The sequence below is a fragment of the Diadema setosum genome, chromosome 18 (genome assembly GCF_964275005.1).
Source record: "Diadema setosum chromosome 18, eeDiaSeto1, whole genome shotgun sequence".
NCBI lineage: Eukaryota > Metazoa > Echinodermata > Echinoidea > Diadematoida > Diadematidae > Diadema > Diadema setosum.
In genome coordinates, this window is record NC_092702.1 from 32,606,296 (window position 1) to 32,678,384 (window position 72,089).

Consider the following 72,089-nt stretch of genomic DNA (forward strand, 5'->3'; position numbering starts at 1 on the left):
CTCAAAGTTTGTTAAAAACAGTGAAATCCATAATTACCCTACAAGACACAGTGGATCATATCCCTTTTCCCCCGTTCGCACAGTTTTAGCCCTTAAGACAATTACTTCGACCGGCCCTTCTTTCTGGGATGAGTTAGATTCTGTTCGGTTGCAATCAAGTTCTTTAAGTTTCTTTAAGCAAAATCTAAAAGCCAATTTTTTTAAATCCTTAGTTTAATTACTTGCCGTGATCATTTGATATATGTGTGCTTATTCGCAATGATGCCTCGCTCGGGTGACTACATTTGCTTGACCAATATTGCAACTTTATGTAGCATTGAAACCTTGAGTTTTATCATGAACATTACAAACTATTTTGTACATTCCGTAGATTTTATCATCATCTCGACATATTGAATTTCTTATATATTTAGTCATCTTTCGTAATTAGCATGTTGTACTAAACGCTAATATTATTACTTTGGAACCTACATTCTACAAGCATTGCTTTTTAGTAGGTTCCTCATATTACACGTCATTATATTATTATGTCCTTATACATTTGTGAAATTATGTCTAAAATTGACTCTTGTGTTAAACATGTTTTACTTCAAAATCAAATGGAATAAATGAAACCTGAATGTGAAATGTGGAATATGGAACATGAATAATAAAAATATATATATATATATATATATATATATTTGGCACGTTTCACTTTCGAAATCTTTTGTGTTTCCAAGGTGTATGTCTCGGCATACTCTGTTTATAAGGATTCTCTACTGCTCATCTGACATTTTCAAGGACAAAACATGAGAATTTGAAAGATATATCAACTTTAACAATTTTCAAGGAAGGAGTAGTGTACAGTCTACAAGAGGGGACAATTTATTTTAATGGCTTGAAACGTGAAGCATGAATGACAATGAATTTCGTCTGTTTGAAAGTGAAAAATCATTCCAGAGTTACATTTCACGGAAACTTTTGGGTGTATATTTTTTTTCTTCTCGATATGTGCAAGCATACAACTAGCGCGTCAAAATAACAAATGTAAATCATGTGTTGGATCAATACAAAGCTGCACATGAGTACAGATTCCTTTAAGGATACACCTCCTGTGTTAACGTAACAGATAACACGACGGCTAACAAAAGATTTCCTGACAAGGTGTTTCATCATCGAGAAGTGTTCCTGTTACATGTATTCCTCGGCGAACACGCTGCTTCGGAATGAACTAATGCTTAATACTAATTATTGGGTACATTTCATTTCCTTCAATTATGGTGCATCTATTTTCAGTCTTTTTGCGTTGATATAAAGCGCCTTGAGCATTTAATCAGAGTGGAGAATGGCACTTAAGAAATTGCATGTACGTATTATTATTATTATTATTTCCACGTCGTTTGCGAGTCTGCTTTGTGCCATACGTCTTCTGAATAAAACAGGTGTTGATGAGGACATTTTCGGCGTCTGTTAACCACTTTTGTTGGTTTGTTTGTTTGTTTTGTTTTGTTTTTTGCTATAAAAAAATGCCAATGGAGACAACGGTAGTCATGCTATGTGTGTTGTGTTTTCTGCGCTTGTGATAACAGCTAGCTTCTCCGAGATCTTTTTTTTTTAACCGTTAGACTTGTTAATCTCACTTTTCCTTATTGTATGGTTCTGTGTGTGTATGTGGGTGCTTGTTTGTTGTTCATTTCGTTTCATTTCATTTCATTAAATTTCATTATATTTCTCACAAAAGTATAGAGTACAATATAACATTTGCATATACCTAACAAAAAGTTAGGTATCATGTATCAGAGCCGAATATATACACAGAATTTACTGTAAAATAAATATATAACTATATATAACTACAACTATATAAATATATATATATATATATATATATATATATATATATATATATATATATATATATATATACATATATATATATATATATATATATATATATATTTAGGGATATATATGTTATATATCTATATATATATATATATATATAGATATATATATATATATATTAACAGAAAGCAAAAAGATATAAATGCCACTTCATTTTTTTTTCATGTATTATGGTCATCATCAAGAAGGGAAGATTTCAATATTATTTTCAATGATACTGCATTCATTACAGAGCCAAAAATGCTTCTGAAGTTCTAATCAAAATTATCACATATATTTTGATTATTTTCCTTGTTTTTCTCCATCTTCAATCTCAAATACCTCAAGCTGACAAAAATAGAAATAAAAAGACATCAGTCTTAAGTGGCCCCAGGCCAATGGGGCCACCGCAAATGTCGACTCTCTCTCTCTCTCTCTCTCAATATATATATATATATATATATATATATATATATATATATATATATATATATGTATGTATATATATATATATATATATATATATGTATATATATATATATATATATATATATATATATATATGTATATATACATATGTAAAATTATATATGTCTGTTCTTACAAAATTTAAAGTTTATCAAAAAAAAAAACTAACTTAATTGGAATTAGAAGAAGTGAAGATGTGAAAAATGTGAAAATCTGAAGAATATACATATCGAATTTTTTTGCATGACCTTTAATCTCCCTATTAGAATTGGATTATTGGTACAGTCACAAGTCTACAGATATTACACCCTCTGTATTCTACATTAGTTGTCTCGTTTGGCTGGATAATGGTATGGCACTAAAAAGATAATACTGTCAAATATCTTAAGGAGAATCAATATGTTTTGTATTTGTGTATAGATATGTATACGTATATTACATAATGTGTGTGTTTGTGTGTGTGTGTACGTGTTGCACTAACCAATGTGATGATGTAATCTAGTTTCCGTATGGATTGTGACAAATTTATTTTGTAAAAAAACATAAGAAAAAAAACTAGTTCATTTCTGCGTTCATTCTATGACTTGATTTTAACAACAATAATATGATGAGAAACAGAAGATAATTCGTGGGTGCTAAAAAAAAAGAAAAATAATAATGCGGTATTATTCGATACCAGTCTTTGTTTCATAAGACAACAATCTTACGATTTGAATTAATGCAGAAGCCGAGACTATCAAAAGCAAATTGTTTGAAGCGATAGTAGCTCCAAACTGTGTACGCGTGGGTGTGGTGGTTTCGGTCAATAAATCAATAATTAATGAAATATCAATAATTTGCCACTTTGTATAAATTCAAGGAAAATGCATATTATGTCAGTGCTGTGCGCAAAAAGCGTACCGGTGCAGCGGTGTGCACTGTGATCGGAATTTTAACTTTGCGGAATAATATATTGCTGTTGTTTTTAGGGGAAGGGGTTGCATGGTTTAAGAACAACATTTTTTTCATAAAAGTCAACTCTTCATAATATGCCTTTAACTATTATTGTTGGGAGAGATTACAAATCAGTCTCTTTAGGATTACTTCTGACAAATGTGTCGAAATAGTCTCAAAGAAGCTCAACACTCTCCTTCACTGAATCACTAAATCAAGCAGGAACACACATCATAATGTGGTATTATGTCGGCTTGTTTTCATCTTCGAGAATTCCTTCCGACAGCAGCGACGTAAGACGACTGCGTGGTGGCTATCGCTGGCGTATATCTCCCCGGTGATCTAGGGGCCGTCTGCTCTTATCGCCCGCCGAGATTACCATCGCTTATGGCCATCTCCGTCACGGCAGACTTGATAACAACAAACACAAACGGTCCGCTATGTCCGGTTTGCCTTTACCGTCAGCTCGTAAGAGGATACAGTGGATCGAAGAATATTTACTGCTTCAACGAATGTTGAAGAATGTTAATATGTGTTCACGGACTGCACGAAAATACGTGGACAAACAGGGGTGGGGCTATTATTATCCACTAACGCTCACCCTACGACAGAGAAAACGGAGAGGTATATCTGATCTGACAGGGACCATTTCGACATGGAAAACAGATACGATATTCATCCCAACAGCAAAGTGAAAATACTGGTAGGAAAAAACGTGACCGCCTGTGAGCATCTATTTCAACATCGTTGAAGAGACAAGCAACTTGTTTTTTTTTTTCTTGCACGCGCATGCGCTTTTGAGAGATTCAGTTATAGGGTTCTCGTGTGTATGGCAACGATCGCTGACAGCCACAAGAATATATCGCAAGAAGGATACGTTTGAAAGGGGACAAAGTCATTAATTTTTTGTCCCCTCTCGTTCAAACGGTATCACCACGAAGGTTGTATTAACAACCATGTTAATGGGGAGAATGGAAGATAACTAGCGGTGTAATAGGAAAACGGAGGAAGGGGCATCTGCTTGTGTAATTGAGTAAGGAGGTCATATTCATCACTCTCGTTTTTTTTTTTTCTTTCTATAAATACTTGAGATATTAGTTTCTACGAGGTGGAAGTTATGAGCTGGTCTTCAAGAATATCATATTTATTCTGTCGCAGATTCCTTTATTGCGTCATCAGAACCAGTATTCCCTAGCGCCACAGAGCTTACTGTATGCAGATCATCCCGAAGATATCGGGTAGCAGATGATCCATATCTTCTCATTTACATGTCTCGCTCTTTATTCCGACGTGGGAGTTGAAGGTTTTCATACTCCTGCGATCTCCCTCCATCTCTTTTTACTCTCTCCCTCCCTTTCTCTCTCTTTCATCTCTCACGTTATCTCTCTCTCCCCCCTCTCCGTCTCTTCCTCTCTCTCTCTCTCTCCTACCTCTCTCCTTCTACCTGTCTGTATCAGTTTGTTTGTCTTTTCTTTTTTTTTTTATAAAAGAGATAGAAAAACGTTACAATCACGTCAATATATTCGCACCGTGCCGTCAAGAGAACAATCTAATGAACACATTTTACCAATATTCCGTCGTGCAGTTTACATTGGCACCTACCGCTACTCTAATATCTGTATTTCTCTACGTGCGTGTGTGTGTGTAATCTTCAAGTCCTTGAAGGAGACTTTCGTTGTTGATTGGAAAACGTAACAAAGACTTTCAGCATTGATCATTTCGATTGTTTGAAGCCTTATACTCTTTACTTCTCCTTCTCACTTTTCTCCCTCAACCTCCTCTTTCTTCTCTTATCTTATTTTCTTCCTTTAAATTGCCATTTTTAATACAAAAGAACTGCAAATCATTCATTTAGTTCATGCCACACCATAATTATGATACAAATTTTGTTTCTGTTATTGATGTACACATTTATCTTCTTTCTTCAAATAGGATACAGTGTAATTGACGTTTTCTGTAATATTACTGAAAAGAAATTGGATTTATACGTGTGAAATTGTGTTGAAGAAAATAAAATCAAACAATCAAACAAACCTAATCAAGCATGGACAAATAGCAAAACGCAAACAAAAAATCTACAAGTATTATTACAATTTAATCCATCCGCATGTGCTGTTCTAAGGGCATGCTCACTGCGTGCTTTTAAGTGTTTGATAAGCGATATTACTGAAAAATTACAACTTCCAATTGCAATTTCCAGGATGACGGCAAAAAACAAACAAAAAAAATTTCACCTACGCTCCCATCAAACTAGAATGCGTGTTCCAGTTTTATGCATTGACCTATGAGGTTGCAGTGCGCCTTCTAATATCCAAATAATTATGCCCATTTATTCAATATCTGTTATATTGTGTCATGATGGATTTTTTTTTGTTTTGTTTTAGTCATTCTTTAAACTGGTTACTGAACAGTGATGAATATCAAAAGCAATGTGTCTCGGCTCCCTTGCATCATCAGCTTCTGATTCGTAAAAAAAAAAAGAACATTTATGACGAATGCATCATTCATTTACGCAATGTAAAGCTTTATATTCATATGCGGTTTGATTACAAAGGCTCATTTTTCACTTCCGCAATGCCATACTCACCTTTTTTCTTTTCTTTTTTTTTTTTTTGCTGGGTTCTATAATATTTCATAAAATTTGTAGATGAAAGGGTGCAGAGAGAAGGGAAAGAAACTTTTTTTTTTTTGTAACGGTAGAAAATAAAATGTAACGATAATGATAACTGAGCAGGGGCCATTCTGCATGCAACTCGTGACGGCCTCTTAGCGGAATACCACCGATGAACAAGCGGACTCACACCTACCCGTTTCGCCTTTCCACACTGATAGTTCCCCGCGGTGACGGTGTCTGCTCTACGGCATGAATAGATAATAAGACCTACCAGCGTGTCATTAATCATTGCGAGCGCCGCTTTGTCCAGTTTCAAAGGAAGGCGGGCGTACGTGAGACAGTGACTTGCCCTTCATTGTCCCGAGAAAAGAAGAAAAAATTAAGTGATCCTTAAACTTTGCAAGAAGATGACCTATTTCTCTGTTCCTACTGGTCATCTAGAAAATAATGATTATGTACTGCGAATGATGGTCTAAATGATGTGCTTGCGTCATCACCCTATTAAGTTGTGGTTCATTTGGAAGAATTTTGTGGAAGAGACCGAAGGGGCTCTTCTTTGGTAGTTTAACTTTTATCATAAGTATAAGTACCATAACAACTGAAATAACAACTCCTATGCAAAAGTATTCACAAATGTGATTGTCGATGCATCACAATAATACAATTTATCACATTTTTTTGTTTAAGTACTTTTGTTTGTTTTTATTTGTTTTTCTGTGTTCCATATTGAAGCAACTAATATTTGGAAGCAAGCAAAGACGGCTGTAAGACTCTCGAAGAACTACAGGCAATGAAGATAAACTGCCTCGACGAAGGCTCAATCACTGCAAACAGGGTCTCGAACCAGAGACTTTATGATGGGTATAGTCCGTATAGTCTTCCACTGAATCACAATAGATCCACATATTCTTGAATGACATAGCCTTAAAAGAAAACTGTACTGACATTTTCTAATTGTCTGATAATTCTAATCTACATTTTTTGATGCCTACAACTGGAAAGAGAGGATTCTAAAACCCAGAATAAACCTGTAATGATTTTTTGAAAAAAATGAAACGAGCAAGCCAAGGAACGATCCACACAATTTGGCATACGTCACAGGTGCCACCCTCCGACTTTAGCAAAACGAACTACACATGTCAATTTACTGATGAAATCTCACATGAAGTACTGCAAAAATTGTTATTTAATAGAAATTAATTGCAATATGGAGCTGAAATAAAAATGTTAAACAATATTAATTAATCTTTAAAAGGAATCTCTTCAAAAGCTTTTTATTTAGATAAAATTTGTGGGGAATATTCCAGATATGCAAAATGAAATTGGCATCATTGTCCGAACGTGCTACCCATAGAAAACTGTGTGTAAAAAAAAAAAAGTAACGTTGCACTAACTATACTATGCATTGATGATGAGCGATAATGGTTCGACAGTTCAAACTTATCTAACGAAGATGAGGACTGAGTGATAGTCAACGGCAATCACGGTTTACGCCTAGTTAGAAGAAAACGGGCACCCAGTACACATAGACTCCAGACTAGGACTAGGACTAGTGAGCAGTCAAGGACCGAGTAGATTCTAACGTTACGTGGCAGTTCAAGTCTTGATGAGTAGGCCCCTACACTCACTCGCCGCCCCGTCGACAGCTGTACGTGCACAGCGCTAATAGGCACAGCGTAAACGTTATAGTATACATACCCCTGCTGCCAGAACTTGAAGAAAGTCCAGACGAAAGTCCAGACTCCAAGGTCTAGCGTTGCCGTTAGATCTAGGCCCTTGTGCTGCAGGCCCTGTTGTTTCTGTGCTGAATTTTGCAGGTAAGGTATCTGCTTTATGGATTTTCAAAGTTTTTGTAGTTGAGATAAATCTCATGGTGGTCGTATTAACACCAAGGACTAGATCTAGATCTACTTTAGATTTAGTAGGACCCATACCTCGGAAGAGTGCCTGACCACGTAGTGCCGCCACTTCGCGATCCAAGTGCTGGTGTAGGTATAGTGCTAGCGTACTTCCATATCCATGTAGATATCTCCAGGGCTGCCAACATTGGAAACTAGTTGAGAGTGAGACTTCCATAGGCCAATGCTATAATTTAGGAGTCAAAATGAGTGAGATCAATAGAAATGCATGTAAATGAAATAAAGTTCTAGAGTGAGAAAGGACCAAAATGAGTGAGTCTCACTCTCAATGAGTGAGAGTTGGCAGCCCTGTATCTCAAAATTCATTTAACCAAATTGCACCAAAATCACAGGAAATACTCTATGACTCATGTCCACTTGCTCACGCTAATTGGAACCAAATCGCAAGTCGGGAAGCGTAAGTGAAGTTGTCGACTTTCCTGTCGTCGCTAAAAATAATCTGCTCTGTACGACTAAACAAGAGTGATCGCGGCATAGGCCCTACCTGCCTGCGCACGCACAGACTGAAGTTAGCCATGTAATATGATGATACAAATCTTTCAAGTAATCGGGAGCAAAAAATCAATTTATAAATTATTTGAGCTAAGTCGAATGAAAAATATAGTTCGTAAATCACACAAATCGCCAAAATCATGACATTTTTTAGTTTAGTTCCCGCGTAAATTCCCCGTTCGCAAAGTACCAGTCGGCTAACTTCAGTTCTAGATTGTGCATGTCGCGTTTACCATGATCTCTCGCGAAGAGTGAGTTTTTTTGAGTGACGACTTGAAAGTCGGCGTCGATATTGATACTTCTCGATTACCGATTTTGTTCAAATATAAGACAGTATTTTGAAATATGCTTAGAAGTATATCCTGTAATTTTGGTGCGATTTGGTTCGGCGAAATTTGAGACAGCTGCATGAATAGGACAGTACACAAGTGCCGCCTGCTAGCTAAATTGGGCCTAAGCGTCGTCTGCTACTCGGTACGATTTAACGCACGCGTATGCGAGAGCTTGTAATCAGTGATATAGTTGGCACCTGTGACGTCACGACATCCGGGCTCGTCAGCTCATTAGCATAATTCTCACCCAAAAAGTTCAATTTTTAACATGAAATTACCGGCTAAATCGTTATGAAATTTTGATTCTGTTTGCACCGCTGGGTCATTTAGAATTAAAAGAACAACATATAAAAAAAAAATAAAAAACCGGTACAATGCCCTTTTATAGAAGAACCTGTTTAACATAGAGCAAGAATGATATCTTGTTGTATGTCTTTTCAGTGACAAAATAGCAACAACAAATTTACAATCCGCGTTGTTATGCCACTCACTGCTACTTTCATTGATCATTTTCCATATACCCACGTCTGATGTAATCGATCTGCTTGAAGTGTTTTCTTTTCCACAAACGTGTAGATCTTAAGTGTTCTAATCTTGACGATGTTTGCTTGGTTTAATGCATACAAATATATAACTTGATTTTTCCTGGTAATCTGTTAGCCGCGTCATGTTAATTGATATCACATGGATATTACCCTTTGGAGTCTATTCAAGAAGACCATGCAAACAAAGGAGATGGAGTATTAAAAGGAAAAAAAATATATATAAGTAAGGAATCATTCACCGTAATTCTGGACAAAAATTGAAATTTGGTCGATTAATAGTACTTATCCCATCTGCTCTTTCCTGCCTTCCGCCATAGTCCCCACTTCAGCGGAGCGGCTTTGACGCTTAATTCATAAGTTTGACTCCTCGGGTGATATTAGTAAAGCAACGGCGAGAAGAGTGGTGTGCCTCGATCTCTCTATCGCTTCTTGGTAATACTTTAATAATCTGGAGAATCACATGACACAGGTGCAATTTCCTGTTCGGTGTTTGCGAGACACTCCTCCTTGTTTGTGTCTACACAAGCAAACGCACATTTTCTGTCTTTGTGGGAGCTAATATTGATTCATATTTTCCCAAAGAATAGTCTGTGATATATTTCTCTCTCTCTCTATCACTCCTGCTCTGCCTTTTTCCAGAAATCACTAACTCCTCCTTAACGCGTCGGCGGAAGCTCCATATACTATCGACTTAAAAGGAGCACAAAAGATTGACGGTTGATTTGTAGAATGAAAGATGAAATCTCTTCTCTATTTTGGTGTACATTTTCCTCATGAAGGAGATTTTGAGTAGTTGCTATAGACTTTGTTCAAAGTGCGTCATAAGTTGCGTACACATGGCAATACAAGTATATCAGATATTGGAAACAAAATAAGAAAACAGAGATTGCCGTATATTGTTTGTGTTTCTTTTTTATTGAAGCATTTTTATCAGAAATGAAGTGAATGAGTGAAAGGGGCGATGAAATTACACAAAGATATCACCGCTATACTTGCAATTGAAAAAGAAAAATAAAAAAAATCTGGAAATTGACCATTGAGATGTATTATACTCAGGTTCACGAAAATGTTTTATCCTTTACTGTATTCATATTAATCTAAATAAGTAAATGAATGAATAAAGAAATAATCGTATATAATGCATAATGCATTTACATAAATATGGGTGTGTGAATAGTTGTGTATATATGTGAAAGACAATAAACGCCACAGACAATTTCCGCTTGTGGTTTCTGTTGATAGCTTGCCAAATTTTTGTTCTTTTTCTGTGAGGGGGGGGGGGGGGTGTTTGATTTACGTCATGAATGCACAAACGCTGTTAATTGTGTCTTAGGTTAAAATAGGACGAAACTTCGTGTATAAAAATCAGAGATAGGGCCTATTTACGAGACCTTATCAGCTTAAACACCTTATCCACACACCCCGAAATCCACCTGTTCACACCTACACATGCTAACAACAAATCGTAATCAAACAGTATGCAGAGTATGGTAGCATCAATGCATCTTAAAGTATAACGGTATAGTAATGTAAATTGACAAGATGGGGTACTTTATTTCTGTTCTGTTCTTGTGTGTATGTGTGTGTGTGTGTTTGTGTGAGGTGTTTTTTTTTTTTTGCTATTATAGGTAAATTTGGTAGTTTTCAGTCTTATTGTCATAGGGAATGGATTGATTGATCGGATATTATCATTATTTTTAATGTTTATTTTCTATAATAAATTGTTTTCTGAAGAGCTAGCTGAGGTAATTAGCGTAGACGTTTGTAACTCATACTTTTTTAGATAATATATTAGTGCACTTCTTAAAATCTTATACCAGAGGGATTTAGAGTTACATCAAAGGTTTAATTCATGAACTTTCGACACTGCGTCATCAACCTTTAGAAGTTGATGTCAACTTCAACTGCAGGCTCATATTTTTTATGTTGTATTTTGTTTTGCTATGACAGTCAAACAGCAATGAAATGAAAATGAAGGCATTATTTTCTACTTCAAGTCCTCTATGGATTTCGTTCCCGAAATAACGTCAGTGGTTTGATGTTTAGTCGTCTTAAATGTCCTATCAAGCATACAAGCATGTACGAAAAAAAGAAGAAGATATAACTGAAAAAAAAAATAAACATAAGCCGAAGCACATCAAAGCGGAGTAAACACATACAAGTGCTCACTCAAACTTTCGCTTGCTTATAACAGCGATCGGATGCGTTAGTTATGACGACATTATTGTCAAGAATTGCGGGGTAACGTCACGCATCTTGCGCAACAGCGCCAGTCTCATCTCTCGTGCGCGTCACACACCTCAGTCTCTGATAAAAGCGAGTTCCCGCTTGTGTGTAGCTCTCATTTACCAACAAGTCGCCGTCACACTCAACTCACGCGCAGACGTACAATGAAGAACAGCATCAGTAGCCTAGTCTCCTTCTCAGCCGTCCTGGTGTTACTCGTAATCATCAGCGAATACGCGCCACGAACGAATGGCCAGGTCCACCACAGATTTAGCGGGTGGCGGCCCGGCGGAAAGCGATCCGACAGCAGCGACCTGAATCAGAACACGAGAACCATCGACAGACCGCCACAACCGTGCCAGTCAAATCAAGACCAAGACCTTGTAAGTTGGAGATGAAGATTGTTTTGTATTGAATTTGTGAAACATAATTTATTATTTCCGAAAGCTGTTATTTTCTTGTTCGCTTGCGTCGTTCCAATCGGAACAACATGAAACATAAGGAGTCATCTGCAATGTTCAGAAACTCCTTGTTTTGATTGACAACTATTCACGTAGATGATAATACGGTCTGTTTCTATCCCGCTTCGATCTAACTTTATACTTACGATGATCGATATTCATGTCTTTGAAGCTTGATTTACACATTGTTTTTTCATTTTAATCAGACGTGGACATGTTAAATTGTCAACAACTAGAAGTATACAAGTTTGTTCGGAGCGCAGATATCACAAGTCTTGTCACTAGCGTGAGATTGTTAGATTGTTAAAATGCGAATTTGCCGAAAAAAAAGCCCCTGTTTTCGTGGCAATAATGACAGATTATAGACGGTGACATCGCTATGCATCATGATGGATTCAGCTTGTCCGTTTCTTATATGAAATCAGAACACATCCAAAACAAAACAAAAAAATGCTAAAAGCCTTTAATGTCATCAACCTCCATTGCCAGCCTCGAAAATGCACCCCTACACTTCCAAATACCAGAGAGAAAAAACACCGAGTAAACAAACAAAAAACAAAAACAAATGTGAGTCAAATATTTGAAATGGCTCGTCAAAACATCGATTGTACACTATGTCTTTTAATCTTCTTTAGTGCTTATACTAATCCGAAAAAAGGATCTTTTCATCTGTGAATGGGGGGGTAAGCTTCATAAAATGAAATGAGAGAAATATTTCATCGTTGAATTGCCGGTGGTGTGTGCGTAGGATGTCTGGTTTCAAAAGCTCCTAGTATTTGTGAGGATATTGCAAATTCTTCAGTGCGTGCCGTTGCCATTTCAGTAAAATCATAAAGATGATGATGAATTCAACAAGAGACAGTGGCGGCGTGTCAATGGATTTGATTTAATTTCAAAGTCAGTTTTTTTTTTGCAGTAATAAGAAACTAGTTTTATCTGAATAAGGTAGCTTTGTAGAAGTGACTATGAAGTATAGATTGCTCTTTTTGTCCTTCGTTTCCTTCATTTTTTTTTTCTCAAAAAATAAATTTCGGCTCCTATTAGTTGACTTCATTGGCATGGTGTTGTGCAGACTTTTCAATTAGTGTACTACATTCGACCGCGTCAATGTCAAAGCAAATATTCTGTCAAACCAAATTATTAACAGCTTGACGAAAAAAAAAAGAAGAAAATCGCCAAAATGACCAACAACGATAAGATGGCCTCTGACGTTGGGCAATATTTGTTTTTCTTTTCATCTTTATCATTTTGGATACGTTATACAATTCTTAGTATATGCCTGACCATTCCATGAGCTCTGAAAGCACTTGTGAAGCCCTTGTCAGGAAAGCCTGAAAGAACCGCCGAACATTGTTTTCCTGATTTTGGTGGTGTAAGATTCCCCACATTACAAGATTCTTTCAGTGACATGAAAATTCTCACACTTTATTATTGCTTCGAGAAAATTGCTCTCAAGTTATATGCAAACAAGCCATGGGAGCACAATAATTCAGAAAACCATAAAAAAGGTACTTTTCTAAAAATCGATTTCTTTTTTTTGTTGGCAGTTTTACCAAACGTGAAAATGGCTTCTTTTTTGTTGGTAGTTTTACCAAACGTAATAGTTCGTATAGGAAAAATGTTAAAGTTTCTGTATTTGTACAAATATCAAATTCAATTGTTGTTTTCCAATTAGATTACCGATCTGCTGATTTCTTTTTATTATAATCATTATCATTAGGTCAACGTAGTGACTGGTCATACCGGAGTGTCATAGAGAAGTCATGCCACTGATACATGGCTGGCCCGCTGTGAGAAACTAATGATTTTATTAAATTTCGAGATGGCACGATGCGACACTTTACTCGACAGTTTGAATTAGACCTGTTATCTGTTGCCCGGAACAGTTTGCTGAGATGCTCATGTTTGACAGTTATCTTAGCACCAGGGTGTAGGTTGGACCACTGGCACGACAGTGTCAGTGGAAGTCGACGTCATATGCCATTTTTTTCAGATATCCTCTTTGTACTGTGGTAGAAGGTAGGAGGGATTTTCCTACTGGCTTGAATAGGTGTCTTCCGATAAGGGAGTCTATTCCTCCCTTCTCCGTCATCTTGGTGGGGGGGGGGGGGGGGTAAATTTGCCCCTCTCCTTCTTCACTCGCACCACTGTCACATCAATTCACACTCTCACTTTCATCTTGCGCTTTGGGCGTAGGATGTTTAATTCAATCAGCTACACGGTGAATCGAAGCTGCGTGTTTTGTTGCTTCTTTTTCTTTTTAGACACTGCCGTCGTTATAGAACTGGGGTAGGAGAGCAATAGCATTCATGAAAATTAGTCATTTCCGCTCGGAGAACATTGGGTATTTAATAAAGAGGTAAAGGTAGAGTACTGCTACCATCATCTCATTGCATCCGTGCACAAGGTTATCTACCGTTGCATACACAGAATAGCACCGCGGCGCCAAAAATTGCATTGTATTGTGACCGAAAATTATTTGGCTCTCTGCACTTATGTGAAGCATCCATTATTATTATTATCAGTATTTTGTGATGAAAGTCCTCAAACGCTTAACTTTTTGAATAACAAAAGTGAAACGGAGCAAATCAAAAATCGAATGACAAGTTCTAATGATGATTTATCAAAACTTAAACAAATACCAAAGACTTACCAGAAACGACTTTAAAGCACAAAAAAAAAAATGATAGAGTAGAGTTTAGCAGATTTTGAGAGGATGTGAATTCCAAGAAACGGAACGAAGGAAACATCGCATGACATTTTTAAGCAGTTCAATCGATGATTTCCAAAAACTCAAACAAATGTAAAAAAATTTACGAGGAACAACATTAAAGCAGAAAATGAAAGATTATGGCGTTTAGTAAGCTTTGAAAAGAAGTGAATTCCAAGAAACAAAACATTGTGAAACATGACTCCATCATGATAAAGGAATAATTATGTCTTGTACACACCATTTCCAACACTTCTTCATGTATATGTGGACATATTGAGATTAATATAGCGTGACCAGAATAAACACTGTAAGCTAAACACCTGTAGAACTCTCAATACTTTACACGTGCTACACACACCGGGTGTTTAGATGTTAAACAAAGTGTTTAGATTTTCAACACTGTGTTTAGTTCACAAACATGTCGCATGTCGCATTTTTTACAGTATAGTAACACTCTGCTCTTTTCTTCGTAAATGGAACCTGCAGTCATGACTACGATGCATAATATCCCCTCGTAATCCCTCTGCATGAAGAAATTAAGAGGAAGATAAAGAGAACTGTTTATATGTCAACGCGACTCGCAATTTAAATGGATGCGGTAGTATTTCTTGCGGGGAAAAAAAAAGGGACATCGTTGACACTGCCTTGCACAAGTGGCGTATTTCCCCAACCCTCGAGGCGTTGTGTCGTGTGTTCGTACCTAGACTATTCCTGTGCGCCTGAGTCGATTGCATTTCCGATGACAGAGCCAGGGTCCGCCGCCACAATCAGGTAAAACCCGGCTAACGCTTGGACGTTTTCCAAAGGATAACATTTGGAAATGGAGCTTTGGATCATGTATACGTGAATTTCACATGCTTACGTCTCTTTCATCCCTTCACTAGAAAAAGAATAATAAATAATAATAAATAATGTTTGTCATTTTGGCATTGCATCTTGTTGCATTTACATAAGACTGCATTTGTCGTTCAAATATCTGCGTTTTCTATCTAACAGTGGACATTAAGACCGAGTATGATGATAATTTATACTTCTCTTTATGTTTAGGCGAATCAAATGTGCAGCCAGTCCACAATGAATATTGACTTACTGCGATTGGACTATTTATGTAACTAACGACTTACGACTGTTTCATAGGCCATTTCTGTCTTTAAATCGTAACGCACCTGCCGCTCTGGTGAGAAGAACGAACAAATCACGTATAAGCCTCCATTACCTTTATGGAATAGCTAATTAGACGTATTTGGGATAACAAGCATCGGATTACGCGCTGGCAGTCGTAGCTGGAGATCCTACACGAATACATTTAACTTCTCTCCGTACCTGTTCAAGAATTTTCGATTTAGTCTAGATTTTACCGAAAGACATTCCGACAGCAAGCCATCTGAATAAAACAGGGGAATCGTGGTAAAATCCACCATATCAGTTAACAATTGAGATGCATCTTAAAGGCACTTAGGCATCAAACGAATTTTGGTTTGCTCGTTCGTTAGTTTGTTTATTTGTTTTTTCCTGAGGCGTTAGAGTGGGCAATGAAAGCGCCCGAGAAGAAGAAGAAATTAAACCAGGTAAAACAAACTAACAAGATCATGTTGGGTGACACGTTTTTCTCAAAGGCTTGCCCATGTTTTATTTTCCACGAATGCAAAGTTTAATTCATGTTTTATGCATGGCAGTTGCAAGATTCGAACACAATATCGGTTCGAAATTGCAGCAACAAGAATTCGTCACAAAATGAACGATTGTGAATGGCAGTTGGTCACGATAACACGATAAACTGACTAAACCGCATGTAGATGTTGAATAATGAATGAATGAAATGCAATACCATTGTAAATTTGCAGACCCACCGCGTAAGAGAAATAAACAGTCTCACACAACCTGCAAACACACACACACACACACACACACACACACACACACACACGCACGCACAAGTCGTCACAAAGATTGAGAAAATAACAAGAGGTGAGAAACAAACTATCATCACCTTGAAATTGGCAAGCACTGAAACAAAAGAACACAAGAAACAAAACCCCAGACACTGCCGTGATATAATCAGACAACTACTCAACGGATTCGTATGCAACAAGCGCTTACAACGTCCTGCCACTGAAGGCTCCTTTAACGTCGGGCATTAACCAAGATCTTTCACATCTAATGAGGACATTTAGGCGGGAATCTGGGCCAGTGGGAAGTGGCAAAGTGGTCATTTATGAGACTGACTTTGACAGATTTCTCCGAAGAGTAGGACGGGATTAAAGGGGTGATATAGTGTTGGTTGAGATGGGAATTCAGATTTTAACTTTTTTGCGAGATAATTAGAAACCACTTATATGAAAAATTAAAGAGCATAAGATTCTAAGAGCAATTCAGAGTTCATTTGATGAAAATTGGTTTTGAAATGGCTGAGATATCCAACAACAAAGAAAAAAAAATGTCCTAATAATAGGTTGGTCCAAACTTTTAATAGGGATCTCTTTGTTTCTGTATATCTCTGTCATTTCAAAACCGATTAATCAAATAAACTTTAAATTCCTCTTAGAATTATGTGCTCTTTAATATTTCATTTACGTGGCTTCTAATCAATTCGTAAAAGTTAAAATCTGAATCCCCATCTCAACTAACACTGTACCATTCCTTTAACGATATACAGCAGTTGACATTCAGAGCCTGGACATAATTCATCAAACTTGAAATATGAAGACAGTCATTTAGTTGGAAGATGGCATACTAATTGTCTTTCACACCCACCCTATACCAGACATAAATTATTCATGACGTTTGCCTTATTTTTTTTTTCACAATCAAAATTCTTGCCAATGTTCAAATCATGATTCAAAATATTCGGACCTAGTGCGGATTCTCCTCTAGGTGTACGGTTTCGAGCCAAAATTCATCTTCAGTGCCCCTTACTTGGTTGCAAAACAGGATAGGAAGGGGTCACCCGTCTCGGCTTGTCCCACTTGTTGTAATCGAGTCCTCTGCAAAGCTGCTCTGATTCCCTTTTGGCTTCATTTCCAGGGTCCAGCTGATAATAAATCCTTCGGGCGTATCTTTTAGCTAAACTGAAGCGAGGAGAAAGATTTAGCTACGACTTATATCGTTGTAGATGTTGTAGATGGTGAAGTGAACATGAATAGAATTAATTATCATTACTATAAATAATCATCAAGTAATCCTCGTTCTACCAGCACAGCTGTCGTAGGTATTACCATTAACATTATCTGGGTTTTAGGCATTGAAAACTGAAGCTATAAAAATGTTTGTTTTGCTTTATCTTGTTTGCTTTTTTTTAATACATAAGTTGAAAAGTAAAAACTTGAGTCATTTTCGTGAGACTCTATACAATACAGAAATGGATTCATTACCACAGTATAACTTGATGGGTTGCTCCATCGATTTTTGTTATATACCAAGTTATGTTTTCTTTGTTTAGGATTTTTTTAGAACAATTCATTACCTAAGAAAGATTCACTGCGTTGTCATGACATGCCACGCCGTGCTTTACCATGAATTGCAATCGTTTTTGTCAAATTCTTTTTTAAACATTTTTTCTTTGCATTGTACTTGTCATTTTACACGTGCAACTTGATGTGTTCCCCTTAAAAAATACAGCATGGTTTATCAAAAAAAAAAATTGAAAATAGATGAATTCAAATGAGAAATTTAAATGTAAGCAAATCGATTCATTATAAATAGATTCCTTAAACACTATTCATATCTAAAAGAAACTCATTAAACTTTTGTAAACATAACACTCACAGTAAAACTCGGGTTCGATTACTTAGACATGCCGCTTCATATCAATCACTATACGATGTATCCTCTATGACGTTATCTGGCAACGTTGTTCGCCTGTGACGCGAAACTGAGTGTAAAGAAAACTGAATGAAATATTTATAAATCTGTTTTGCTTAACATTGAGAAATTTCAAAGGCGGAAGCGCATTTGAGACATTGATATGAAAGATATCAGATATCATAAGACTCTTCCATGTGTCACAGTTACAACTTATTTTTTGTGTGTCTTGAGAAAGGAAGTAAAATTATCATTATTTTTTAAGGTCATTATCTTGAGAAGTAATTGTAAAAGTTGCATAATTCTTTCTAATTGATTTGTTTTTATGGCTCTATCATTATAATCAAAAGTTGTTCTGTTGACATCTTGTCTAAATGCCTGATAGTTTCACGGATGCACTGAAACACCAGCATTTGCAAAATACCAATATAATTTAGACGCTATCGCTAGAAATGTGCAGCGATGTTAATTATTCATCATAGCATCATTATTACATCATAAATAATAATGCCATTGATGAGTGCTGATCTACGATTAAAGGTTGTTATATCATCGTATCCGTCATCACAAAACGTTCTTGACCCTGCTACTCGGTTGAATTGTATTCAAGGAAGTAATTAAACCATCGGATCCATGTTATCCTTGATGCACGTGTAGACTAAATTTTAAGTCCGTTTTGCTGATGGCGCCGACGCGGCTCATCAAGTCTTGGTTTATCTCATATCAAACAACAACATCAACAGCACCAATCGGGAAGCGTCTCTTTATACCGTTCATTGCCAATGTTCACCGCCCTGTGTCTCTGGCGCACTCTCTTCTCGGAAAGTACCTCTCCTCCAATCTGCCGATTTATTTAACAACCTTGACTATACGCACTCGGGAAATAATGATACGGAAAACAAGTGACCAATATCCTGTCGTCATTTTTAAGAGCACCCTAAAAGTTTTGCCTCTGGATGGTGTACAGCTGACTTCCGCTTCTAAAGAAAAGAGATGGTGTTATTTATTGAACTCGAGCAGGTGGCTCCGTGCATGAATCATTCCTCAAAAGTCAAACGTGTATTTTGACAACGATTGACTGGTTTATCTTCTCTCTATCCAGAATCATCAGAATACGAGAAATGGTCTCTTAGCAACCCCAAATTATAGTTGATAACCTTAACCCACGTTTGACTTTGAGTGATTGACTCTGAATAGTGTCTGTAGAGATCAATGGACGAGGATATGATTACAAGACTTGCATCAAACTCAAAAGTGGAATTTGACTTCATACGAGCAACTTTGCTTGTGATTGCAATGCTGCACAGTATATCATTTTTGGAAAAAAAAAAAACGTATAGATCGCTAAAACGCTGACCACTGTTAAACTCGGTGACTTGAGAAAAAAAAAAGATTTGTAAGAGAGATTGATCATAACACTACTGATCCCCTTAACCCATGTTTTATATCGGACAGGCTATGCTTATACGGGATGATTATATAAATCCTCCCATATACGCCAACTCTAAACTTCAGATTCAAATTGAACATCAGCTTTTCTTTTCCGTTTTCGCATGAATTCCTTAAAAATGGGTTATTGTTATACGGAATAAAAAGCGTCAGAATGAGTCTCGCGGGACCTCTATCAACAAGCTATAAAAGATTACTATTGAAATAGAGAATGCACACGGGGGTGTTTGTAGATCATTAAGGACACTGAAACAGTACTTGGTATTAATATTTTCAATATATCCTTAATGCAAAATAAGATACAGCAGATGAATGTATGAACAAATGAATAACTGAACTACGAAATGTTTCTCACTTGAAAAGTACAAACATATCATTAGTTGTCTCTGTCCACTTCTGTATCATCACTCAAATCAAATAACTTTCACTTATATGACTTATGTAAATTTTGAAGATACGACGGTAGAGAATATGGCATAAGCACTGTTGTGCTTACTTCCAGGAATTCAAAACTTTACAATGCCAGAAAAGCACTGCTTGTAGATAAGGATATCTCGAAAATTACTGAAGAAAGCACAAAAGAAAGACAAGAAGAAAGAGGAGTAATTCTCGAATGTATATAGCTTGAAAGACAAAGACATGATGATCTGCAACAAAGACATGATGATCTGCATCAAAGATTTAGGACGCATTCAGGAAGAACACCGTTATGATCTTACTGCTCTTTGGGCAATCCAATGCCATTCAGCATGTTGTCTTTGCGAACATAAGATCACGTTTTCTTAAAAAAAAAAAAAAAAAGACATCGTAAACTCTCGATCCCCCGTTTTCGTAGTGACCATTACGCAAGTATGGTTCTGTTATGAGGCCTTTATTGAGGAATGAAGGTACAACCAAGCATTGGTTGGGTTTTTGTTTCATCTGCATATGATGAATTATGCCTTTAACTATATACTGTTGAAATAAATCGTTTAGCTAATAATCTACTACAATATTTTAGTTTTTTGGTCCAAAGTATAATTGATAGTGAGAGCATCACCTTAAAAAGTTGTAAATGTTAAATTGAATTTTGGACTTTTGTTTTCTTGCTTTATGTGTTTCTCTTTATTCGAACACAAGTAAACAGCTCAGCAAAATTCGAAATGTGTCTTTAATTGACTTCTGTAATTCCCATCACATCATAAAAAAAAAAAAATGACACACCAGGATCACCCGTCTCCCATAGTCATTTCAAGCTCTAATTCTTTTGGTGTAAATCGAGAACCGGATTCAGAACGGGGGCACCATAGTAGTATGGATAAGCCTCTAGATGAGGACAAAAGGGCACCTACTGTATATCTATGGGCTGTGGAGTGCGATTCCACACCATGCTCAAGTTTGATTTGATAATTAAAGTGAAGTAAAAATGAAACAAGAAAGTAATGGGATGTTGAAATTTAACAGCGACACAGCAAATTTCATCAGGAACAGCCTGTGGAAATTTATAGAAATAATCGTGTCGTTGCCTGCACGGACCTCCCATTACAATATTTATAATTTGAAAGTCTTCACTCAGGTTCCTCATTTGACATCATAATCTGAATTATGGAAATTCTGATAAGTATAGCACATCAGAACTGATCACCAGTCGGTCGTAAGTTGTTCGTAACTCTACGAACAACTTTATGAAACAGGGCCCAGTATTCTTTACATCAAATAATGTTTATTCTGTTGCAATAACCCAACATCGATGGTTTCAAGGGGAAACGATAGTACAGGGTGGTTATAAAATCATCGACTTCAAACATTATTGCAATGTTATATTTCATGCACATATATTGATTTAAATTGATGGCGTCATTACTTCATTTTATTTGATTCCGACAAACACTTTCGGCGAAAATAATAAGCAACTTTTAAATCATATATGTAAACCTTATTTCAAATCCGCTTTGGATAAAGCTTCCAACTGTCCAACACCACGTTCGTACGATTTGATGCTCATAGGTATTTTAGTCAGCTTTAAAGTGGAATGAGATAGATGCCTTGAATAGGAAGTCTTGAGTGTCTGCATAATGAAGACAATTGTCTTTTTTCTTGTAACGTCCCTCTTGACCGGGAAGTGAACATGTATACCCGGCACTGCTGGGGGTCATGGTAATGGCGGGAGCGTCTGGACAAGAGCAGTGCTAACACTGCTAGGTAAACATGACCGTATTATTATCATCATTATAATTTTAATACACATGTTGAGGTCTGGAGAATGTTTAGGCCCGCTGAAGGGATGTTCAGACTGGAAATCTGGATTCTGATGAGACATAACATGTGATCCGTTACAAAAATCTATACGCGAAAACTAAATGATAAAACTACTGTGTAACAAATTCGTCTTAATGGTTTTAAACTGACTTGTATGTTAACTTATCATGAACTGAAAGTTAATTTACTGAATGAACCTGAACACAATTTCCCTTTGTTTTTAAATAATGATAGCAACAAAGATGTAGACGAAAAGATTATTGCTTGCTGAAATATATTCAGTTATATTGTGAAATTAGGGAGGATGATAAATTTGATAGGTGATTTCTTAGGGACTGATTGTGTGTTTTTGTTTTGAATATGTGTGTAGATTCTTTCTTTTTTTTTATTCTACAGCTAGTGCCTTGAGATTGATTTCCCAGGTATCCAAAAAAAAAAAAAAAAAAGACAGCTTTTGGTTGAGTGAATGAAGTACCTCAAATATCTGATTTCTATTCCTGATTATTCAGGCTTTTGTATACCCTGCGTCTCTTTATTTCTGCATTTTCATGCAGTCTTGGCTAGCTGGTGTAGTAGAGCGACTTATCAGTATTCTGTATCGGAAAACAAAACTCTTAAGGGTTCTTGGAATTTGACCTATGGAGAGATGACTACCTTGTTCTTGCCCCGTGATGAGTAAGACGGCTCTATTTGGTCACTTACGTGTATCACTTTCCAATTGGATGGCGCAATTATGTGTTCACATCCATTCTACGATCGTGTTTCTGCAGTTGGTGGACAAATCTCTCTTTTTTGTCTGAAATGCTCACAAAAAAAAACCCCACACACTCACACACACACACACACATGTGGACTTAGCATAAATACATACGAACAGTTTAAAGGGATGGTACAGTATTGGTGGAGATGAGAATTGGGTTTTTAACTTTTTGCGAGATACCAAGAAAATACGTATGAAGTAGTACAGAGCGTACCATCTTCAGAGGAATTCAAAGTTTATTTGATGAAAATCGGGTTTGGAATGACTGAAACATCCAAAAACAAAGTAAAACAAAGCGATCATAATAAAGTGTGGGTCCCACACTTATTAGAATCGCTCTGTTTTGGATATGTCAGCCATTTCAAAACCAATTTTCATCAAATAAAAGTTGAATTCCTCATGGAATTACATGCTCTTTCATATTTCATAACAGGTTTCTCATTATCTTACCAAAAAATGTAGGTCTCAATTAAATTAGGTCTCAACCAAAATTATACGATCCCTTTAAGCAATCACAAATTCCAAACACTTTTGCGCACACAGTCAGACACGCACACACCCATGCACGCACGCTCGCACGCACAAACACACACACACACACACACATATATGCATGACTCTTAACATATCTTCCGATCAGCCGCAAATGAACTTCTCGGCGGGTAAATGGCTTAAAGCGACCTTGCCGTCCCGACCTCAAACCGTTTGAGAATTCAAATGCCGCAGCATTTTGAGGATGAGTTACCTCGCGAAATGAGAGCAAACCTGAGAGGGCAGAAAAAAATCGTCGCCTAAATAACTTTATTTACCCTATATCACGAAACCAAGTTGTTAGGACGGGGGCATGTTGAACCCTCACGTGATAAGGGGTGCACGGGGGAAACAAAGGCCTCGTTAACCTCGTCTTGGGCGCTATTTGCCCATTGGCGAGATTTATCAGGCTATGTACACCCAGAGAAGAGGGGCGAGGAGTTTGTTTTTCATAATGTTCGGAGTGGCACCAGTAACCATACATCGTGCAGGGAATGCGGGGAGCATTTCTGCGGCTGATTGGCATGCTGCTGCAACGAAACAATCCTGCTGGAAAGAACACAGTGTCCCATAGTGTGAAAAACACAGTGTGAACACAGTGTGAAAACATTGTGAACAAAGTGTGAAATCTCTTCTCACTGTTAAATTCGAGCATTTTTACAGTGTGAATATAACGTGAGTCACCAATTCACAGTGTGAAACAAAGCATTACTGTGTGAACACTGTGAAAACCACACCACGGTGTAAAATCATCTTCACATTGTTAAATTCGAGCGTTTTCACATAGTCGACTTTGTGAACACACTGTGAACACACTGAGAACACACTGTGGGACACTGCGTTCTTTCCAGCAGGAAAGACTCAACACAAACAAACACACATAATACAAATCTAATTTTCAATTAATCAGTTCTTTATGCTCAATTCTTTTCTATCTATTACCATTATCTTCTTTTTTAAAGTTTTTTTTTTTTTTTTTTTTCAAAATGGAAAGTCTGAAACTCAAGCACGAAATTATAAGGCAGGAATTTTGCTACGGGAGTTACTAACAAGATATTCTGATGAAAAAAAAGAAGAAAGAAGCTTAAGTATTACAAAAAAGAATGCATAGAATTTTAGTAATGATTGTCCTATATGCTAAATTTCTACTTTCGCGTATCTGCAGAAAAAAAGATCTTTCTATTAACTTTACTTATTGTTTGTCACATTGTTGCCAGTCGCAAAGCTTGTCATAAACATTTTGATCCCAAAAGAGTTCCAAAGATGTGTCCATCCTTAATATTGCGAGTTTCTGTCAGAGGGTTCTTAAATGGACTTCATTCTCTGTGCTTAAAAAAACGAAAAAGAAAAGTGTTAGCCTGTAGGTTTGCGTGTTTTTTTTTTTTCTAGATAGAGATCCTTGACATCTTTTCCACAAAAAGATACTAAACTTTGAAAAAAAAAGTTCCTGTTTGTTTTTTTTTTAATCAAGGAATCAGTCATTGTAAGCGTTTTAACCGCAGACGATCGCCTTTTTTTAAACAAATTTTCACGGTCTTGTTAAAGTAGGCGAGTAGATGTATATCGAGTGTTATTCTATCTCCCTTCCCTACATTTCCACACATTATCTTAATACACACATCTACATACACTCACACACAACGCAAGACAATGACCCACGCACATCGACGCGAATCATTCCATTACCAAACCCTTTTCTTCAAATTGGTGAGATAGAGTTTTAAATGATTTATCAGTAAAGCTACCAGTGGTGTTACATTTCACTCGTGTTTTGCTTTGGTCTTTTTTTTTTCTTGTGTTGCTATATTCTACTTCAACTTATTACTTCAGCAGCCTCGTACATGTTTCTGACTTGCGTGATATTACATTCTTTTCTTCTTCTTTTTTTTTTAATTCTATGATTCAATCTTCAACGGGTCACGTTGATTTTGAGTGCAGGTCAATACCCCTCCTCTGCTGTTTGGATTTTAAGGAGATGTAGTCGCCTTGCTAGGTTGTGTGATTTTTACAAGATTTTTGTGTGAATGAGCCTAGATTGACATTGATGCGCCTGTGAATGTTTGGATGTTAACACCCCAAAGGAGAATTATTGATACCATTGGGACGTTTTGAGGTGCACTGATGTTTTGAAGAGTTAGGCTAGTACCACCATTCTTCTCAGTTTTTATAAATCATCATTCATACCAACCATCGTGGCATATGAAATTCTTCAGGCAATGAGATTCTCGACATGTATGGCAAGAAGAAATAATGTGCAGAACTTTTTGTTCAGATGATGCAGCAGTTTGATCTTTGACTCAACTTTGTTCCTGTTTTGCCTGCTACAGACTAACTCAGTCTGTGAGTGGTGTTATGAGTTTGTGCCGAAAAAAAAAAAAAGGTGTTGATTTTACAATGACATTTGTTGTACGGTTGTTGGTGATGTCATGTGAACACAGATGAATGTACGTTTCTGCTAATCTAACAGCCAGGAAAGTAGGATCAACTTGTAAAATACCCCTAAGCTTCAATATGCAGCTGTTTAATCACAGACTCATAGCTTGAAAGGCGGGCGTAAAATTGAGCCTTGCCTCTAATTCAATGCGAATAATGTTCTGCTGATGATTTGCGTTCCTTGGCACACTGACATGTATGTATTTGGTAATGATCGTAGCGAAAGAGAGAGAAAAGAAAGATAGACGGGGTGGACTGAAATGAAAGTACAGTGCTGTTACATCACGAGAGAAGCCAGTCAAGCGAGAGTGAATAAGTTGAGGTACAGGGCGAAGAGGGTTGCAGGGCTTATGCTATGATGAATATTGATGGTTATATTTCTATCACTCGGTGAGATCGCTATCAGGACCTCCCCGCAGAATCTCCCGCGCGAATCTGTCCTCGATGCAGGTAGTGCTACCTCGAGCGTAGAAAAACACAGCACGCTTTTTAGGACCCAAAGTGGCGCCCGTTACGAAGCCAGATAAGGAGAATAGTGACAACAAGAGGTCCGCAAGATCAACGACAAAAAAAAAAAAAAAAAAAAAAAGCACTGACGTGCGACTACGGTAACAATCATTGCAACTTGGCAGCGCGCGTTGTGCAACCTTCTCGAAATCAGTTTCATCTCCAATCCTTTATACACAACATCCGCTTTGATTTTATTTTTTCTTGTATTAAAAGGGAGTGAAACCAATTGGAAGAACGCATCTGATTCTGTTTAACTGCACAATGACTACAAGATTAAACCTAGCAGACGAAAAAAAAAAACAGGCAAAAGTTTCTTGAACATTTGTAAAGATACTGCATACTGCAGTATCCAACGAAACGTACATTGTTGTTAAAGGGGAAGGTGACAGAAAACATTTACATTATGCGATTATAATCAGTTATTTTGACATCTTGTTTCAAACATTCCTTGCAACTGTCAGAATGACGTATTATGATACCCCTTGCAATAGCATTGATGAGCAAATTGAAAACAAAACCTTAAAAGTATTAGTGTGTTTATGGTTACGATTGTAATCAAAGCCTTGTCAGAATACCTTAAAAAGCTGGAAATCGTAACATTTGAAATCATAACGACGCAGTGAAGGTCACCATGGTCTATTAGCAATCTTCCCCCCCCCCCTTCCCTTCCGTCCTCTAGCTTTGTAGCATGCCGGGCATTATCAGCTTGGAATTCATACTAAGTCATTTTGCTGCCTTTATAAGTTGAAGGTCGGAGTTTTTAGGCAGCATCACATCAATTCGACCTCTCCGCTAGCCAACATCGGATGATTGTTATCCACCATAATTCTCCGTGACGTAAATAAAGAGCTTCCTGTGTATTATGTGTATTTTGTCAGCCCACATTCAATAAAACACCTCCCCCCCCCCAAAAAAAAAAAAAGATAAATAAAACAAAAACGTTTCTATGTCTCCTCAAAAATGTGTCTCCGCCACCTCCTCCGTTCATTTTTCAGACACTAGATACGTAACTTAAGCGATTTCCTAATGGTTCTCTCACCAATTTTGTGTTTTCACATTTCGATTGCCCTCAACACGAGGAGACACTCGAATGCCGAAAATATTTTACCGCTGGCTTGAACTTTTCATTTTAAAAACCGACTGTCATAACATCGCACAACCCATCTCCTCCCCCTCCTTTTCGCCTATTAAATCTGGTATGTTTCTTCCAATAACTTTTTCACTCACTGTTCTTTTGTTGTTGTTCTTTTCCTTATATCTTTTCTTCATGCAGGATCAAGTAGACTTTGATATTCTAGGAGACCTGAGAAGAGCAGCTGATCGAATGCGACTTTTGCATCTCTTCAACTTGTCAAAATCGCGGTTGAGTGTGAGCACCCATTTCGTGTCAAATTTCTATCGTCCCGTTTTCTTTACCGAAATCCTAGATACTGGGCTCGGTGCACGGAAGAAACCCTAAAATAACAGTTGATAAACAAACTTTTAAAAAAGATGATGATTATGTGTCAATAATCACTAAATACACTTCCCATCAATGAACATCGTCGTCAGCATAGCAAGCTTAGGTGTTCGTCTTTTGATTCTGATGTTGCGTGATGATTAGTATACTAGTAATGATGTTGGTGATGATAAGGCAGGAAGAAAAACTTAATTAGAAATGAAGATATTTATTTATTATTCTGTTTATATACACGGGAGTGATAATTCTGAATATCACTGATATACATCCTTTGAAATCATGGCAGAGTGATATATTATTTCAAAAATAAGTCATCTCTTAAATCGTCAAGCACTTGGGTCGAACTCTTTCCGAGTACAACTTCAACGAACATTGCTTTGATTCATTTCGCATGTTGCGTTGGTGACCTGATCAGCTGATTTAAGCAATCCTTACTGTTTGTTTTTGTGCATGTGGTTGTGATTTACAGAAAGGATCAACAGAAAACAACGCCGACGATCAAAGACCTACGTACGAGGACTACCTATCAGCGGGCTTATAGAACGCCGACCCCAACTTTTCTACATCTGGATGTCTCACATCTGAAGAAAAAAAAAAGTAGAAGAAAAAACGCAAGAATAAAACCCACAAATAATAGTTTTACTTTCATTTCTCTTTGTCAAGAAAATGACAGCGTTTAAAGTACTTTTGTTCAACTGAAAGAACCTTGATTCATTAGAGAATTAGACGAAGAAATCATTGTGATAGAATAAAGAACTGCATTAGGCAGTATTATGCTCAAAACGGAATAATCACTTTGACGTATAATTCTAAAAAAAGTTTGATAGAACGCCATGCCTCATTTTCAAATCCAACTTATCAATGAAACTAACTTTGCTCCTTGTGATCTACCTGGCCCTGTCAAATTATTTTCCTGTTGGTGGTAAGAACGGTTGAATCAGATGGCTGTTGGATGAACGAAGTTTTATGAACACATAATGAACGAAATAACATGATAATATAAGCGAAGTGGCACCAAAAGGCTTGCTTTACTTGTTCATTTTGTGTCATGATAATATCAGTCCATTAAATCAATTAATGAGTTGGGCTGTGTCATGTGCCAATGATATCATTATTCATAAGAAATTGATTTCGTCACTAAAACAACTACTGTTGTTTCCTTATAGTACATTTGAGAAGAGAAATAAATTGTTAACTACGCAACCCGGTTCTGACAATTCTTATCCCAATCGTGCTCCTTGTCTATGATTGCGCGTCCTAAGAGGCATTGTTCAATATAATCGATATAGGTGCACGGGCGCAAAATGGGCACATGATGTGAGAACACTTTGGTAATACAGGGGAAACATAAAGACGTAATGTGCTAAGCTCATTAATCAAATCATGCGACTTATCGCTCATGTAAACAATTCAGTTCTAAGAGTTTTTATTCCCATAAATCGATGCACCGTTTGTCGAGTATATAAAAAAATGACATACACAAATAAGAAGGGCCTTGAATTAAAAAAAAAAATAAAGTTTTCATCCATGTTCATGAGATTTTCGTTCATTGCAAAAGCCAGATAAACCTTTTCAACTTTCAGAGATTTTAACTGTGTGTTGGTATTTCTTTGTTGAGATCTGGATAATGGAATCGGCATTCCGAGACTTCGCTCTAAAATGAAGGCTCAGTCAAATAGGAGGTCCCTGATAAGAATTTCGATTTTTTTTTTCATTGTCATGTCCTCTTGTACAATCAAATTAAAATGTTGTTCAATGTTTGATATAAAAACTGTTCTCTTGACTAGCCGTGAAGTCTGATTTGCCGTCGGAGTAAACAAAAAAATACTCATAACAATAAGATAACGATTTATATGAATGTAAGCTTCTAAGCCACCATACCAAGTTGAGACAGGTATTTCTTGCACATCAGTATAGCTGTAGCACAACAATTTTGGGACGTTGTTCGAGTGCAAATTATCTTTGTTTATCGCAAAAGATTATGATATGTTCCTCAGTGTACTCTGTCTTGCCGCTTCAATAGGCTATCATGTACTTTATTCAATATATTGAGTTAGGGGTCAAGATCATATACGCTTGAATACAAGTGTACAAGAATTTTCGGGAGAATTACAAGAACTGGTTCACTCCATGATGCCAGGTTATCCCTAACCAATCTAAGAGAAGATATTAGCATATTACATCATTGCATTCAAGAGAGAGGGACAACAAACAGTGGTTTGGCTTCTGTGAGAACGTATGGAAAATTGCAATGTCTTTTTCACTTTTCCTTCATTTTTTTCTTTTTCTTCTTCTTGTATCTTTCCATACACAAAAACGTGAAATTAAGTCTGTGCTTTTGTGACCAGTAATGTTATATATTTTCTTGTATCGTTCTCTTACATACAGCACTTTTCAAATATGGAGGTGCACCTTCTTACATCTCTTATGTTCCTTCTTTAAAAAAGTCGTGAAGATTAAGACGCACAACATCTTTGAGAAAGTAGGTTGCCGATATATAATGTGAACGCTACAGCTACTCTCACAAAATAAAAAGGTTCAAAGTGAAAATTTCGTTAAGTTGTAAAGTCCTTGTTGGAAAGTGGTTACAGCAGTGATGCCCACGTTGTGAATGCTTATGTCATTTGAGTATGTAAAGGGACCCCAGGAGAGAGTTTAATCCTTGTGTTAAATTTAAATCGAAGCCGATCAATGAATTCATACTTCTACTTCTGTCAATTCCTTATGGGTTTGTTTGAAGACCATCTTCTTCTTCTTCTTCTTCTTCTTCTTCTTCTTCTTCTTCTTCTTCTCCCTCTTCTTTTTGGTTTAAACGTTTCGTTGAAGAGTGGATATGGCCATTTTCCAGCCGAATCGGTTCCAGTTCATGCTAACACTTGACATTTTGCCGCCCAAGTTTCCGGGGGGAATTCTGCAGATCTTCAGTAGGTTTGTGCCAAGAAGTTTAGCGACGGCATTGATATTCAATTTTTTCCCTCCCAATTCCCATTATAATCGTTACGGATGGCCGCACTTTCGAGGCAGGGCTAGGCATTTCACGCAGTTGGGACAACTTACTTGCCTGAATTATGCATCTTACATTGTTAATTCATACTCGATACGCATCAGTTCATTTGTCACTGGGGATTGAAATGTACTCTTCTTCTTCTTCTTTCCTCATTTCAGGCGGCAATCCTCGTAGATAATGAATTATTCTGAATCCTGTTCAGTTTGACATTGTCCCAAGTTCAATAATGGTTTTTTGAAGTTGAAATAAATTCATTGTCTAATGTAAATAAAGAAATCTATATCGATTTTCCCACCAATAGAGCGTCAATGTCGTTCAAAACATTGTGTCAAGCTACGTTTGTTATAATTATAGGAAACTGTTTCACCTAGAATATTGTTTTCTTTTTACTTTTATTTGAATTAAAACAAAAAACTTCTTTGAGTTACGTGTTACGATTATGCATGTCAGTTCAGTAAAGGTTTTGTTTCTAAGAAGCTATGGAATGGACAACATATATCGACTTTATTTGCATTTGAGAGTGACTGTTTTCAGTATCTTGGAGATTAGTGTATACATTAAAAAAAAAAAACACACACACACAGTAGACCTATACTATACTGCTGATGCTGACTTCGCTGTAGGCTTGTGAAACAGGTGTATTGGAAACCACCAGGACAACCACTATACAATCATGTCTGAACACGCTTCACAGCCATATCGGATTCCAGATAACTTCGATACCCATACACATAACATTATGCACACGCATTAAGACTACCCTCTTGTACCTGTTATTCACGTAACTGTAACGCTGTTACACATTATTCTCATTATCATTATTAGCCTATTCCTTCATCGCTGTTTTCATCAAATGCGGTATGACATTAATTGCTAAGTGACATCTTGTGTTTGCTCTGTCCATATTTATGTGAGTGTGTTCGGTTTTAGACTGCGTGTGTTTACCAACTGTTTACTGTTAGTATGTGCATGGACCTACTATAGGTCCATGGTATGTGTTTGCGTCTAGTCAGGGTGACTGAAGTGTTCGCTTATGCCATCATACGCTAGTGTATCATGTGCGTGTCTTCGCTATTTTTTTTTTTCTGGGGGGGGGGGGGTCATCTTAAATTTTGCAACTTATTCTACGTCGATCTGAGAATTCTTTGGTGAAAATAATCGTGTAAAGGACATTCGCTCTAATACCACTATGGGACTGACCTGATCAGTAACACGGTGATTTTTTTTTTTCACGTCATTCGGCGGGTGGGACCCGCATGTCCAGGGAATGTAATAACATAGGTTTTTCTCAAGTTTGAGACCTATTTTCTCATCGAAATGATAATAAGTATGTCAGATGTCGCCTTTCGGGCGGGGGAGGACTTTCGCAAATTCCGCTATAGGTCTTCCTTGAGTGGAGATTGACGGGAACTGGTCGTGATTATTTACAGATGTCACAGCCTCAATATTTTGCTTTCAAATTTCGACGCGATAAAGAGACACTTTGGAAACTAACAACATTAGTGTTAATGTAATTGAACATGTTTTCTTGAGAAAATGGTCCAAAAACGATCATCCAGTACATGTCTTGAATGTAGATGACAATGATTTTATTTTATTTTTTTGAAAGACGCATATATTTTTATATATTCCCAAGTTGATTTTTGTTGTGTAAGTCAAAACTTGCCATGCTGAAAGCGCTATAAAAGTGACAAGAACGGAACTTGGATATTTATGGAAAGTGGACATATATATATATATATATATATATATATATATATATATATATATATATATATATATATATATATATATGTATATATATATATATATATATATATTTGTCCACGTTCCATCCACTTTCCATAAATAGACTACAGAAACAGATGATATTTTTTACACGTAGTGCTGATCAATAGATGCTAAAAATGTCGATAGTTTGAGATTCATGAGAGTAATATCTGATGAGTGTTTATCCCAAGGCCCCCTTTCTTCTTCCTTCTGAATTAAGATCTTAAACAGTCTGCAAGAAAATTAGATCCAGTTAAAAGATAAACACATAGAATTAATGCACTTCACATTGTCTACACAGAGATTCGAATAAATCACAAACCATACCATACATACAGTACGTCTATGGGATTTCTTTTGTAAACACCAAAAGTGCATCCCTTATTTAATCAGAATGTTTGAGCTAATTATTTCTAGCAATGTTTACAACTTAATACACATGTCAGTGACATTTCAATCAATTCCATCATTAAAGCACAAACATGTTTTTGCACTTAATGGTGTCTTTAAATCATAAAGAATTCATTTCACGTATATCCACTCTCCGTTCCCTTTTCTCATCATACAGTCATAAACATGTGAACACACGCAAACATTCTTTTCCTTTCTTTCCCCCTTTACTTATCCCTTGTTAGATTTCATTCTATAGAATCTCTACATTCTTATGAAATACAAAAAAAAAAAACTCAACAAAAACTTGTAGGAGGTTTTACATCTAATTCCTTGCATGAAAATAAAGTGGAAGAGAAAGAATTAGGTGGCATGATTTCATGCTTCTATTATATATATATATATATATATATATATATATATATATATATATATATATATATATAACACTGGAGACAGCAAAAGAAAGTACCCACTTCTGTCAAAGGCTGCACACAAAAATTCACCACCTAGAAATAAACAATTTTTGTACACAGGTATGCTGCAATTTCCATTAGTAATCACATACCCAATAGCAAGTGATTATCTTTATTACAAAGAAAAAAAGATGACATGCACAGCATCTTGGTCACTGAATCAAAAGTCACACAATGTCACAGAATGAGCCTTAGAAGCCTTACAAGACGTGGCATAATTTACCCGATGGAAGCTTGCTTAGAGCAGAGTAAAGGAATGCCCAGTCTAAAGAGCTAACTGATTTTATTCTGAGAATTAGCATAATCAGGAAGGATAGCATCCCTAAATACAGAATACGCTCATTAACATCATTTTGACAAAACAGGTGTTCACTTTGACATATTGGTTGTTTAAAAATGTTATCCATTCAGTGGCCATTTTTGCATGGTGGAAGGTGCTGTTGTGTGGGACTTTTGATTCAATGACCAAGATGCTGTGCATGTCAAGTTCTTCTTTGTTATGAAGACATTCACTTGCTAATGTGCATGTGATAAGTAAGGGGCATTGTAGCACACCTGTGTAAAAAAAAAAAAAAAAAATGTACATTTATAGGGGGTGAATTTTTGTGTGCGGCCTTCGACAGAAGTGGGTATTTTCTTTTGCTGTCCAGTATATATATATATATATATATATATATATATATATATATATATATATATATATATATATATATTGACAGGAAACTCCAAACTCCAAACAACTAACCTAACGAAATGAAAACACCGAAAAGACCTTTTGGTGTTGACAGCTTTTTTTTTTCAGTCCCACTCTCTATACTCTATACTCTCTTTTTAGTAACTCCTTAGATAGCCTTCCGGGCAATATATCATTTGATACTACTCCCGTACAAGAAGTTTCTACTTTTAAATTTCTTGGTGTTTGCGTTGATAACAAGCTTTCATGGAGGAATCATATTGATAGCATATGTCAAATTATTTCACGAAACATTGGCGTAATGAACAGATTAAAATATTATCTTCCTTCATATGCATTATTAACTCTTTACTTTAGTTTGATATTACCTTATCTAAACCATGGGATTCTTGCTTGGGATAATACATATCAGATATTACTTGATAAACTTTTTTTATTGCAAAAGAAAGCGCTCAGAACTGTTTTTAACCTAAATACACGAGAACATACAGATCCTCTGTTTTTTGACCATAAAATACTAAAAGTAAAAGATTTGTATGTGTTTCAACTTGGCCAGTTCATGTTTAATTATAACAACAACTTTTTACCCAAAATATTTCACGACTCTTTTCATCGAAACAGTCATGTATATAATATCCTACGCGACGATCCGACGAATTCCATCTTCCATTAATGAGAACCGCACATGCCCAAAATACATTTCTGTATACCGGACCCAGACTTTGGAATAATCTAGAAAATAGCTTAAAAGATTCACCCTCATTCCTCACATTTAAATACAAATTCAGAAAACACTTATTATCTACTTATAATTCTAGATAATCTGAATTAATTGTTTTAATTTATGCTTGAGGTTTCACCTGTCCTGATGTCGCAGCACTTGGCGTGTTCTGTATGCAGACCTCTCTTCTCTCTTTTTTTCGTCTTTCCTCTTCCTTTCCTGTCTTTTGTTCCTCGTAGACTTGTATTGTCACCGTCTTCTCTCTTCTCGGTACTGTCTCGCGTCGTATATGTGTGTGGGTAACTGAATGTATGTACGAGTGTGTTGTCCTTCTCATATTTTCCCGGTACACCAGTTCAATGAACATCGTCTGGGCGTTAGCATTGATACTCTATTCTTATTTCCTATTATTGTCGAAGCCAGCGTATCTCAAAATAGCTATATTTTTACAAACGACTTAAGTAATCTACATTTAATTATCTAGCGATCCACGTCCTACAAGCTTAGCTTTTTAGTGGATCGCTATTTTCCAAAAAAAAAAAAAATTGAAGTTATTTTCTGAAAGCTCGCGAAGAATACATGTATACGCATCGTTCCTTCTGATTATTGTGCATATGTTGATGTATGTAATTTATTTCGTATATTACATGAACCTTTTGTAAAAGTTTAGACAATTTCATTTCATGATATGTATACTTTGTATTACGTTTTGATTTTCGTTGATTGGAAATAAACTATGATTGATTGATTGATTGATTGATTATACCAAAGTCGTAAACAAAAACAACGCGACCACATGAAACCAAAAAGAGTCATTGAGACTGGCCTCTCACATGCACCCCGCCCTCTAGTGTCACGAGTGGAACAATCCATGATGTCTTAACGGCGAACGCGGGGGCTGAGTTGTTCGTCACTTTTAGCCACATCAAACATCTCGTCAACGGGCACCTCAGACGGATCTGTAACAGGCAGTATTGATAATCCACAATGTTGTGAATAACGTTGATGCTGCTAAAGATGTCGGACCTTTTAATGAACACACCAGAAATAGAAATTTCTTTTCTATTTGAAAGTAAATTGCTGGAATCCTTCCGACGATTTTTTCCCTTTTGGAACCAGAAAAAAAAAAAAAAACAAACCCTGACATTAAAACCATCAAGAAGTGTTTGAAATAAATGAGGAAACTGCACAGGGTGTGTGTAAGACACGTAGACCGAGGTACAATATGAGCAAATTAGGTTGATTTAAACTGATTTCATATGATATCTGTATTCCTTTTTTCATGTATGAAAATAACACGAAGTCAAATGAACAAAGTTATCAAGTGATAACATTTGAATCTAGTAGTGAAAGTATTTGGAAACGGACGAATGATTGCATAGCATTGTTTCATGTTAATCCACAATGAACATGACCTGGTGTAAACTTTATGCATTATTCAAAATGAAAGATTTCACGTACCTGCGGTCCAAGAGACAAATTAAGCAACTAATAAAGTGTAACAAAGAGACCGGAGATCATTACCATAAGCATACGCTTGACAAGGATAATGGCCTCAGAAAAACAAAATTACACAGTACGACAAACCAAACAAACAAAAAATAAGATAAAAGGATAATCAAGTACCACTCCCCACGTGGAGAAAAAAAAACCCCAACAAAAACCAACAAAAACAACACCAAAAACAACAACATGATTGAGTAGGAGTGTCGGGTCGCGTAACTTGGGGGCGCTATATTATGATTTCTGAGTTTTCACATTGTACATTGTACCTGCAAAGAGAGTGGCGCCACCCACTTTATACTTCACTCGATACTCGCCGGAGGGAATTGTACTAGGTGTTACAAAAACACATTTCCCACTTTTGATCCTTAATAGTTCAAAAACTGTACATCAGATAACACTATCGTTGATATGAGTAACACCTGAATAGTGTACAATTTAGTTGGAGGTGATTTGAATATGAGAGCATGATTCAGTTTCGTTAAATCCATGATTAATTTTAAAGTTAAGTTCCAAATGTTGATCAAATTTGAACCCTCTGTACAAAATTGAACTTTACACAAAAACCAATGATGTGTATATGAGTGTGTGCTTCCAATGACCCTGAACAATGGACATGAATACCACGAATACCACTTGCTCCAAGCACATGAATGTTTTATTAATAATTCATGATGGATTGCTCTGGGCACTGCTTGTCTGAATTCATGGTAAAGGATAAAATGCATGCACATAAAAAAGAACACATTTTCATGTGTCTGCATACACTATATTTCAGGACGAATAAAGACTAGCTGTGATAGTGCAATTTCTCATGAATATAAAATTGAGCATTCAAACCCTGGCCATTGTTCAGGACCATTGTCTGGGTGTTAACCACACACTCCCATACACACCAATTGACCCCTGTGCAAAATTAAAGTTTTGCACAGAGGGTTGAAAATAGAGCAAAATATGAACCTAACTTAAAAATAAATTTTGAATTTAATGAAACTAATTTATGTTTTCAATTCTAAATTACCTTTAACAAAATTGTACACTATTCAGCTATTGCTCACATCAATGTCAGTGTTATCTGATATATAGTTTTTGAACTCTGAAGGATCAAAATGGGATTTTTTTTTTGTAACACCTAGTATAATTGCATAGAAACAATATCCCGGGTTTTATTTTGTGTCTCGGTGGGGAAAAAGGTTGGAAGAGGGCTAGCATCGAATAGCTACCATCAGTCTGGCTAGATCTCAAGAGCAGAAACAAAGAAATTGCGACAAAACGCTTGATATCACTGAATGTATTATCATAATAGATGGCTTTTCCAGTTAAACTTTCACAGCAGTGATATGTTCAATGCAATGTTATTTCGGATTGCTACAAGCTAAGACTTTACGTGTTTGCTTGTCAGATTTGTAGTAAATGACACAGGTTAGGTTTCAAATGTGACTTTTGACTAAACATGGTTTACATACCAGTATTTATTAGGTTGTATGACAAATTATTCATTGACCGTGGCTTTTTATTTAAATAAAGATAGCAAATTTTATCTGCATTGTCCGATATCTTTGCTTTGGAATCGCCATGTCACCATCTATTTTTCTGTTATGAAACACATATATTTTTCTGTTATGAAACAAAACCTTTCAAACAAGCAAGCAAACAAACAAGCAAAGATACATACATACAAACAAGCAAAGAAACCTGTACGCCTCACTACAAACTCCACAAGAATGTTCACGTAATGTCTTGCATGAAAAAATGTGTAAAACTATGTTCGAGTTCAGAATTATCCGGGGCATCTTACAAACATTCCGTTCCAGAAAAAAAATAATAACAAAATGGAACTAACAATCATGAGACTATAAACAGAGGGCGCTTCTTTTCAGCGGGGCGGCTGCTAGATATACATCCCCATCTACTGCTGTAAGCAGTAGAGCATGTATGTTCTGACACACAGCACACGATCAATGCAAAGAAATGACATTTTCTCGTGTCGCCCTCTACTGTCCAGTGCCTGAAAGTTGTCTTTTTTTTTTTTAAATCATGATCATCCATTATCGCCTGCGAGCTTGTATCTCACAAGACAATCATTATGTTGTAATCTTATCAATACAAATTACGAACTGACAAACCAGCACCACTTAGCTTCCTTGAAATATGAAATACAGTAATATTCAGACCAAAAGATGTATAATTATGACTATCATCCCGAAATATTTTTTATTTGCTCAAATAAGACTCTTATTCTCTTCGCTGTTGTTATTTAGCCTCAACAGTTAATAGAGATTCTTTTTTTCCCTCATGTAACTCCAAAGTCAGCATAAAAAAAGTCTTTATGGTCAAACAAGAGATAATTGATCCCACAAAAAAACAAGAATAAAACACACACAAAGGGACTGCATGTCCTTTTGGTTGTCGTTTGTACAATTATTCGTTCTCTAACTTCATTTTCTCTGTTCCCCTATTTTCCCTCTTTCTTCATATTCTTTGCATTTATCTCTCTCGTCTCTCTTTCCGTCTTCACTCCAAACCTTCCGGGATTCTATCTTTTTCTTTTTTTTTTAGTTTTTTCTTGATTATTTTTTTTTTTAAAGTGAGGATAGGCCACGATTTTGTTTTGATGTTCAAGGATTCAAGACAAGATGCATGCATTCTGAATAATATTTTGAAACGATATGCCTGTATCATTGTTAAACATACTATTATTTAGAATTATGAGGTTTCCGAAAAGTTGCAGACCTTTCTCATATTGAAGAAGCATTTCTTCTTGCTAGCCGTTTTGCCTTTTGTTAATGTTAGTCTTGCTATTTTGTGGTCTAGAAGAAAAAACATAATTCTGTTCCACCTATTTCACGTGTTAAACGACGTATCATTATGCGAAGGGAAACCTCCACTATAATTGATCTGCTTTCTGCGTACATTTGTCCTGTACGACAGTGGATGAAAAAAAAAATGACCGACAGTATCGCTGCTTGATCGAGGTGAACACATAACGGAACAATGCCTTTCAGACACCAGGATGAGCAAAAGTGTATATAGATATTTTTTTATTTTGCTTCAGTTTCATTTTTATTTCTTTTGTTCATGCAGAGCGATTTTGTGCTTAATTTCTGCAGTGTACGAGTGTCACTGTGCAGATGTAATCTAAAACTGCTACCGGTAAGAATCCACTGGCTCGACTTACAGGTGGTAGAATCTGGCGCGCGAATAACTTTTTTGTTAATGTGTAGCATCGGACATCGTACGTCTCATGCCGCCCTTTAAAGAATACTGTGCCGATTATCTCAACCTCGGGGACATCCTTTTGTGGATTTAGCGTGTTTTATTGCCCGTGACTGAACGCACTGACGCTTTGTGGCTATTAAAAGGAGAAAGAACATGTTTGACTCCCTATGCCCCCCCCCCATCACATTGAGTACATTCAACAAATATAATTTGCAAGGCTCTGCAAATCAGCGTGTCGCTTTCTCGATAATCGTTAGATGACGTGGTGATAGCAGACAATCAAAGGAACATTAGCGATCATAAATGTCCCACTCTTTTTTTTTTTCCTATCTCTCTATCCCAATGTCCAGGTTTGACTGCACAATAATGTTGAAAAAGAATTGCAATGGTCAAAGGTCGAGCATGAAAGGAATGAAATCTTTCATTGTATGTTGATTTTGCAGGATACTTTGTTTTCGCAACACTAGCAATCAAACAATTTGACATTGTTTCTGCAGTGGGGTAGCGAAGAGAAATGGAGAACTATAGAGGGATAGCTGACATACCAAGATTGAAAAACAAAAAAGACCTGCGTGGCAGTCACCCACATGAAAAAAGGAGACTGGATTAGGAACGATTTGTTCATTCAAGCGGAGAGGGATGGCTTTGTTGCTATGTAATCCCTGGGGAGGAGTAAAAGGAGAATCACTTTGAGATAAAAAGAACGCGTTCGTATCTTGAATAAAGAAAAGAAAAGGAAACACACAAAGAGACGAATGTCCTTAAATAGCACAATGTGGCACATCTTTTTTTCGCTGGCCTGTTTTAGCGGAGGTTGCGATGTAAAGGGACCGTGCCGGATAAATCAATACGTGGTCTTCGTGTGACGCTGGTACAAACAAGTAAGAACTCATTTCGGGCTCCACAACGTGCGAGTCTTTCTGTCTCGTTCACAGCAGCTACAGCTCTTTGGTCTCTGGTTGTTTTCTTGCTATTTCTCACTTTAAAACATACGGACACGATGAAAGTCTTTATTGGATGGATCAAGCATATGTAGAGGATGAATTAAAAAAAAAAAGAAATCGTTCTACTACAATCCAATGCTTTAGGCTCTTTTTGGGAATGAATCCGCCGTTCCTGGATACGTCTGCGTCGCTTGGTATCTTGTATCGCATTTGGTAAGTAACCTATTTCCTCATCTTTCCTCACTTCAAGAGGGAGAAATACATCACATATGTATATATATATATATATATACTAACTCTATGATTTCTACATTATAAAGAGAGAGAGAAAAAATATATATATATGTACTAACTCTATGATTTCTACATATATAAAGAGAGAGAATATATATACATATATATATATATATATATATATATATATATATATGCACTAACTCTATGATTTCTGCATATAAAGAGAGAGAGAGAGAGAGAGAGAGAGAGAGAGAGAGAGAAGGGAGCTTAGTGATGTTTGAATGAACCCATGATATTTTCGGATCAATGTCTGCTACCAACACAATCAAAATAGAAACTTAAAGCCGTATTATTGTAAGACCTGAGGAACACCTACACGTATATACTGGTACCCCAAATTTTGCACAAATTTTTGACGTAGTCCAGGTGAAATACTTGAAGGCATGCAGTTATTTCATAACCAAAGATAACTGCCACATACGCCTATAAAGAGCTCTACTGATTTTTTTTTTAAGTTGATCTCCTTTTGAGGGGAAAGTATAGACTTATACGGAAAGGGAATTCATTGCCTTTAATTTTTTTTAAAATCACATTTTGTTGATAAATTTTAGGACGAATATTGCATATACCTACAATATGTTCAATTTCAGACAATGGTCATTCTCATGATTTGTTGTAACTTAATTGTGTCTCTTCGCATTACGGCACATCTTTTTTACTGCGCACTGCGTTCTCTCACTGCCGTGATGAGGTTATAGTTTCTAGGTGTTATCCTGGTGAGCGGAAATCCTTTGACAGGCCATGAAACTTGTTTGTGGTATAAAGCGCAGCATGTTAATCAAGTTTCAAGTATGAAGGGGAAAAAAAAGACTGCCTTGCTTGTGCGAGTTCATTTAAACTTGAGTCAGGCTAAAGTAGATCTTTAAAAAGTCGTTATTTGATTTGCATTTTTCATGCGGTCCTTTAGGTACAGGGGAAGTTTCATAATCAAATAAAAATCGCACCCAGGGAATTTATGGGCACACTAAATACAGCGTAAATTGAATAACAGATTTGATAATGATCTAGAATTCTTATTTTTTTTTTTTAAATGAAAAACCACATCTTAAAAAAAAAACAAATTTTCCTCGTGTTATAACAAACGAAACAATAATATGAGTATTATATAATGTTTCGTATGGAAAGTTTCAAAAAAAACTTTGAATATATTAGCGATGGTTCCTTTTGAGACGTTTATCAAACGCATCCAATTATTTGTCTATTTATGTATCGAATTATTTTTACTGTTGTTGATTCATTGTTTTATTCTTGTTGTTGTCTAAATATTATTGTCCACCAGAAACATATAAATACTCGTTGTGAATTTTACTATTCTTTTGAACCTTTAAGCGTTTTCTCAGTAATTTGCCACAGTATCCTTCTCTTCATCGAATGGGATTTCCCCATACCAGAACAAAATCGATATCATGGAACTTCGAAATTTCATTTTAGAGTGTAGACGGAGTGCGCAACACATCTGTAGGCATGAAACAGATCGCCGACAAAATAATTATATTTCGGCCCATCATTAAACCTTTGACTCCGGGAATCTGATGGGTTCTGAGCAATGTCTACGAGAATGCCTTGGTCTGCATAGAGGGACGGGTTAAAGATAAATCGGAAAAAGTTTGGCCTTCGGGGACTAGTTTCATAACATGGTTTCAGGATACAATCAACAGCATTGGCATATTGCTTACAGACTGTTTGTGATTCTTCACATTGGGAATGCCGCAGAACATCATATTTTTCTTCTGATCCAGGCAAGGACGCCCCAAGACATAGAAGCACAATTAGTTTGTTTGTTTATTTGTTTGATTTCCATCTGAGACAATGGCTGGATAGCCCATATTCAGCTGCAATATAGCTGGTCTTCCATGGGGTCCAGTTGGATGTTAGGCGGGGCCACGCCACTTCAGCGGGATAAATACCCTGCTCTTTGCGATGATTAAATGGAGCGGGATCTTTTACGTGCATGAGTTGTGACTCTCTCACACAAGGGACATCCATTTTGTGTTTTGCTTCTTACTAGAGGGGACGGTATGATTACACACAACAGTGCTCAGTTAGACTCGGGAATCGAACCCAGGTCCTTTGGATCTGGAGGTAGAAGCGCTACCGACTAAGCTAACTCATATCCATGTTTTTAAGAGTTGATACATTCCTTGGCAAAGTGAAAGAATATAACATTTGCAAGACCCTCGCGATGCTCATAAATTATTATCATAAGATTTATGACAAGCAATTCGTTTTGTCGTAGTTTGATGTCTTATCAATTCATTGTCTTTGTGTCAATAATGATGAAAGTCTGATTTGCCTTTGATTCAAAATGACATGCAAATTGTGAAATTCGTCAGATCCAGGTTACATTGTACCATATCAAGTTGCTGGTTTGAAGAACAATTTTAAAGCTGCAGTTCGATGTGTGTACATACATGACCTTCTTTTTTTTTACGTTTTTTGTTTGTTATTCGAAGTCGTATATGATGATTTCTTTTCCATAATCATATCCGTTGTTGCAACATGGAAATTAGAATTAACCAAGAGTTAATCGCATATAAATCATTATTCTACATAACCAGACTTGTTTCTACTCGACGATGATTGCAAGGCACACGTAGGATCATGTACTCTTGAGAGATTTTGCGCAAAAGTAATGGCAAAATGTCGGAGCGAATCCCAAGGAGGCGGTTGTTTGATGAGCATCTCTTTCAACGCATCAGCACCTTAAACTGGAATCTGGGATTTTCGGGGGTCCACTGTTTGCCCGACACGAGGATTGGGATGAGGGCTTGGCTTATGTTTCACGGGTGATGCATGGTTCTGTGCCTTTTGATTAAACAACGTGCTGACGTAAATTGTCGGCGTTATTCCGAGGTTCTTTCCTATTTCTATCCATCATTGTTTGACATTCGCTTCTCCTTTTCCACAACGTCTGCAAAGACTCTTTTGTTTGTTTTTGTGTTTTGTTTTATTTTTCAATATCTTTCCCCTTGACTTCTAGGTCTTCTTTGTGAGTATTGTTTAGGCAGATCAGAGTCTGATATTTGCCATTTCCATAGTAGCGTCTGTCTGCCTGTCTGTATGGCTGCCTGTCTCTCCTTCTGCAACACTTATTCAATACGTTAACCTTTGGTTGAATGGAAGACGCCAGTTGCACTAATTACATTCCCTTCATATCTCAATCCTTGTATACCGGGATATAAGCCGAGTCTACATCTCATATTATAGTGTCATGATAGATCGTCGCGAATTTATAAAGGCCACACTATCTTCTGTCCTCTCCCTCTCCCATCCTCCCCCCCCCTCTCTCTCTCTCTCCCGTCTCCGTCGCCCTGATCCCACCATCCCCTATCATTCTTCCCTAATATATTCCCAAACATTTATTTTCAGGCATCATTCATGCTTATCAACATCCTACATGACTTTCTGGTTCTGTCTCTTCTATACTGACATCGTCTTGGGTTTTGTTTCCCCCAGTATCGTCATTATCACCTTATTTTCACATTTGCATAGTTTCTTCGTCTTCACCTTCATTTTAGCTCTTGTTGGGTTTTTTTTTTTTTTTTGTCTTTCCCTTCTTCCTCCTCTGACTTTTCACTTTTCTTCCTTCTTTCGCCTGTTATCTATTTTCTTTTTCATCGTATCATTTATGCAGGTTTAATTTTTCTTTTTTGAAATCTTTATTCTTATTCCCCTTATTCCTGAGCACCTTTTCTTGGCTTATGCATTTTATCGGAATAACAACAACAGCACCACCACCACCAACAACAAGACACTTTAAGCAGTCTTTGCTGTTTTTACTGTTTCTCCTTTTATGAGCGAATATAATTATTTCATTTCATTCATTGTTTTACTGTTCCTGTTGTTGGACCTGAAGATTGAGGCCCACTAAATGACAGACTTCTGGCTATTAATTGCGGAGCAGGCCGACCGAGACATGTTGACAAGGGACGGGAGCGGAGATGTCATCGCTTAAAAGCTTCGTCAATAATTCTGGTTTCTTGACCGTTGTCACGGCAGCGACTTGTCGAGCTCCATATTCCTGTCAACCTTGTTGTTGATAATTCGGATCCGTTAATTGCACGATGACGTTATCTTGTCATGACCGCCACGTGGGAGAAAGGTCGATCGCAATGAACCAACTTAAGAGTGTGGGGGGGGGGGGGGGTAGAGAAGGAGAGAGACGTAAAGTGTTTCCAAATCAATGTTTTCGAAAGCAAATTTCAGTGCAATGAAACGCAATAATGTTATCATGGCCCACTTTAATCTCGTTACATCTTAACATAAAATATGCGAAGATGTGTAAAGTTCAACCAAATTTGTTACAGTCCTACGGTATATTATGCGAACTTCCATAATTTTCGCTGGAATTCATCATTGTATTACACTTCGAGAAATGTGTAGTATTCCTATACACTTGATGTGAAGCCATGTATAGCTAGGGCTACTTGGAAGAGGCGCCCACTGATTGGATTTGATATATTGGATTATATATATATATATATATATATATATATATATATATATATATATATATATATATATATACATGTATATTATATCTTACCCACTTCTCTCGGGCAGTAGTAGGTGTGTTTAAAAGGCGTATTCCCTACGTTATGCATACTTTATTCAGGAAATCAGAGCGCCGAACGCATGCTTTTCGAGGCATGGATGTCGACTACGGAAAAGTCTTAACCCGGAATAGTGATGCGCTGTACTGTCAGATACAGATAGTGCATTTAAATTGTAGTTAGACGCTTCATACAACTGTCAGAGTTTTAGTTACTGCTTGCAGATCGTGTTGCAGCACGGATAGTGAACTAAGGTTGAGAAAAGAACCTCCTTATTTCTCTCGAATTCGCCTTATGTAGCAGGGAGAGTGCTGTTGAATTGTGTGCATTCCGTCAATCTTGAGTGAAATTCATTCTCAGTCGTAAGAGAGCTATTGTACACTGGTACCTCTTCAAATTTTGCCATGTTTTTACTTGTGCTCTTTCTGTTTTTGTCTTTCTTTGCCCGTCAGCAATACTACTCAAAAAAAAAAAAAAAACTGATAACGGATTGAAATCATCATTAATTATCGATATCATCGATAATTATCATTATCATTTTTTAGTGGTGATTCCAAACCAGTTTATACTTGAATAGGCTTGTCTTCTTCTTTATTTTTCAAGATGTGTTCAAAGTTCAAAGTCGCCAGTGACGCCGGGCAAATCATTAAACTGTGCCCGCATCCCTGAGGGTACTCCTAGAAATACTACTACTACAATAGTAGTACTGTAGTAGTATTATTCAGCAGCAGCAGCAGCAGTAGTAGTAGTAGTAGTAGTAGTAGTAGTAGTAGCAGTAGTAGTAGTAGTAGTAGTGATACTGGTAGTATAGTGCTTATGAAAATATAATGATAACGACGATGAGAAAAATAATACCATTAATCATCATCATCATCATCATCATAACAAAATAATGAGTTGTTCTCTCCGTGTGCTTCTAGTTCTGTTACTGTATTTTTCATTCCCATCAAAGCACTTTTTCGTCATTTTTTTTTCGCTCATCATTTTCTACTCACCTGTTCATCACTCAAACTATTTCGCTCCATCCAGAATACGGTAATGCAGAAGAGGGCTTATGGAACACCGTAAAATGACATGAAATAATAACTCTCACAAAATAGATAGTTGCTTTAAGAACGACCTTCCTTATCTCATATTGAGTCAAAATTTTTCGTTTTTAGACAAATGGATATCGATCTTGAGTCGAATTCTTTCTGTGTATATGGACAGGGAAGAAAATAGTCACGTGTTTTACAAAGTTGTTTGTGCTTCTCTTTTGGGGATGGGGGCGAGCAGAACAGAACGCAGAAATCATAACAATAATACAAAATGCACATACGTTGCTTTCGGTGCCCTATTTGGAATAGCAAGACCGTTCCAAACAGTATTCAAGCTTGCATAGACAGAAAGAACCCGTCTTTTCCCCATTACGGTATGAAATTTTGGTTTTTGTTTCCCTGTCAACTCCCTGTTTTTTCCAAAGTTGTAACCTCTATTATATTCAAGGTCTCTTAAAGTTTAAAGAAACATTTTATTGTGGTACTGTAGTCACCATAACATTCCACTGTTGCTAGTAAAAACATAACTTCTACATTATGTGGTAAAGGGCATATGCATTTTATGGTGATGTCAATCTTATGATTCTCAGTTGACTGGAAACCATCCTAGACGGTATACAACGCTTGTTTGTTTTGCTCTCTGCGTTACTCAGACCAGAATAACACATTATGTTCATGCATGGGGAAGGGTGAGGGGATAAATTGAATGTCCATTGCATTTATATTAATTGAGATGAGTATGGGAAGAGTTCTCATAAATTTTGCTCGTTTGGCATAATGTTCGTAGCTTATTAGCTTATCTTCTGGAACACCATCTCTCCACACTGTGGTCATGGAAACTGTACCGTTATTATGCGCCCTTGGTGAGCCCCCCCCCCCCTACTATCTCCCACCCTCTCTCGCTCTCTCTGTGGATACAAATGATTATAACCAGAAATACAAAGAGAATTGCGGGGAAGGGGCCTAGTTATGCATAAAGCCATACATATAGTGGTATCCTTCACACTAGCCTATAGACATTTTAGTTGGGTCGAGACTCACCATATACGCGGCTCGTGCAATGTGCGGCGCCTCCCAGTTACTCTGCGCCGTAACGATGTACATTGGTATTGTCTTCGAAAGTTGTGTGTAATGCATTATGTCTTACATGCCATTATCACTTGTGTTCTCATTATCAAGGGTAGTAACTTAGCTCCTACATTTGTGACTAATTCTGCATAGACACATGTTTCAAAAGGTAGATATGAAAGAACTTCTGTACAATTGCACGAAAGATGCCATGTCTCTTCCGGTTCATAATAATAATAATCTAAAGTAAAAACAACTCGTTACTTTTAGTCGTGAATGGGGGGGGGGGTTCCATTCAAACTCCTTTCAAAGATTTTTGAGGAAATTGTACGTTTATTTTTTCAAAATATGCTGTCGTTTTCTCAATCTATTGATTGTGTAGGCCCTCTAAAAGTTAAGAGAAGGCGTGTTTAGTCGTAAGGTGTATTTTGATTCACCCCGATCAACCACAGTTCTTTGCAAACTGGTATGTGGATCATTCTTTTTTCTTTTGTATAATGTATTTGTACACGATTAACTTTAACATCTTTAGACCCCGTTCACAATGCGGGGCTGGGCCGAGCCGCGGCCGAGCCCAGCCTCAATTGCGAGGCCGAGCCCCGCAATTTTGTCCGTTTACACTGCAGGGCTCGGCCGCGCTTTTGATCCAAACCTTTCAATATTTTGTCGTAGTGGCGCTCTGCTTGTAAACAAACGCAATTTGGTATTGTCTGGTTTTCAGACCCTTTGCCAAATGAATTCCGTGGCGACAAAGTCGCCGTTCGGGCAAAGGCCTTTGCCGAAGGAAAAAAAATCCTTTGCAGGACGAAACCGCCTTAAACTATACTAGTTTTCGACGTTGAGGGGGTTAATATCCTGAATAGCGAAAGATACAGGCAGAGGGTTTGGAAGCCAGACTAAAATTGGCCGCGCATTTGGCCCAGTTTGCGTTTACACTGAGAAAAGGCCGGGCTCGGCCGCGGCCGAGCCTCGCACTGCAAACGGGGTCTGGGCTGGTCCATTTATGTGCAGGTGTGAGCCCTTTGGAAACAGCATAAGCTCCATCGAGCTGAATTCTTCGTTGAGGACGTGATACGCCATCAGTGGGCTCTGATCAGATTCGCAACTCCTGAGTGCCCACAGAAGTTCCTCTTCGATGTTTCCGAGGGAAAAAAAGCACGTACAATCAGTCCAGACCCATTCCGTTTTCCTCTTCCTCGTTCTCTTGAAGAGCTGAACCTATATAGCCGCTAAGGTGGCAGTCAGAACGAGCTTCTTTCAGATTGATCACATTTTTCCCTCAGGACTTATTACCATCCATGCTGAAAATAACCAATCCTGATCAAAGTCCGGTACAAGAGGGCAAAAAAAGAAGAAACAACAGCAACAACACTAGTGATATTCCACCTGAGAATTATCTGTTCCCGCCAAAAGTGATTTAGCATTTCCATCAGAGAAATGGGTATAGCACGGCGTAATGTCGGTGGAAAGTATTTCTTGGACGGTAGAATACCCACGGGGGAAGATAACGACTTTCATTTGCGCGCTGGCACTTTTTGACTGGAAAATGTATTAATGGATACTTATTTTGGTGTTCAGATAATAGCCGAAGGAAATGCCATTCTGTGTGACATCGATTTTTGGTGCTTTTAGAAAAAAGGAGGCAGATGTAATTATTTTTTTTTCTCTTCGTCACGTCACTGTAAAGAAGGCATTTTGAGCAGGTCAGGTCACATCAGCAAACGTCACGTCAAATTGGTATGATGGTGGAAATATGAGACCGAAAGAGAAAACTTGAAAAAGGGGCATTCACTTTGAAGGAAATACACGTAGGCAGGGAATTAGACAAAACAACACAAAGCGATTCGAAAAGAAGACTAGCTGCCGGTTGCAAGGAAGTTGCAATCAATTGCAAATAATTGCTAATTTTGAAACAACCATTCTGATTGGCTCAGGGTCTGCCCTATTAAGAAGACATGCATGCAATAATGATTTTGATTGGCCAGTGACAATCAGTTGCAAGTTGCAATTGTAGGACTCCTATTAAGCAACACCATGTATTATATCCGTATAGTTTTATTAATTGTATAATGGATCATAATTAATAGGCCTACATATATCTGGTTGCAGTAATTTTGTGCACATTTTTCTGTATTGTGAATCGATTAGTTAGTATACAACTAGTATGAGAAATGGTGAATATGAGGACAGTATCAACTTCGAGACATTGTAAGTATAATAAAGGTGGTACAAGTTAGTTCTAGTTTGTTCTTGACAAAGTGTTAATTTTTGTCTCCGTGAAGAAATTTTCTACAAAGAGAGATGGAGAAAAGAGGGCTTGACACATGCGATAGTCGTTCTCTCAGACGGTGCGTCTCTTCACAATGCTCCAACGTTCTGCAACAACAAGGTGCCCTTCATATCATTAGCATTCTATGCCAATGGGTCAAACGCGCACAAATTTCACACACATGCCTATAGACAGAGAATTGATGTGGCACGGAGAGGGTTAATATTCTCTTCCTTTTTCGTTTGGCCATAAAGGGATTCACTATAAGGTCGTGCGATATGACTGGCCTCCAAAACACCCATTCTTTGATGACGAATCAAACGGCACTTTATTATCTATTTGCCACAAATCTTGAGAGAGGTCAAATAAATATGCAGGTCATCGATCTAGTCCCATGGAGGACATCCATGCAGCGGTAAGCATTCGACTAGAAAATCTGATTTATAGTCACCTTGTATCATAATTATCCAGCAGCCATTCCTCATGGGGTGGTTGACGGTGAAAACACATCCGTGAAACATCAAAATATTATATGCAAATGTTGACAGTTGCCATTAATAAACAAAACAATACAAAACAAGCAAAATGATGCCCACACATGATTGTAATAGCACATTCACCCACATAATGGCCCAAATTCACGAAGGCGGTACAAATGAAACCATGGTTTAAACCATGGACAAAAACCATGGAGCGCCAAGTGTCGCACGGAATATTTCGTTACGAAATTGGTGATTTCGTCGACAAAATGACCGTTTCGTTAACGAAATTATCATTTCGTGGACGAAATGTTTATTTAGTTACAAAATGTTGTTATTTCGTCACAAAATAATTATTTCATCGACGAAATGACTGATTTCGTAACGAAATATTCCATGCCACACTTGGCGCTCCATTGTTTTTGTCCATGGTTTAAACCATGGTTTCATTTGTACCACCATCGTGAATTCGGGCCATAATGTATACACACCAGCGAAAATAGGATGAAGGATGAGAAGGGAAATTGACAAGTCGTGTCATAACTGAGAATCAGCTCTATCAGTAATGAGAGGGAAACGATCAGCTGAAGAAGTAATTCGTGTTTAAACCCACGATGAAGGTTTAGAAGAGTATAACTTTTGCGGATAGATCTCCCATTAGTGCAACCCATCACTTATGTACTTCACTTCAGAAAATTACATTACATTATAAGCAAGAGCTCCGGCATGCAAGATCGTGAGGTAAGATTCTGCTTACAACGGATGCATTAAATTTCTATATGCGCATATCAACTCTTCACTAACACTTTTTTTTTACGATCTGGTGTAAGTTTTGCAGAGTTCTGCACTGATAACTGGAAACGGAGACCACCAGACTAGGTTAATTATGTTTCAGAATTCAGAAATGCACTTCATTTTGGTTCTCCATTGTTACAATATTCTAGTACAAAACACACTACTTTCACTTACTATATGGCCCTCGAGTCTCTCCAACAAACACATCAGGCATTGTCAGGGAATAGCGGAAACATACACAGAAAACTTAATGCAGATGATTTCAAATTGAGCAAGTACGCCAGGTGATACCACCATGACCAAGCAAATACTTTGAAAACATTTAAGAATAACCTGAATTTTTATGGGCGTTTTGGTCAATACAACTTTCTCTTCCACTGTTTTACTGCCTGATAAGACTAGGGGGTGCCATCTATGAAAAGACCCCTCCCCCCAAAAAAATACACACACACACACACACACACACACACACACACACACACACACACACACACACACACACACACACACACACACACATCGGAACACACATATATATATATATATATATTCTATATCTATATATAATAAGTAATAAAACACCAACTTTTCGATCAAGAATATAATCTGGTCGATGCGAATAAATATAATCCAAACGTTCCTAAAATATCATTTCAAGAACGCGTCTAGCGTCACATCGGACACGTGCTCACGCCGAACTATATTCCAAAAATGGTCGAATCAATACTGATCACCGCCTGCTCGGTCATCTCAGAGATATCGTTTTCCACATTAAATATATTCCGAGAAATCAATTGCAAGATACGGAGACCGTCGTCGGCAGATGCATCAATTTGAATTCCATAATCCTGCCATAATCTGGTCCATATTCCACTGCAACAATGATTACCCCCACCTCCATTTTCTTACAAAAGGAATTTGTCACTAATTATTGTGTTATTGTCATGTGTGCTTAAGGTGCAAGTGTATTTTCGTACACACTGTGATATCGGATTGTTTCTATTCTATATGATTATAGATTATGGATAAATTCAATCTAAATCTAGGTGTAAGACAAACTATCAAGGCCCATATAAAATGCCATTATTGTGGAACTTACTCATCCTTAGCAAAGTAATTTTGTCGGTTCACATTTCCCAATGTTTTTTTGCTGTTGTTGTTGTTGTTTTTTTTTTTTATCATATTACTGTATGTTCGGGTCCTATTTTGTTTAGTGACAAGCTTACAATTATAATGAGAAAATTAGGGACGGCCTTACATATCAATATATCAATATATCTATCTATATTTATTTTTTTTTCAATCTCTCTATCTATACAGCATGCACACATATACATACACATACAAGCATACGCACACCGATATACATGTAAATATATATATATATATATATATATATATATATATATATATATATATATATATATGTGTGTGTGTGTGTGTGTGTGTGTGTGTGTGTATGTGTGTGTGTGTGTGTGTGTGTGTGTGCAGATAGAGAGAGAGAGAGAGAGAGAGATAAATAGCTATCCATCCAGCAACATACACTCTAATACACAGGCGCACTAGATTCCCGTTTATAGGCATGCACACCCAACCATTATAGATGAAGATACAAAAAACACCATAAGACGAAGTGAATGTAGAGGTTTCTGAGGTTTATTTGGCGCCCGATGCCTTTAATCGCCACAGAAATTGTTTCGTTGACTTGTCTTGGATTTTTTTTCCTGTCCGTGTGCTTGCTTGCTTGTTTGTTTACGTCTCTGTACGTTGTAATTTGAGGGCGGTATCTTATTTTTTGAAGGTTGTGTCGGCACCTGATTTCTAGAGATGATTTGGCTGTGCAGATAAGACCACGAAGTTTCAATCATGAGGTCCATTGTTCGAATCCCCTCTAGCTGCAGCGGTTGTACCTCTGAGCAGTTAGAGGTATATCATCTAATTCCTTCCTGTCCGAAGAGGACTTACAGCTACCTGCCTCGTAAAATATCTGTTTTACAGTTTTTACCTTTTACTTATATATATTTTTTTTTTACAATTTCCCAAGCAGCCATCACCACTTAAAAGAAATACCTGCTTTCTTTAAGGTCCCACACAACATTCCATATACATAGACCTGTTTCAAATTTGTAATTGATATACATTATCATGTTAAGTACATATTCCATGACGTGTTTGTATAAAATTTACTGCTTTATAAGTGAATGTTTGTGAAATGAATTGAAATTAAATTGAATTGAATTGAACTGGAATCATATTTCAAATGCATATTCAAGTGGGTTAGCCACGGAGTGAATTTGTTGATGTAGCGCGCTATCTAGCTTTTAAGCCATCCACTTGACTTCCCAGCCCTAGCATTTTTTTTTTTTTTTTTGGGGGGGGGGGGGTCTAACCTCATGCATTCATGCACACCATGGGGAGATGGAAATCCGTCCATCTCCCTGTATGCACTCATTCTCTAAATGCTCAACAGTGACTGTAATCAAAGCCCTCCTATTATGCAATCGATAGAGAACTTGGCCAATTTGGGATTCTGCGTATCGATCAACGAATAAAAGCACAAACCACCAAACGTTTGCACGTTCCCTGAGTGCCCAACGTTACGCAGTCGCATGCTATGGCTGTATTACTCGACACTATTACGCGACGAATGTGTGTAGATTAGCCTAAAGAGGCAGAGTTGACAATGCTCTATGATAGACATCCCTCTAATGAGAATGTTGAATGGACCTGGGAGATCGTTACCCCCCTTTCAATGGTGGATAGGGGTCCGGGATAATCGATAAAGAAGGGAGAAACAATTGAGCTTGATGGGCCAGGCATCATAACGAGCTTGAGAAAAGAGATTGCTAGAGAGTCATTCTCTCCCTCTCTCCCTTTATCTCTTCCTCCCCTTTCTCCATATCCCTCTCTTTACCTTCTCCCCCCCCCCCCTCTCTCTCTCTCTCATGTGATAAAACACACAACTATTTCTAGCAAACAGGTGTGTGCTGTGTGATGATGCATGGGCGTAAATCCCGGGGGGGGATGGGGGGGGGGGATATATCCCCCCTGAAATGGAGGAGGGGGGGATGGCCTGTACAATCATCCCCCCCTGAATTTTGAAGAAAAAAAAAATGGAGGAAGCAGAAATGTGATTGTATCAATTTTGGCATATTGCATGACGTTTGTACGCCGGCCTTCAGACAGGTAACAGAGCTGAACAGTATTCTATCTTGCAGGAAATCGAATGCATAATTTTCTCAAGCGCTCGCTCGCTTCGCTCGCTCGCGGACATGGACATACACTGTAAGGTATGGCTCAGACGTTGACAACGTCAAATAGTGTAGGCCTACATGTAAACATGCTAAGACGAGAGTAACTTGGGACCATCTGCAAAATATGTACGAAAACAAACAAACAAACAATAACAAAACTATATTGCCATAATTGAACCCCCTCCATTTCCTGAATCATTCATGAGGAACGACAGTGACTGATAATTCAGTCAAGATACATCTATGGGTATACCCAGGGAAGATCAGGGGCGTCGAAAATATCTCGGGGGGGGGGGGGGGGGGCAAAGGGCATTTGCCCCGCCCCTACGAAAGTGTTTAGGCAGGCAAATCATTTATCCCCCAAGCAATTTCCGAGATGAGGACAAATTTCGAACTTTCTTAATGGAATTATTGTCCAAATACCGCCAGAACTATGCACCAAATCGTTGAATTGCAATCATAAACATGCAAAAGCTCCGCTATACTGGATCCCTTTCGATAAGTACACTGTTGAGATTGACGTATATTTCCCTAATTTGTCAAAGAGTGTGCAGCATATCTTTCACTTAACGAAAGGTCCCTCATATGCAGAGGCGTCGATGGGGGGGGGGGGATGGTTCCCCCATAAAAGTGGGACAAACCAAATCGCAAAAATATAGCTAAAAACGGCAGTTTTTGGGGTGTAAAATGTCAAAATTTTAAAGCTCGCTCGCTCCGCTCGCTCGCATTTAAGCGCTAAGCCATTCCCCTGATGTTGCTACCAGTGATTGACAGCAGTTGCGCCCGGTGCGCCCCCCCCCCCAATCTCCAAAGCAAAAAATATAGCTACAAATGGCAGTTTGGGGGACTGTAAGATGTCAAAATTTTTCAAGCTCGCTCGCTTCGCACACTCGCATTTAATCATTATGCCATTCTCATGATGTTGCTGCCAGTAATTGCCAGCAGTTTTCGCCCGGTGCTCCCCCCTTAATCTCCACAGCGAAAAACATAGCTACAAACGGCAGTTTTGGGACTGTAAGATGTCAAAATTTTGAAGCTCGCTTCACTCACTCGCATTTAATCATTATGCCATTCTCCTGATGTTGCTGCCAGTTATTGCCAGCAGTTTCACCCGGTGCTCCCCCCCCCCCCCCCTTAATTTCCAAAGCTAAAAATAAAGCTACAAACGGCAGTTTGGGGACTGTAATAAGTCAAAAATTTTCAAGCTCGCTCGCTTCGCTCGCTCGCTCAATCATTATGCCATTCTCCTGATGTTGCTGCCAGTAATTGCCAGCAGTTTTCGCCCGGTGCTCCCCCCCCCCTTAATCTCCACAGCGAAAAACATAGCTACAAACGGCAGTTTTGGGACAGTAAGATGTCAAAATTTTGAAGCCCGCTTCACTCACTCGCATTTAATCATTATGCCATTCTCCTGATGTTGCTGCCAGTTATTGCCAGCAGTTTTCGCCCGGTGCTCCCCCCTTAATTTCCAAAGCGAAAAATATAGCTACAAACGGCAGTTTTGGGACTGTAATAAGTCAAAATTTTGAAGCTCGCTCGCTTCGCTCGCTCGCATTTAATCATTATGCCATTCTCCTGATGTTGCTGCCATTAACTGCCAGCAGTTTTCGCCCGGTGCTCCCCCTCAAAATTTCCAAAGCGACAAAATACAGCCACAAACGACAGTTTGGGGGACTGTAAAATGTCAAAATTTTCAAGCTCACTCGCTTCGCTCGCTCGCATTTAATCGTTATGCCATTCTCCTGATGTTGCTGCCAGTACGAACTGCCAGCAGTTGCGCCCTGTGCGCCCCCTTAATTTCCAAAGCGAAAAAATACAGCCCAAAACGGCAGTTTTTTACTGTAAAATGCCAAAATTTTCAAGCTCGCTCGCTTCGCTCGCTCGCATTTTATTGTTATGCCATTCTCTTGATGTTCCTGTCAGTAATTGCCAGCAGTTTCACCCGGTGCCCCCCCCCCTTAATTTCCAAAGCTAAAAATAAAGCTACAAACGGCAGTTTTGGGACTGTAATAAGTCAAAAATTTTGAAGCTCGCTCGCTCCGCTCACTCGCTCAATCATTATGCCATTCTCCTGATGTTGCTGCCAGTAATTGCCAGCAGTTTTCGCCCGGTGTGCCTCCCCTTAATTTCCAAAGCGAAAAAATGCAGCTACAAACGACATTGTCTGGGATTGCAAAATGTCAAAATTTTAAGGCTCGCTTGCTCCGCTTGCTCGCATTTAATCGCTATGGCATTCTCCTGATGTTGCTGCCAGTGATTGACAGCAGTTGTGCCCGGTGCGTCCCCTTTAATTTCCAAAGCGAAAAATATAACTACAAATGGCAGTTTTGGGGACTGTAAGATGTCAACATTTTCAAGCTCGCTCGCTTCGCACACTGGCATTAATGCCATTCTCATGATGTTGCTGCCAGTAATTGCCACCAGTTTTCGCCCGGTGCTCCCCCTTAATTTCCAAAGCTAAAAATAAAGCTACAAACGGCAGTTTTGGGACTGTAAAATGTCAAAATTTTCAAGCTCACTCGCTTCGCTCGCTCGCATTTAATCGTTATGCCATTCTCCTGATGTTGCTGCCAGTAAGAACTGCCAGCAGTTGCGCCCTTTGCGCCCCCCTTAATTTCCAAAGCGAAAACATACAGCCCAAAACGGCAGTTTTTTTTTTTACTGTAAAATGTCAAAATTTTCAAGCTCGCTCGCTTCGCTCGCTCGCATTTAATTGTTATGCCATTCTCTTGATGTTGCTGTCAGTAGTAATTGCCAGCAGTTTCACCTGGTGCCCCCCCCCCTTAATTTCCAAAGCGGACAAAATACAGTCACAAACTGCAGATTTGGGACTGTAAAATGTCACAATTTTCAAGCTCGCTTGTAACAGTTTGTCAAAAGTATATCACTCTCCTCCCACTTTATATTTCATGCAAAAGAGTGAGACATCCGATCCCTGTAAAGTGTGTGTGTGTGGGGGGGGGGGGGGGGGTTACCAAGCTTCTCTCACCCCCCGTCCCCCTCAAGGCTGCGCCGGTTCGGTTATGGGCTTGTAATCGTGGTGATGGTGACTATCGCCGATCATCCCCCCCCCCCCCACTCCTCAGTATGGATTTACGCCGTTGACATGTACTATACAGAACACTTTCATCACTTCGTGACCCTGCCCGTGTAATCATGATGGCACTGTTTCAGATATTATTGTAGAACTGCGTTGTCTGACGTGTCTGAGCTGAATGAAAATGTTCAATGACATGAACACTATCAGCGATTTTTTTTTTTAAAATCAGAATTGTGCTGTCTGCATCAAAAACATGCCTGAACAAATTTATAACAGTACGAACCTGTTAATAAACCGTTTACTATGTACAAAAAATGATTTGTTCTAACACTGTTGTCAATGTGTGTAACATTGAGAATGGTAAATTCGGCCGATCATCCATAGACTTTCACCGTTTTAGAGCATTCAGGTGTTTCTTTCCAACCGTAATATTTCTCAGCATGTACTAGTACAACGTATCTTTGACTTATACCTTGCTATACCTTGCTCAATTTATAGTAGTAGGCCTATGTCTGTCGTCATTTGAACATTATGACATTATGATAGAGTCCCTCACTGCTCAGTCTGTCCAGTTGCAATAGCAGCTCTTTTTTCCCTTTTCATGTCCATGTGTGTGTGTGTGTGTGTGTGTGTGTGTGTGTGTGTGTGTGTGTGTGTGTTTCGTATTCTTGTATGTGCTTGTTGATTTTGTGGCGTTTTCTTACTGTCGATGCGATATCGCCACCAGGATGTTTCCATACTTCTGCATTGACTGCGCTTTAGTATCCACATGTTTTCAACCTTGACTCTCAATTCCGTGATGTCTGCGCGCTTCTGCGGACATCACGTGACCGGAAATCTATGAATCTCCCCTAGCTGCAACGGTATCGACGTCGTGTCCCACGGCGACCCATTTCCATTATGGCGTTAAAAGCTACCAGGACCCACTTTCTGACTGCAGGTCAGTGCGTCTCGACGTTGATATCTAAAGTATGCTGAGTCAAACAACAGCAATAACAGCCACAAACCTACAACAACGATGAAACAACAATATCATCAGTGCAGTCGACACACATTAGGAAGAGACGTTAGTGCATAAATCCTATGTAAAATTGTTACTCTGCTGAAGATCATTTTTTCCCTTATAGGACATACTTCTTAACATTTTCTTCTTCTTCTTCTTCTTCTTCTTCTTCTTCTTCTTCTTCTTTTGGGAGGGGGTCGTTTGCATTATATTTGGTGGTTTGGGTAACGTTATAGTTCCTTTGGTGTCGTTTTTGTCTTTGTTGTTTACGTGTTAATTTGCCCTCTAGAAAGTGATTAAATTGGAAGGTTAATGACAATTTTCATCATGAATTCTCAAAAGGTTCTCCAAGCGCACATATTATGTTGTTGTTGTTATGTTGTTACGTTATGTTATTTTTTTTTCTTACTTAGTATATGTATAGAATGGCAAAAAAAAACACAAAACAAACAAACATGTCAACAAGCGTCTGACCGTTGAAACTGCTAAAACTCAGAACTAATCACAAAATATGCATTTAAAACATTTTGAATAGCCAGAATAATTCCAGCTATATATAATATTTATCATCTATCTAACTGGCTAGTTATCAGTTATTTGATTATATTTATCTTCGATTTTTTTTTTTTTTTTGGGGGGGGGGTGGGGAGTGGGTCTGTCCTTTTAAAGGCTACTTTGTAGTGTAAGGTTTTGTGCAAGTGAAATTACAACAAAGAAAAGCAATTATAGTTTTATTCAAGCACTCATTGCTTTCTCTGTTGAAAAAAAAAAAAACTCACAAAAAAAGATAATGCCTGAAAATTGAAATGGTTCCTACAGAGTTTTCCGTCATCTGCCCTAGATATTGTGGATGTCCCGAGGCAGTAAATTCTTCAAATAACATCGCCATAGATTCAATTACCTGTCTTTTAACCACAGTTAGTTGTGTATAGTGTCATCCATACAGGCAACCGTAGACTTATCACCACCCACATACATCCAATATTTTGTTGTTGCTGTTGTTGCTGTTATCGTATGAGTTTATGTATTTTTTTTTCTTCATCAACTTGACGCTATCAGAATGCATAGTTAATTTCTCATTGGTTGATATAGACTTTCACCTTCTCGGAGCCCACTTTTGATAATTATGACAACGTTGGGTATCGGAGATGCGACTCAAGTTTCCTTCTGCGTTGTACTATAGCTTTGCCGACATTATTTTGAAAGGATGCACGTGATGTCATTGCGTGACGTAGCCACGTGACTCGTTTCGTGTGATGAAAACACGTGACTGCTCTCAATCTGCGCCCTACCCGATCATTTCCAACAACACGTGACAGAGTAGGAGGACCGGTTCATCTTTTCTTCTCTGGTTTTTTTTTTTCCTGCTGAAAAAGGAAACCTATAACAACAACAGTAAAATAGAGAAATCTTCCCAACCTTTCGCTGGTATTAAGAAATTGGTTTTAGTTTCGGCATTTCTTTCAAGATAAGAATGTAATCAACCACTCACGTTTTCTCATATCATGCGCAGTTTCTCCGGCAGAATTAACGTCACTATCATTTTCAAGTCAATTATCCTGTAATTTGTTGAGAGTATTGTATTTGTGAGAAACCGTCTACGAGCATTGCCTAAATCCACTCATCTTAATGTGTGTAATAGCAGCAGAATTAGGGTTAGAGTTTCGGGCTTGTCTGCCTTGTCTGCAGAGATAATCATGGGCGGCTTCAGACTCGCTTAATGTGCGTGGGTTAGTCACATACACGATGTGTATAGATATTGCGGTGAAGTTGCGACATCAGAGTATTAAGACTTAAAGTCCTGATTTGTGATAGCTACCTGATTGCAGAAACTCGTTTGATGCTCATTGATTTCACTGTTGCGCAGTAATCTTTTTTGAGAGAGCTTTGCGCACTATATTGCTGACGTCCTCGTAATAAGATTAAGTATTCGCAGACCAGTCGTCTTTGGGTAACAGGTCGGGTCAACTCAGAGGAATGACGTGTACAGGACAGAAAGAAGAAAAAAAAAATTAGCAGCGTGAATCCGATTATCAAATATACCTTGCATCTACGATTTTATTTATATGTGTGTATATAATCACTCATAATGATAATATAATAATTATGTATGTATGTGCATTTCATTTGTAGCATTCAACGAACTCTCCTGTGTATGATTACATTATCTATACATTACAGATATAGATTGTGGTCTAAAAAGGTGCACGTCGGAACGTCTTACGAACAACGGTATGAGAATTCCCCAATCTGAAGGAAGACGGGTTCACTTACCTACTCACAGGTAATAATGCCTAAAAAACTGTTTTTCAGGGAATGGCATATACACGCACTTACACAAGTGCCAATGCATTAGTTTCCCGTCGGGATGCTCGCCTCAGCGATTAAGGCACCACGCCCAACTCCGCAGACGTTTCATCTCAATTCCCGCTCTCGGTTGATTTGAAAAGAGAAATATTACATATCTGCAATCAAGTGACATCTCTTGGCCTTACATTACACTAGCGGCTCATCCGATGGGTATATGGGAGTCTTATTTAATGACATAAAGTGGGAAAATCCCCAGAGTATATACGTCTAGCGCTAAAGCGATATAAAGGATGTCTTCCGGCAAAAGTGAATGTCAATCAACCATCATGATTTCTACTTATAAAAAGAAGAATAGAGGAGTAGATTACCCAAATGTGTCGTATTTCGTATTGAGGGAGCGTCTTCTTCATGTCTATCAGTTGCTTGAGTGTTTTCGTGCAGTTGTAACTTTATGCCACGTCGCATAGTTTATTTTTGAAACATCCGATTATATGATATATCCTAAATGTCGATATATAGGACGGGGTTATTAACATTTTCTTATACCAACCAACTCCACCAAATCAAAGTGACCACCATCCAAACAAAGGCGGACTTGAAGCCCACAGCTTGCCTTCAATTCGCGTCTTTTTCTGCGACATTTTGAAATCATTCTTTTGCCAGGTTGATAGATTTAAAGCAGAAATTTATAGAGAATCTAGAAATATGACAAGTTTGATATCTACGGAAAGCTAAGAAGCTAGTTAACAAAACTGGATATCTTTTAGACGATGTAACTTTACCCCCAAACTGACCACGTAGCTCCGTTCGCTACAAGAAACATCGGATTTGAGCGACGTCACCTAATGTGTATGAGCTGATTTGCCGTACGGCTATATGAGACCCGCTCTGGCAAAACCCGAAACTTCTCGGCAAATGTGATTTCGCGCTACAGCCCGAAAAAGGTAAAAAAAGATGACCTACCTCAGTGACCAAATTGACATTTTGGTATCACGTTGTAGGGGAAATTTTCTAGTTTCTGATTGATATCAACAACATTTCGAAATACAACCTACAAAATGTGGAATTTTGAAGGGAAAAGTGGGATGTCAATCTCAAATGTTGGCCAAAATCTTACGTCTAAAGACCAAATCGCCTTTGCTTACGGCGAAAATGACTGTTCTTTTGGCGATCGTGTCTTAGATATTCTACGTTGAACCTTGACACATGTGCCTACAGAAAGCTCTACCTGTGCTTATTCCAAATATGGTCATGACATGATGTCATGCTACTCACTTTCATTCATAAATTCGTCTGAAACATGCGTAAGTTTATGCAAATCGTCTCCCAGACGCGTAAACAGCCTTGTTGCTTACCAAGACACGTGATCGAAATACGTGTTCACGATTGGTCAACTGCGCCGAGGACCCCCTTGTTTACAAGCAACCTACGTGTTAATCTATGGGGATCGCTGCAGCAGCGGTGCATGCTTGCATGCAACATGTGTATCGTGACTGCTGCTCAGCACGGAAATGTTGCAGTTTCCCGCTTTGTTAGACTGGTTTTTTTTTTTTTTTTTAGCAAGTTGAGGTAGAAATTAGAATTTAAACCAAACACACAAGAGAAAAAGAAGGTCACATTTATCTAACAAACCTTCATCATGCCATTTCGAAGAAGAATCAAGCTGAAATCACGGCATCAAGGAATATCTCTTCACTGCCGATTCTGCTGGTACTGTTGTGCGTACACCTGATCACGGCAATCGCGAATCTTGAGCTGATTACGGTAGGTTTTGTGCTTTTCAAACGTCATATTTCCGTAAATTTATGGGTGTAAAATCAATCAATTACAGCTCTTTGACTTAGTTATCATCCTTCATGAGTATGTAAGATTACCTCAGCTATACGTAATTCCCCCACAATGATCGATTTGTTGTGTCAATAAAAACAGCAAATTGTGGCTGTACGAAGGAACAGCTGATCACGGCAATCGTGAATCTTGAGCTGACGATAGGTTTTGTGCTTTTAAAACTTTGTTTTTCCATAAATTTATGGGTGTAAAATATGATTCCAATGAACACAAACAAACAAACAATTTTACGACGTGAATATATAGTTTTGGCGGACGATTTATTCTAGATTGACAACAAATCACACACCAATTTCCTGAAAAGTGCACACAGTTTGCCTATAGATACGTAAATCCCACTGGGTTGCATACACACGTGGTGACGTCACAGATTTGGCACTTTTCGTAGCCGCATCGAACTTCTTCCAGTGCTCAAATTTGATAAAAATAAAGATTTTTATATTCAAAGCAGAGACAACTTTATTGCATGATTTATGTCAGAAATTAATCAAAATAACATTAATGATGGAAAACAGACAATTTATATGATATTATTTCCTATACATTTCTTCTTTAAGATGAAAACGATTTCTTTACAAAGCATGCAGTATTACGATTTTAAGAGGTCCTTTGCAAAGACAAGCAGACCTAGATTCGAAAGAAGTGTATCTATATGATGTTACATGTAGGTTACCCACCTCACCATCCAGATTACCTCCTTTTGGATTCAGCTTCTGAAAAAAAAAAGAAGTAGGGCGTATACCTCTCTCAGCAATGCTCGGAATGTTGTAAATTCTCTACTTTCCATCCTTCGTTGTGTTTATTAACACTAAAACGTGGCAAAAGCGTTCCTGCGAATTCAACATTTCAGGCAATCAGGGACATATGCTATATACCAGAGACATTGTTCATTATTTACGCCCCCTACACTCGTAAAGCGAAGTCCTAAACCTCGCTGGTGGCATTATTACACTAATAAAAGTTGGGGTAACATAATCACATTCAGAAAGAAGACAAAATGCTGTCTGGACAGCCTTTGCTCTGTAGCCTCTCGCTTGAGATAGAACGTTTATTTCGTTGTATATCGTTAAAATGTCTCCTTCTAGCAGACGATCATAATGCCAGGATTCACGTAATACTTTCCTTGTCTCTTTTGTAGTTTTGTTTTGAACTTAACATGCTTGATCTTATCCTTGAAATGGACACAAAACTATAACTTGATAAAAAGCTCACACACTTTCCAAACATTGATTACACGTCCAGACGTCGTGATATATAACAATGGCTGTTTATTACAGCCTCAAATTTAAAGAATGACAGCTGAAGGGCACTCATCTTTGGATGGAAGAAGATTAACACTGACATACACACAGCAGACACACACACACACACACACACACAATTTCCTAAAACCACTTCTAAAGACTAGAAGAGTAAAACAAAAACAAAAAAGAGAGGAATTAAAAGAATCCTTGAACCAAAGACAAAACATGTGCGAAAAAATATTATAATGTTTGTTACAAGCAAACTCTATCATTCATGGTAGTCATTTGGCATGCTGTGATAATGCACATACCTTCATACACACACCTAGGACCAAATATGATTATGAAAGGTATACATATTGATTGTAATGCAAGTTTCCCTTGCTTTAACAACAATGACAAACCCGCGTTTGCTATTGAGCGCGAACGATATCCCTCCGATTTGAAAACTATATACGGAAATTTTTTCCCCTTTTTCATTTTTTTTTTAGATGGCAGACAAGGGGAGAGGAGAAACGTCGATATGGGCGTCGATCATATTCGTCCATAAATCACCTGCTCCTAATTATCAGTCTATTCATTCCTCCACATCCTCTTTCGCTCCACCTTGTTCGCGTTGACGCTCACTTTCATCACGGACGTACACGGACACCAAAGATGAGCTCGTGAGCTCAGTAGCTTGGGGTAGCGGAGCAATCATCCCTGCAGATCAGCTTGCTAGCAATTATGAATATGATAACGAGCGACTGTTTAAGAGAGAATAATGATTGTAGTTTGGCTAATGGCGTCTTCCATCAGCGACGAGGCAGTAAATTCAAATTCAATTTAATTCAGATCAATTACAATTTAATTCAGTTCAATTCAATTTCAATTAAATTCTCAATTCATTTAATTTCAATTTAATTCAATTCAATTTCAATTCAATTTTCAATTCAATTTTCAATTCAATCTAATTTCAATTTCAATTCGATTCAATTCAATTTTCAATTCAAACCAAGATTAATTTCAATGTTCAATTCGCCGAAATTATTATTAGATTTCTATGTGATATCGACGTTTAATTGCGGCGTCATGAATTCATAGCACTGAAAGGATCGTGTATATAGCCACCTAGTGTTTATATCTCATTTCATTTGACATTATATCAGGCACATAAGAATTCATGGAAGTTGTTCAGGCCTATGCTGACATCTTTCTACTTTCACATTTTGGCCATTGCTGAGTGAAAGTTAATTAAAGGGATGATATAGGTTTGGTTGAGATGGGAAATTTTGAGTGGGAATTCCCGTTTTAACTTTATTCGAGATAATCAGAAAATCATTTATAAAACATTACAGAGCATGTGAACACAGTTCTAAGAGGAATTCAAAGTTTATCTTCGTTTTGAAATAGCTGAGATATCAACAAAAAGTATTAAAAAAAGTGGATCACACCTTTTATTAGGAGTTCTTTGTTTCTCGATATCCCATCCATTTCAAACCAATTTTTCATTTTTCCTCTTACAATATATCATAAGCTCTTTCATATTCAATAAGAGGTTTCTCATTATCTCACGAAAAAGTTGGAGACCTGAAGTCTTATCTCAAAGAAAACCATTTTATCTGTTTTATTCCATTGATGAAGTTGTGGGAATGGAAAACAAAATGAAGAAAGGCTATAGATGAAAAGTGAAAACGATTGGTCAAAGAGTTGTCATGGCCTTTCGAATGTTGTAGGGACTGTTCGAAATAAACGCCTCACGTACTTTAACTCAGTATTACGCCTTCATGATAGTGTGGGAGGAACCATTGTGATAGTTCACTTCAGGCAGTTAATCCGAACCGTCGTTAGCCTTGTATTTCATGAGGTGAGACCATCATATGTAGTCACATAGTGATGAGAATTTCACTCCTAAAGACTATAATAATTCTGAACTCGATTTCTATGTCAAGTTCAAACAAACTGGTGCATTACGCCTGCATAATTCAACCCACGATTCCACGTTCCGTGCTACCGTGGATTTCTGTCCCGCCACAAATGATAATTGCTGCACATGATGAACGACAGTACAGCATACTTAAATGAACTTACATCATCATCTCACCACAAGCCATAAGCAAAGTCATTTCCAAGTATTGACAATGTCTATTATCCACAACCTTTTTGTCCAAAAATGCAGTCATGTTTTAAGCCAAGTTCTTGCCCGGGGAAATATCGTTCTGTAGCAGAAGGTCGGTTGATGACAGTTGGGGTCGAAATTGCTGTAGCAATTACACTGTATACGCAACACACATACACACATACACACACACATACACACACACACACACACACACACACACACACACACATACACACACACACACACAATTGAAGATATCGTGATCATCTGCACTTCGTTGCCCCAAGGAATATCCTCTTTTAAGTATAGTGCGTATTCTAAGTGGGTTACTGCCATTAGTTACGTCAAGGCTACACTTTATTCAAATATCCTGTCAGACCTGATATATTACTTTCGTTTATTGCCCTCTTAAAGAACGAATCGAATGATGAATTGTCAAAAATAAATTCATGGCTTACAATATCATAATGTTGTCTCAAAATCTTCTGAAGCAAATTACGTCACTTCATAGCAAGGAAACAACTCGCATATTAAAAAAAAAAAAGTTGTGAATATAATGATAAGACTTCATGTACTTACATAATGCACAAACAGCTAATGAAAATGTATAATGGCAACGTGAAAGTGAAACAATCATTCTTGTTTCTTTACATACTGGTATGTTAATCAAATAAATTACTCAAACTACATGTCTCATGGAACTTTAAGTACCCTGTACAATGTTGTGATTGAAAGAAAGAAATTATTCAGAATAGTTTCTTTCTTTCATTTATGCCTTGTCCGCCTTGGACTACTTAACATAATAATGTCGGAATTTCGGAGCTTGGGTATTTGTTCCACGTTCATCGTGTCACTGCCGGCAACCAGGGACAGCCTGGTGGTAGTGTCGCTGCCCGGAAAGCAGTAGATGACAGGTTCGAGTCCCACTGGTTCCTTTTTTCCGACATGTTTGTTAATTTACAGATCAGCAGTTGCGATCTTAAGTATTTGTAGAAGGAGACAAACTGAAGAAACTCAAACCTGAATGTTGTGATTCTTCGGTACATTAAATAACGCAATGTTTTGTTGGCAGCTGGAATTTGGTTGTTTGTGAAAGGTAATACACTTTTCTATTAGTAAATGTATACTTGATTTGCATAATAGGGAACACACATACCATGAGTTAGCTTAGTGGAAATCCTGGAAGATTCATGACATATGAGTCTTGGAAATAAATGGTAAATAGATATAAATCAATAAAGCCGTTGCTCATTTCAACTAATGTAATGCTTCAGATGTCTCATAACAATTTATTTCGGCTAGAAGAGCAGAAAGTGTATAAGCCATACAATATAATCTGATTCACGCACAAAAGTTGCCCTTAAATTGCTCTTTGTTTGCTTTCTTCTTCTTTTTTTTTCTCTCTCTCATAGTCATTATCTTTGTTTGTTTGTTTGTTTGTTTGTTTGTTTGTTTGTTTTCGTTTGTTCTTCAGTGTTATAATGCCTTATCTATCGGCAGGGCGAAATCTGGGGGCTGCTTTGAGGCGTATGTCTGGCACAATTTAGCCAGCATATTGCATTTTATCGTTTAAAAGAAACAGTACTAAAATAATATTCATGTAGGCGTATTCGTCTGCTGGGGCTGTCAATTTAATGGGCATTTAACCCATATGGAGGGTTTATTTTCTTTCTCTTTTTTTTTAATCATCATTTCGACTGCTAGTCGATTCTTGTTTACTGCGTCACATCCTGTGCCAGATGAGTGCACTTCACTGGGTTATGGGGAATTTGTACTTTTGTTTTCAAGCGGCAGCGTTCAAGTCGGAGATATTTTTCCTCGTGAAGTTCATTAGCATGCATGAGCTATCAGACTTGAACAAGTTAGCCCACGTTGTTTACAAATATTAAACGGGTCATCAGTATTCGAAGGCGATGAGATTAGGCAGTTTGACACAAACTCATCACATTTCGATTGGGCATTACTACTTTTTTTGGCAAAAATCTTCACAGCAATCTGTTGTTGTCTACTACCTTGTTATTGTTCAGCCTGTGATGCGTGACATAATATTCAGATTACATCCTACGTACAACCTTGCCCAACGTCAGATATGGGCCCAAAGTGACAATTATCGTAAGTATCCTCCCACACATACAACGCCAGTTTACATACCCCACGCAAAAGTCTACTTATTTCCACGGCCATGACTCGAGAATACACTGCTGTCTGAAAGTTGTGAGTCACACGCCAAGAAATATATAGCCATACGATTTCGTCATGTTACTCAAATGGGTTATTCCTGAATCCATACACAAACAAACTGAAAGTCCATCTTTACGGAATTGTAGTCGCGTAAAGAGAATTGGGTCTCTTCTCGGAGAAGCTATAGCTTCGAGAGATGACAAGACAGATTAGAATATTATTCATATCAGGAATATTGCCACCTTTTGGTTAAGTCTCCAGTTTTCAGGTCGGATAGATGATACAAAACGTTATCTGTTTCGGTGGATAACGCCACGCCTTGTGGTAAGATCATCGACTTCGAGGGACTTTTTTTCTTCATACTCACAGTATATGTACAAAAGAAAGTGAAGTCCTTTTATGATTAGCAATAATTTTCAGGAATCATTTCTAGCCGTCTATAGGCACAATAACACTGTTTGCGATTGCCTTTCATTCTTCCGAATGATATTTGTAGGAGATTGACAGATGAACCGTGTAACACATATTGTTACTGTTCCCTTCTGATACCCTCCATAAAGATAGGGAACAACGAATTTCCACTCCTGTCAATTTTCACGATGATAAACTGGCACTTACGTACATGACAAAGTATAGATAACTTAATAATCTCTTCTCAACATACACCAGATCAAATTCCATTTGCAAACAATCCTCATGATCTAGATGTTTAATTAGGTTTGTGTGTGTGAGTGAGGTGCATGTATGTGTGTATTTTACACCCTTTGTCCGTTATCTTTGATTCCGTGGGGAATATACTCATTACATGTGGCCTGTTATTCAGCACATTCCCCCTATAAAATTAAGTGAGTGGATAAAATAGAAAAAAGGCATCTAATGCCATCAGCTTCAGTATTGTAGTCGAGAATCTACGTATGCTTTATCGAGCAGTCACTTCCAAACAGTGTCCACTCTATTCCACTCTTGTGACTTGTCTCGGTAACTCTCATTTTTCAAAGCGTTGTGTCATTTGGTGTTTTATACTGCACTCCTTGAATTACTATTACCTTTATGCTCTAAGCTTGCAAGAGTTTAGTTTGTGCGTGTCATGTTCATGAGAAATACGTGCACGAAATAATTTTTAAGAGGAGGAGAATTTAATGAAAGAAAAAAAACTTCATTAAGAATGACATCTCATAAAACACATATTTTGGTAGTGTCAAGTAAAAAGTAAATAAAACAAAGATGATACTACTAATAGTGATTAAGATGATTATAATAATGACGAGAATACTGATAATGATGACAATTTTAGTGATAACAATGATGATGATGATGATGATAATAATGATAATGATAACAGTAATATAAATAATGAAAATATTCATCACAATGACAATAACAGTGGAAGGAATACAAAATTTGGTAGTATAAAAACAATGAGATAAAAAAAAAGAAAAAGAAGACGGAGGAGGAGGAGGAAGAGGATGAGGAGGAGAGGAAGAAAAAAAAAAGAAGAAATCAAATCAGACTTAGCCAGTTCAGCATTTAGGAGGAATTTGACCTATTCCATCATATTCTACGTAAGGAATCACGTGGTCCCTTTCGAGAGGGGTAATTTTTGTCATTTCCATTGGCGTCCCGTTTGTACACAAAGTCTGTAGACTTTGGAGACGATGGATGATTGTGGGTTAGATACTTGAAGCCTTGCACTCAAGGCGGTGTAAGTTTACAAAGTGACCAAGCGTTGGTGACATAAATCTACAAGGATGAGTGTTACGACGAACTCTTCGCGCTCAGACCCCTTATATATACGCTGTGAAATTCTCTGTGTTGTTTAGTGCTGGTGTTAACGTCTGTGCCCCTGTTTTGGTGTACTTGTTTGTCAGTTTGAGTGTCTGATCTGCCAACAACGAATTTCTCCTGTAAAGTGCATATTGCTGTTCATACCCCCCCCCCCCCACACACACACAATCACACACATATGCATTTCTACTGTACCTCTTTTTTTCTGTCTCAAGAGTGGCACGGATATAAAGCTGCACTCCCGCATTACGTTCACATAGCATTGGTATGTATTCAAGACAAATTGAATTTTAGAAAAAGGCTTTATCATTATCCAAGAAAGGTCGTAAGCTGTTTGAGCTTTAAAAGACATCTTTGGGACGAATGACGTTTTCCCTAAAATTAAACTTGATGTATCCTCTGATGACCTATGTAGCATCGAACTGTAAGTAGTCAATACATTACAATGCTTTGAGTTTATAATTTGCTCATAATTGTCGTTGCCTACGGTTGATCAGCTTTCCGTATGGTTGTGACAGGAAGATTCTTTGTTTTATGTATAGAATGTATAGAATTTAACGAAAAGTGATCATCCACCGACCTACTGCGTGAAAAAAGCAACAGCAGCAAACACCCCATCACCCGTCCAGACGATTATCAAAACTGCTTGGTTGCTGAGCAGTCACCAATGTCGTTAATCTCCTCTCTCTTGTTTTGGTAGTTGTTTGTATATAAGATGTCTTGATAGCCAAGAAATAATGTAAATTCTACCTGAATATTCACGAGCAGATGAAATATTCTGATTGTTTCGATTGGGTAGATGTCTTTCAGTTATTTACACTGCTATTTCCACTATATGGGAAGCTGTTTACGTATGGAAATGCCATGAGCTTTTTTTCGGGTTGTGGTCCCGAGGGGTTATAATTTCCCCGTAGTCACCTGATAGCATGGGCTATCACGTATAAACTCAGACGTTCGTGGGGATAATTACGAGCTATAACCATGGAGGTGAAAAGAGTGATTTCATTTGGCACTTGACATTTGCTACGAAGTTTCACGTTTACTTTAGATCAATAAAGAGAAACATAATGACCGCAATCTCTTTCTTATTATGATGCCATGTTTAATAACACTGTCTTGAGGCAAGATCAATGCAGTGCTGGGCCTTGCATGTGGACTTCTCCTATTGCGCCCCTCCCCCCTCCCTCCCCCCAAAAAAAAGATACAAAAACAAAAATTAAAGCAAAACATACAACAAGAAGAGCAGCAACATGATTTTTGTCATTGCGTCAACTCCAGTCACCAGGGCCCTGTTATATGAAGAGTTAAAATTGATTATAGAGTTGATTTCAGCTGTAAGTCTATGGTAGCCTGTGTGGTAAGGAAATTTAAAATCGGTTTTATCTGTTGATAAAACGCGGCCCAGGTATATATATATGCACATGTATATAGGAGCCACATTCAGCATTCAGTAAGCATTGCTGTCTACCCGCTCTTGTGTAAACCGCTGTACTGGATTGTGTGATCCGATAAGTGTAATCAGCTGTCACTGAAAATTCCTACGTTATTTTGGTCTTGCTGTAGCGGTTGTTTTCACGTCTGTATGGCACATCCGCAAATTTCCTCTGGTCCAGGTGCAACGAATGCTTCAAGGAGCTATCAAAACAAATAAGAATTGCACTTTGTTTGTTAATAGCAGCACATTCAAGTGAGTGTACAATGACTTTTTTTTGTAGTCAATATACCAAAATAAAATCAATCAATCAATCAATCAAAATATACAATAAGGATGTGTGCATCTTTCTTGCCTTTCACGTAAACATCCACTGTATTTTTCCCATTAATGCTTCACATTTCACACTGAATTGGACACCTGTCCGCCAATTTTTTTTTCTTTTCTTTTGTGGAAGACATCTTAAAGATCCTGTTTACCTTTAGGAACAGTGATTTAAAATAAAAATGTTCAAGATATAACTTTTGATGCATATGTGTAGGTCAGTTGTATCACAAAACATCCTACCATATGAAATTTTTGCAATGGTGATTAAACCTAAAATATAAGGAGATATCACTATTTTTCTCATTAGACCAAAACTGTAGACGGTTTAGCCTGGAAACATTTTTATCATAACTATTGTTCACATTTTGTATATTTAACAATACTTTACATCAATTATACATATTATTGAAAACTTTCGGTCATCTGCTAAGCCGCGCTTCCGCGCGAACGCCAGAACACGTAAAACGGGTAAAAAATCAACGCATTTTTCCACAAAATCTGCCATAACTTTTAAACTATTTGAGAAGCAAACTTGGGGCGCCCGGATTCTGAAAGTGGACACTTTAGGGATTATTTATGTGTATATATCATT

At 37.7% G+C, this 72,089-nt stretch overlaps 1 protein-coding gene across 1 annotated transcript; it reads left to right on the forward strand.

Annotated features, from left to right (window-relative positions):
• The first annotated feature begins 11,559 nt into the window (after positions 1-11,559).
• Positions 11,560-28,342, forward strand: LOC140242182 (uncharacterized). The gene is made up of 3 exons (XM_072321946.1): positions 11,560-11,778; positions 27,565-27,660; positions 28,220-28,342. Exons 1-3 carry the CDS (start codon positions 11,560-11,562, stop codon positions 28,289-28,291), a joined length of 387 nt encoding a protein of 128 aa, XP_072178047.1. The 3' UTR covers positions 28,292-28,342.
• Positions 28,343-72,089: the final 43,747 nt, after the last annotated feature.

What these genes read in the sequence shown, in the direction of transcription:
- LOC140242182 (XM_072321946.1), top strand. Translation starts at nt 11,560, where the DNA reads ATGAAGAACAGCATCAGTAGCCTAGTCTCCTTCTCAGCCGTCCTGGTG. An exon ending in CAAATCAAGACCAAGACCTT is followed by an intron (nt 11,779 to 27,564) that starts GTAAGTTGGAGA and finishes TTCTTCATGCAG; the next exon opens with GATCAAGTAGACTTTGATAT. An exon ending in TGTCAAAATCGCGGTTGAGT is followed by an intron (nt 27,661 to 28,219) that starts GTGAGCACCCAT and finishes TGTGATTTACAG; the next exon opens with AAAGGATCAACAGAAAACAA.